The 72089-nt window shown below is 43.1% G+C and overlaps 3 protein-coding genes across 9 annotated transcripts in view; 1 reads left to right on the forward strand and 2 right to left on the reverse strand.

Moving 5' to 3' along the window:
- The first annotated feature begins 12849 nt into the window (after nt 1–12849).
- LOC125463990 (serine/arginine-rich splicing factor 1B-like) lies at nt 12850–38391 on the forward strand. Of its 2 annotated transcripts, none has more exons than XM_059655112.1 (5): nt 12850–12985; nt 13137–13348; nt 30244–30407; nt 32477–32649; nt 38116–38391. In XM_059655112.1, the coding sequence occupies exons 2-5, from the start codon at nt 13158–13160 to the stop codon at nt 38263–38265; spliced, it is 678 nt and encodes a 225-aa protein (XP_059511095.1). In that variant the 5' UTR covers nt 12850–12985; nt 13137–13157; the 3' UTR covers nt 38266–38391. The 2 variants fall into 2 exon arrangements, with proteins under 2 accessions (XP_059511095.1, XP_048411826.2); XM_048555869.2 differs by having other exon boundaries at nt 12856–13038.
- Nucleotides 38392–38809: 418 nt separating this feature from the next.
- gatc (glutamyl-tRNA amidotransferase subunit C) lies at nt 38810–53192 on the reverse strand. 2 transcript variants are annotated; one of them, XR_009447283.1, is made up of 6 exons: nt 52594–53192; nt 50018–50068; nt 49282–49442; nt 45711–45814; nt 43027–43199; nt 38810–39326 (listed from the first exon to the last, which is right to left on the reverse strand). XR_009447283.1 is itself a non-coding variant. In XM_048555867.2 (5 exons), the coding sequence occupies exons 1-5, from the start codon at nt 52735–52737 to the stop codon at nt 39265–39267; spliced, it is 522 nt and encodes a 173-aa protein (XP_048411824.1). In that variant the 5' UTR covers nt 52738–53093; the 3' UTR covers nt 38810–39264. The 2 variants fall into 2 exon arrangements, 1 of the variants encoding a protein (XP_048411824.1); XM_048555867.2 differs by lacking the exon at nt 43027–43199 and having other exon boundaries at nt 52594–53093.
- Nucleotides 53193–66103: 12911 nt separating this feature from the next.
- triap1 (TP53 regulated inhibitor of apoptosis 1) overlaps nt 66104–72089 on the reverse strand; it is a 7686-nt gene continuing 1700 nt past the window's right edge. The window contains exons 1-3 of one of the 5 annotated variants that reach the window (XM_059655109.1): nt 69342–71165; nt 68156–68576; nt 66106–67852 (exon numbers count right to left, since the gene is read on the reverse strand). In XM_059655109.1, the coding sequence (XP_059511092.1) occupies nt 69399–70403 (1005 nt within the window). In that variant the 5' untranslated portion in view covers nt 70404–71165 and the 3' untranslated portion in view covers nt 66106–67852; nt 68156–68576; nt 69342–69398. Of the gene's footprint in view, nt 68577–69341; nt 71258–72089 lie in introns of those variants that run through there. The other 4 variants (XM_059655110.1, XM_059655108.1, XM_059655107.1 and 1 more) reach the window with 4 other exon arrangements.

Genomic DNA, 72089 nt, shown 5'->3' on the forward strand with positions numbered 1-72089 from the left:
ACTGAAGTCCAGGTCTGAGGCTCTCAAGTCTGGCAACTCTGATTCATACAGGAAATCCAAGTGTGACCTGGAGTTTAATCTGTATATAGAATAGACAAATCAAGTGGGCAATGCTAGCTTGGAAGGTGACTTTGTACAATGTTATTAGGACATCTTCATGAAACAAGGCCTTGTGATATCAACTAGAAAGAAAACATTTTTAGATCCAGTATTGTGTAGCAAGACAAAAGCTACTTAGTCATCTCATCATAGGGGAGACAATGGTGTAGCAGTGGTATCAATAGAATGGCCATCTAGGAACCCAGGTTGATGCTCTGTGGAAATGGGTTGAAATCTCACCATGGTGGATGACGAAATTTGTGTTCATTTAATAAATCTGGAATTAAAAAGCCATGCCATCCTCTGGCCATGATTCTGGCAAGCCACTCAGTTGGATCTAACCAAAACATAATCTGATAGAATGAATGAAACCAGAAGGACCAAGGCTGCAGAAATGACAACAGAACACATGACCCAGTTGACCATGCTAAGTTCTCCATACTAAAGTCTGTGTTTGGCTTGTATCGGAATTGCCCATATGCTAGTCAAGAAACAACCTATCATAGTCATTCTCATGGAATCACCATCACCACTCCTGGATATCTCTTGTGCCAATGTGGTGTTCATTCAGAACGGAGTTGTCCTAGAGCCTTCAACATTAACCTTGAACCTTATGAAGTCTCATGTATCAGGTCTAACCATGGCAAAGAAACCTCCTAATTACCCAGTAACTATTAGCTGATGAATAATTTCTCCTTTATGGCAAACACAAACTGAAAGACATGTTAGGGGTTGTAAAGGACATAAGCTGCTAAACTGGGCCTACGAAGGTCATGAGGGAACCAACAAGAGAAAAAATAACTTCTGACCCTGTTCCCTCTGATCTACGTTCGCAGATGCTTCCATCCATGATGGCATTAGTGGGGTGACTGCCTTGTGGGGACAACTGCTGCCAAGAAATGGGTGACAGTGCTCCCAGTAGTGCCACTTACTCAACAGTAATCTGCTCACTGGCACTACTGAGGAAATCCAGCACTTCCGTGTAAAGGACAAGGCTGAATCATTTGCAGGCATCTTTAGCCAGAAGTGCAAGTGGACATTGCATCTCAGCTTCCTTCTGAGGTCATCACAATCACAGATGGCAGTCTTTAAGTAATTCAGTACACACCATGTGATATCAAACATCTGAAGACTCTGCAAAGGCTTTGGGCCAAACAACAGCCTGGAAATGGTACTGACGACAGTGCTCTAGAAAGAGCAGTAGCCGTAACCGTAGCCAAGCTCACCAAGTACAGTTAGAACACTATCATCTACCCAGCAATTTGGAAATTACTCAAATATGTCCTGTTCTGAAAAAGCAGGACAAATCCAACCCCGTCAAGTTCAGCCCCATCAATCGACTGGCAATCATCAAAAAATGATGGGAAATGTCATTGTCTATGCTATCAAGAAGCATTTACTCAACAATAACCTGCTCACTGGGTTTGGCTTGTATCGGAATTGCCCATACGCTAGTCAAGAAACAACCTATCATAGTCATTCTCATGGAATCACCATCACCACTCCTGGGTTCTGCCAGGATCACTCAGTTCATAACCTCAATCCAGCCTCCATGCAAACATTGACAAAAGATCAGAACTCAAGAGGAAAAGTGAGTGTGACTGCCTTTGATACCAAGGCAGCATTTAACACAGTATGACATCAAGGAGCAAACACTAAGGTAAACAGGAATAAATGGAAATCAGGAGGGAAATTCTCTGCCGGTTGGAGCTATACTGAGCACAAAGGACGACTTGATTGGATTCTCCACTTGACTGGATGACTACAGCTCCAGCATCCTCAAGAAGCTCATCAACACATGCAGGACTGGTAATTTGTGCATAGTCAGGAAGGGGAGGTCACATCAGGAGTCAGATACAGTACAAGTATGTGTATTGTGGAATTTCAAGGCAGCGTAGGAATTCAGTGCAGGACATATCGAAGCCAAGGATCATAGGCCGAGCACAAAAGAAAGAGAGACATCACAGAAAAACCACAAGTTCATTGGTTAGTAATAGCTACTAGTCTGACTATCTATTATAGGTTACTTTAAGATTGAAGGTAAACAGCAGAAATATTTACAGGTTACAAACTAAAAGACCAGTAAGCAAGTTCAAACATCAAATTAAGAACTAAGTAAATAAAACAGAGATGCCAGTCCACGCGATGTGTTGTAACTGCATGATGTGGGAGCTGGTGGATCCCATTTGTGGTTCATAGGGACCACATCTGTAGCAGGTGCTGGTTGCTTGAGGAACTCTGGCTCGGAGTTGATGAGCTGGAGCCTGAGCTTCAAACACTGCGACACATCAGGGAGGGAGGGAGTTATCTGGACTCTGTGTTTCAGGAGGCAGTCACATCCCTTAGATAAAGTACCTCGGATTCAATCAGTAGTCAGCGACAGGACGGTTTGACAAGCAGTAAGGCAGGTAGAGGGATTGAGAGGTAATACTGAAGGAGCCTTAGCCCTTGAGCTTGTCCAACAGGTTTGAGAGTCTTGCTATGGATGAGAGTGGGGGCTGCAGTAGCAAACTGACCATAGCAGCGTGGTATAGGGAGACATTCAAAAGTGGGGCAAAAAGAGAAATGTAATTGTAATCGATATAGTATAGTCAGGGGAACAGACACTGTTCTCTGTGGGCAGGATTGAGTGTCCAACAGCTGTGTATTGCCTGCCTGGTGCCTGGATTCAGGATACATTATCTGGGCTGCAGAGGAATGTGGAGTGAGATGGGAAAGATCCAGTTGTTAGGGTCCACCTAAGTACCAACAATACAGGTAGAAACAGGAAAAAGGCTGTGCTGAGGAAACATGAGCAGTTAGGAGCTAAATTAAAAAGCAGAACCAAAAAGGTAATAATTTCTGGATTACTACTTAAACCACAAGCTAATTGGCACAGTGTCAATAAGATTAAAGAGGTATATATGTGGCTTAAAGAATGGCTTGAGAGGAACAACTTCCAAGTCGTGGGACATTGGCACCAATGCTGGGGAAGGAGGGAGCTGTTTTGATGGTTATTGAATCATGTTGGGACTAGACTCCCGACAAATTGCATATCTAGGTCTGTGGATAGGGCTTTAAACTAGATAGTGGTGGGGGGTGGTTTCATTTGCATGGAACATTATGGAAAACATTGAAGATGAGGCAGGCTAAGCAGAGGTTATTAAAGTTTCCAGAACAAGTAATAGGACAGAGAGTGTGGAAAGGGTCAGGAATCTAACTTCAAGGACAGCAGATGAAGGACAACAATGAGAATTACAAACTAAAAGACCAGTAAGCAAGTTCAAACATCAAATTAAGAACTAAGTAAATAAAACAGAGATGCCAGTCCACGCGATGTGTTGTAACTGCATGATGTGGGAGCTGGTGGATCCCATTTGTGGTTCATAGGGACCACATCAATGTGGTCAATGCAGGACTGAGGCAGTTAGACTTAAATGCATGCAGCATATAAAACAAGGTTGTGTACAGGTTCCTAGCAGTAGTCAGGATGTGTGGAAGAAAATAAATCAGGAGCTCGAAAAAGTATATAAGAAAAGTAATTTTACTATAATCATGGGGAAATTCAATGTGTGGGTGGACTGAAAAAAAAGTTTGATAGCAGATCCCAAGAAAAGGATTTTGTGGAATATCTATAACATGGATGTTTGGAGCACCTTGTGGTAAAACCCAGAAAGAAACAGGCAATTCTGGATTTGGTGATGTATCACAAGGCAGATTTGATTAGGGTGCTTAAGGTGAAGAAACTCCTAGGGGGCAGTAATCATAATATGATAGAATCACGCTGCACTTTGAGAGGGAGAAACTGTGACAGTATTACAGTTGATCAAAGGTAACTACAAAGACATGAGGGTGGACTGGCCAGAGTTGATTGGAAAGGTGGCCTAGCAGGGAAGATGGTGGAGCACGATAGACTAATTAGTAAAGTTAGATCACATGGGATTCAGGGTGAGCTTACCAATTGGATACAAAATTGGCTTCACAGTAGGACACAGAGTGATGGTGAAGGGTTGTTTTTCACCTGGAGGTCTGTGACCTCAACAGGGATCAGTGCTGGGTTCATTTTTGTTTATCGTTTAAACAAAGATGAGAATACAGAAAGCATGATTAGTAAGTTTGCGGATGACACCAAAATTGGTGGTATGATAAGACAGTGAAGAAGGTTGTCTTAAGATTACAAGAAATCTTGATCAATTGGGTCAATGGGCTGAAAAGTGCCAGGTAGAGTTTGATTTGAATAAATGTGAGTTATTGCATTTTGGTAAAACAAACAGAGGCAAGACATATGCAATTAAAAGTATGTCCTTGGGTAGTGTTGTAGAACAGAGAAACCTAGGGGTTCAGGTACGTAATTCTTTGAGGTTTGCATCACATGTAGATAGGGTGGTTAAGAATGCATTTAGCATGCTTTCCTTCATTGCTCAGACCTTTGAATATAGGAGTTAGGATGTTATGTTGATGTTGTAGAAGACATTGGAAAGGCCTCTTCTGCAATACTGTGTGCAGTCTGGTCTCCCTGCTATAGGAAGGTTATTAGTAAACTAGAGAGGTTTCAGATGACATTTACCAGGATGTTTCTGGGGATGGAGACTTTGAGTTATAAGGAGAGTCTGGATAGGCTGGGACTTCTTTACTGGAGCATAGGATGTTGAGAGGTGACTTTGTAGAAGTTTATAAAATCATGAGGCATATATACACAAGTGAATGGTAGTTGTCTTTTCCTAGGGTGGGGACTTTAAGACTGGAAACATATCTTAAGGTGAGAGGAAAAAGATTTAACAACATCAGGAGGGGCAATTTTTTTATACAGTACGTAGTTCATGTGTGGAATGAATTTCTAGAGGAAGTGGTGGATGTGGGCACAGTTATAATGTTTAAAAGGCAATTTAGATAAGTACATGAATAAGGAATGTTTGGAGGATATGGGCCAAGCGCAGGCAGGTGTGACTAGTTTGATTTAGGATTATGGTCAGTATTGACTGGTTGGACCGAAGGGTCTGTTTCCATGCTGTATGAATCTATGATTTTCTGACTGTATGAGTTTTTTGGGGTAATTCAGGAGGCACAGCAGGAATTCATCCCAAAGAAGAAGAAGCCTCCTGGAGTATTCCAGTGAAGGTCAAAACAAAATTGAAAAGTTTGTATCTCATCTTTTGATTGGGCACTTTTAAGCTTCCGAGGTGGAAGATGAGGCAACCACACTGACAAGGGATGTCAGAGACAGCATAAAAGCAAAAGAAAAAACATATAATGAGATGATCTCAATATGCACAAAGAATGACATGAGTTTGACTGGGACAACACATTCATAATAGCACAAGCCAAACAAAGACATGCCAGGGAATTCCTGGAGGCCTGGCATTCCCACTGGAACTCCATCAACAAACACATTGAACTGGACCACTGAAAATCAGAACCGGAAGTGATGTCAACCACCCCAGCAAACCGAGACATAGAAATAACAAGTAGGATAGAACACCGGAGTCGCACTGATGATGTTACCTAGCAGGGTGATGAAACGTCTGCAGCCAAACCCACTGGCTCAGCGAGCAAGTCTACAACCTATTATGCCTGTTTGAGAAGAGGAGGAGGCAGAAGATGGGAAATTATAAGCTGGTTGGCCTGACCCCAGTTGCTGGTAAGATTTTAGAGTCCATTGTTACCAATTTGCAGAACACCTTATTTCAGTTGTAATCCTTATCCCTCACAATCAGCAATCATTTTAATTCTCTACTTTGCTCCCACCTTTTCGCCCTTAGCCTCCTGGACTATTATTTACAGCTTCCTGGGTTCAACAGTGACTTGAACAATTTTAAACTACAACCTCCACCCTAATTTTATTTCCTTTGACTTTGCTGTTTTGATTTATCTTTTCTCTATGTGGCTTACACTTGGCAGCTGCAGATGATTTTGCCATTCACATTTCATCCAGACATATCCCATTACCATTTCAACTGGTCTTGCACTATGAACATCATAACCTTTCGTAGCCTTCCATTGTATCACAGATCACTCCATTTATTCTTTATTCCACCTTCTTTTCATTTGCTTGAAACCTATTACATCTGTAACATTTCCCACTTCTGAGAAAAATCATCAGCATCTAATATTAACTCTTTCTGCCTCCACAGCTCTTGCCAGACTTGTTGAGTATTTCCAGCATTTTCTATTTTCATCCCAGTTTTGATGGCTGCTGTAATCTGATCTCAGCCAGAGTGCTGACTGTTGAGGAAGTGATGGTGATGTGACTGGCCGAGTGACCTTGTTTAGAAAGGTGAGCTAAGTTCCCACTCCTGATATCCATCTTGACTTGCTAGCCAATTATCCCAACTTGAAATAGGATACTTACATACTGCGTGAGAACGTGATTGGCTTCTCACTGTTGGTGGCTCTCACTGTTGAGTGATTCTTGCATCACAACACCAACTATACGTAAAATGTTCACCTTTGGCTGTGGAGCACTTCAGAACATAACAGTAAAGGTACTGCATAACTGCAAATTATTTATTGATTATTCACTGTACTGCTTACACTTAATGAACAGACACTTCAGCAAGGTAGCAGTGAGTTTAAGATTTCAGTCGAACTGGTTTCAAATATAGATCACTTTTGAGAAGAGAGAAAGTAGAAGGGGACATTTGGGATGGATTCACACTGTTGCTTTATGGTAAAACAGAGGTAAAATTAAAGCTGAGATATGGTTGCTTTTTGTCATGGCATAAATAATTAAGAAATGCAACTGAATGTTATACATCATTTCCAACACAACAGTTCTGAGGAAGGGTCACCGGACCCGAAACGTTAACTCTGTTTTTTCCTCCACAGACGCTGCCAGACCTGCTGAGCTTTTCCAGCTTTATTTTTGTTCCTGATTTACAGCATCTGCATTCTTTTGGTTGTTATACGTCATTTGTTGGGAAGTGTCATTGCAAAATAGACCAAGGATGTGAAAGGCAGGTTGAAATCTTTATTTTCTGTCTATATCTTGGAACATAAGTTTTGATGGTTTATTTGTGTTAAATATTTCCGGTTCTCACACAACAATTTCCGTTGATAGGGTCAGTCGGACAAGCTCAGGCTACATTGCTAATAGATGTTTCAGGTGACTTTTTGCAACAGCTTAATTAAAATTATCACTTGATTAACTGTGACATGTCATCATTGTATAAATTAACCTTTGAAATTTTGAAAAATCCTTCCAACAACGGGGGTCGACTTAAATGTTGAGCATGAAACCTGAATCACCAGTGTTGGTACAGAAGGAACCATTTCCGCTCATTGGTCCGTATTCAGTCTCTGTTCTGTGTGGGTGTGTCTTTAACTCTGTGCATCTTCTTGGGAACAAAGGCCATGTCTGCTTGATATCATGTGTCATATTTTAAGGCATATAAACTCAAACATATGTCTCTGAGCTGAAAATGTGAGGTCTAGTCCTATTGCAACTGTAGCCCTAAACATGCCTTTATTAACTTAAAAATGTGGAGTGGGATTGCCAACATATGCTAAGTATAGGCCTAAACATGCATTTTGGCGGAAAAAGATGGGGATGTCTTATTTGCACGTCTTCTAATGTGCTAGGGTCTTTGGTACTTCTTATTAGTTCTTATTACTTCTGTGGTGTTTTGGAATACTGCAGTTCAGGAGAAAATGAGGTAGAATAGGGTTAAAGATAATTTTGTCAACTCTCACTGTTGATGTGTGCACGCCAGGGTAATCACTATACAACCAAATCTGTGGCCTGTGCTCCATTCTAAAGGAACTCCACACTGGGATCCTCAACTTGAAAAATTACTCTATCAGTTCTGACACAGGATACAAGAAGGAAACAGGATGATTGTGCTTCTGTTTGAATTGTTTTTTTAATTTTTACTCTCTGTATTCCACTACACACCCTGAGAACCTGAGATTTAAATAATATTTAGGAATAAATAGGAATTTTCTATTTAGTCCAGAAAGTATCCATTTTATAGCTGTCATTCTCAAGTATCTAAATTATCCCTCAATTTCATCCCTCTCCAGAAACCACCTTACTTTTCACTGAAGCCATTTGCCAGAGAGGTTAGACATCAGACATTTTGTCTTCAGTGAAAAGATACATATAATCCACTTTATTCAGATTTTGTACAACTAAATCTTCCATACTCAATTCTGGATGTTTGAGTAGATTTACTGAACCCAGGTTAAAAATTGTTTGCTGCAAAACTAAATTAAAAACAGAAAATGCTGAAGAAACTCAGCAGATTTAGTAGCATCTGGGAAGAGAGAAACTGTTAAAAGTTTTGAGTCCAACATGATTCTTCTTCAGGACTGCAAGGGAATAGAAAATGGTATTTTTATGCAGTTGACAGAGGTGGGAGGAGAAGGAGCAAGTGGAACAATTTGTGAGGTAATAATGCCATTGATTTTCTTCATTTGCTCTCCATGTCATTTTTGCATTGGCAATCAAAGAATAACAAATCACTCAATGTGGAATTGTAGGTAACATACAGTCACTGAGCAGCCTGCATGTTATCAAGAAGGCTGATTCACACTTTGATCACTGAAGGAGTAAATTTCCCTGTTACAGAGGGTAATCTTAAAGAGTAAGCATGCCATTTCTGTGGCCTTGAGCCTCCTGTTTGTGAACAAAATCAATGACTGCAGCATCAGTTCATGAGATAAAGAAGTGCTATTCACATAACATGCACATTTGTCCAGTTTGGGATCTGACTAATACATAAAATTATCACAAACACCAGTCTACTGAGAAATTTTTAAAAAGTGTAATTTCTTTACCTGACATGAAGTGCATTCCATCTACAAATGGCCAAATCAGAGACATTGACCGTAAGTCCAGATAGTTCAGATACACGATGTTTGGGAGACAGTTAAAGGACCTTCCAAGTGCGCACAAGTAATTTTAAGCAACTAAAACTGTAGAGTAATGAGTATGCTATTATTAGTGAATTAATCATGTGTATGTTGTGTTAGTAAATTTGGAATGTGTTTACTTTATTAATGAGTACACAGTTTTTGTGCTGTGTTAATGTGTGTACTGTAGTAGTGTAACAGGTTTTCTGTTAGTGTAGTGTGTCTGCTGTATTAGTGAGTGTGTAGAATGTATGCTGCATGATGAGTGTAAAATGTGTGGGTGTGCTATATTACATAGTGTGCTGCCTAAATGAGTGTATATGTGTTGCATTATTGAGCTTTTACTGTGTGTGATGTTTTAGAATGCTCTGTCAGTGGGCGTGTAATGTGTTCTGTATGAGTGGGTTTGTCATGCTCGTGCTGCATTGATGAGTATATAGTGTATGCACTGTTATTTCATGTGCTGTTTTGGAGGGCGTGAATGTTTGTGGATATGGTGTCAGTCAAATGGCTGTTTTGTCCTGGTGGTGTCAAGCTTCTTGAGTGTTGTTGGATCTGCACCCAACCAGGCAAGTGGTGAGTATTCCATCACACTCTTGAGTGGTGCATTGTGGGTAGTGGACACACATTGGGAAGACAGTTGAATTGCTTGCTGCAGGATTCCTGGCGTCTGATCTGCTCTTGTGGCCACAGTATTTAAGTGGCTGGTCCAGTTCAGTTTCTAGTCAGTGGTAACCATAGGATATTGGTTGTGTGGGATTCAACGATGGTAATGCCACTGAATGTGAATTGGCTTTGTCTGGCGCTTGTGTGGTGCAAATGTCACTTGTCAGGCTAAGCCTGGATGTTGTCCGGGTCTTGCTGCATTTGGACACAGACTGCTTCAATATCTAAAGAGCCGCAAATGTTGCTGCATATTGTGGAAACATCAGTGAACGTCCCCATTTCTGATTTTATGATGGAGGAAAGGTCAGTGATGAAGCAGTTGAAGATGGTTGTGTCTGGGACACTACCCTGAGTCTGCAGTCATATCATGGATCTGAGATGATTGACCTCCAACAACCACAGCAATCTTCTTTTGTGCCAAGTATGACTTTAACCAGCAGTGAGGTTTCTCCCTGATTCCCCTTGTTTTGCTAAGGCTTCTTGATAAGACACTCACTCAAATGCTGCCTTCATATCACAGGCAGTCACTCTCACCACATCTCTAGGATTCAATTCTTTTGTCCATGTTTGAACCAAGACTGTGTGGTCCTGATGGAATCCTAACTAGGACAGTGAGCAAGTCATTGATAAACAGGTGCTGCTTGATAACACTGTTAGTCAGCCCTTCCATCATTTTTGCTGATGATCAAAAGCAGACTGGCAAAGCCGTAATTGGTTGGGTTGGATTTATCCTCCTGTTGTGAATAGGATATACATGGGCAATCTTCCACAATGTAAGGTAGATGCTAATTCCTGTACTGGTCTATGAGACCAGCTAGTTCTGGAACATAAGTCTTCAGTGCTAATACTAGAATATTGTCAGGACCCATAGCTGTTGCAATTTCCAGTCCCTTTAGCCCCATATATGTTGCTGTATCTGTGAGTGTGTCGTAGTGTGAGTGTGTTAATGAGTGTGTTGTATCTGAGAGGTGTGGTGGTGTGCAGTAGTATTAGCAAGTCTGTGCCGTATCTGTGAGAGTCTATTGCTGTGTGTTAACTAGTTTGCCGGTTCTGAGAACGTGCTGTAGCAGTTTGTGTCAGTGACAGTGTTATATCAGTGTATCAGTGTTTGTGCTGTACTTGAGTGCTAGAGAGCAGTGCTCTATTGGCATATTTATAGAGTTGCTGTATCTGTGTGTCAGCGAATGTGCAATATCTGAGCGTGTTTACGTTAGTGAGTGAGTATGTAAGTGAGTCAATGATTCTGTTCGTGAATGATTATTTTCATGAGTGAATGATTGTGTTAGTCAGTGACTGTGTGTTTAAGAGTGTGTGTTAATGTGTTATTGAGTGTGTTTTAGTGAGTGTGTTAAGGAGTGAGTGTGTGTTAGTGAGTGTGTGTTAATGTTTGAGTGATTTAGTCACTGAGTGTGAGCTAGTGTGTTCTTGAGTCTGTGAGTGGGATAATGTTAGTGAGTGTCAGTGAGTGAGTGTGTATTGGTTAATATGTGTTAGAGAGATGTTAGTGAGTGTGTGTGTTAATGTATGAGTTAGTGAGTGTTTTAGTGTGTGTTAGTGAGTGTGTACGTTTTAGAGAGTAGGTCATTAAGTGAATGTGTAAGTGTTTGTGTGTGTTAATGTATGTGTTTTAGTATGTTAGTGAGTTAGTGAGTGTATATTCGTGAGTGTGATAGCGAGTGAGTGTATTATTAGTGAGTGTGTTGATGAGTTAGTGAGAGCATTAGTGAGTGAGTGTATCATTAGTGAGTGTGCATTAGGGAGTGTGTTAGTGAGTGAGTATATTATTAGTGAGTGAGCGTATTATTAGTGAGTGTGTCAGCGGGTGAATTATTAGTAAATGAGTGTATATCAGTGAGCATGTCAGTGAGTGAGTGTATTATTAGTGAGTGTGCATTAGTGAGTGTGTTAGTGTGTATATTATTAGTGAGTGTTGGTGTTATTAGTGAGTGAGTGTGTATTAGTGAATGTGTCAGTGAGTGAGTATTATTAGTGAGTGTGTCAGTGAGTGAGTATATTATTAGTGAGTGAGTGTGTATTAGTGTATCAGTGAGTGTGTGTATTATTTTAGTGTGTCAGTGAGTGAGTATGTATTAGTGAGTGTCAGTGAGCGAGTGTATTATTAGTGGGTAAGTGTGTCAGTGAGTGTGTATTATTAATTAGTGAGCATGTAGTAGTGAGTGTCAGTGTGTTATTAGTGAGTGTGTATTATTTGTTAGTGTGTCAGTGAGTAAATGTGCATCAGTGAGCAAGTGTATTATTAGAGTGGGTATTAGAGAGTGTGTCAGTGAGTGTATTATTAATTAGTGAGCGTGCATTAGTGAGTGTCAGTGAGTGTATCATTCGTGAGTGAGTATTATTTGTTAGTGTGTCAGGAGTGAGTGTATAATTAATTAGTGAGCATGTATTAGTGAGTGTCAGTGAGTGTGTTATTAGTGAGTGTATTATTTGTTATTGTGTCAGTGAGTGAGTGTATTATTAGTGAGTGGGTATTATTAGTGAGTGTGTATTATTAATTAGTGTATTAGTGAGTGTGTTATTAGTGAGTGGGTATTATTAGTGAGAGTGTCGGTGAGTGTATTATTTATTAGTGAGTGTCAGTGAGTGTGTTATTAGTGAGTGTGTATTTGTTATTGTGTCAGTGGGTATTATTAGTGAGAGTGTCAGTGAGTGTGTATTATTAATTAGTGTATTAGTGAGTGTCAGTGAGTGTGTTATTAGTGAGTGTGTATTTGTTATTGTGTCAGTGAGTGTGTATTATTAATTAGTGTATTAGTGAGTGTCAGTGAGTGTGTATTAGTGAGTGTGTATTATTTGTTACTGTGCCAATGAGTGGGTATTATTAGTGAGTGTGTATTATTAATTAGTGTATTAGTGAGTGTGTTATTAGTGAGTGGGTATTATTAGTGAGAGTGTCGGTGAGCGTATTATTTATTAGTGAGCGTCAGTGAGTGTGTTATTAGTGAGTGTGTATTTGTTATTGTGTCAGTGAGTGTATTATTAATTAGTGTATTAGTGAGCATCAGTGAGTGTGTATTTGTTATTGTGTCAGTGAGTGTATTATTAATTAGTGTATTAGTGAGCATCAGTGAGTGTGTATTTGTTATTGTGTCAGTGAGTGTATTATTAATTAGTGTATTAGTGAGCATCAGTGAGTGTGTATTTGTTATTGTGTCAGTGAGTGTATTATTAATTAGTGTATTAGTGAGCATCAGTGAGTGCGCTGTGGTGTCCGGCCGCTAGTGGCCGCGCTTGCTCTCGCTCCCTCCTCCGAAGCCCCCTCCCCCTCCCCCCACCCCCGTTCTCAGGCGGCGGGAAGCGGCTCTCGGCGGCGGTGGCGGAGTGACTCGCTCCCCGGACTGAAGCTTCACTACAAACACTGTCCGAAATCCCAGTGAGTGTTGAGGGTTGGTAGGCGGGCCGGGAGTAGAGGTAACCGGCGTGCAGGTGAGCTGTGGTTTCTGGGCCTGGTGACGAGAAATCCCGGTGACTAGGCCCCGGGCTGGAGTGATCAGCGATCCTGATTTGTGCTGTCTTGTTTGCAGGCACGGTTTCCCGAAGAGACGATGTCGGCCAACTACCGTTGGGGAGGCCCCAGTAGCGGCGAGAGCCGTATCTACGTTGGCAACCTGCCGACCGACGTGCGGATCCGAGATATCGAGGATATCTTCTACAAGTACGGGAAAATTCGAGACATCGATCTGAAGAATAAACGCGGATCCCCGCCTTTCGCCTTCGTTGAGTTCGAGGATCCGAGGTGAGCAGGCCAGGCCTGATCCAGCCGCGAGGCAACGGGATGGAGAGAAAGTCTGCTCGATAATGAGAATTTCTGATTCGATGCTGGCCCCCGGACTCCGATCCCGGAATGGCCTGGCCCCCACACTCCGAACCCAGGCACGGCCTGACCCCCCCACACCCCGATCCAGGACCCGGCCAGACCCCCACACCCCGATCGCGGACCTGTCAGACCCCCCACACCCCGCTCCCGGACCCGGCCAGACCCCCACACCCCGATCCTGGACCCGGCCAGACCCCCACACCCCGATCGCGGACCTGTCAGACCCCCCACACCCCGCTCCCGGACCCGGCCAGACCCCCACACCCCGATCCTGGACCCGGCCAGACCCCCACACCCCGATCGCAGACCTGTCAGACCCCCCACAGCCCGCTCCCGGAATCCGGCCTGGCCTGACCCCCACACCCTGCTCCCGGACCCGGCCTGGCGCCCACACCCCGATCCCGGAATCCGACCTGGCCCGACCCCCACGCCCCGATCCCGGAATCCGGCCTGGCCCGACCCGCACGCCCCGATCCCGGAATCCGGCCTGGCCCGACCCGCACGCCCCGATCCCGGAATCCGGCCTGGCCCGACCCGCACGCCCCGATCCCGGAATCCGGCCTGGCCCGACCCCCGCGCCCCGACCCCGGAATCCGGCCTGGCCCGACCCCGGAATCCGGCCTGGCCCGACCCGCACGCCCCGATCCCGGAATCCGGCCTGGCCCGACCCCCACGCCCCGATCCCGGAATCCGGCCTGGCCCGACCCCCACGCCCCGACCCCGGAATCCGGCCTGGCCCGACCCGCACGCCCCGATCCCGGAATCCGGCCTGGCCCGACCCGCACGCCCCGACCCCGGAATCCGGCCTGGCCCGACCCGCACGCCCCGACCCCGGAATCCGGCCTGGCCCGACCCGCACGCCCCGACCCCGGAATCCGGCCTGGCCCGACCCGCACGCCCCGATCCCGGAATCCGGCCTGGCCCGAACCGCACGCCCCGATCCCGGAATCCGGCCTGGCCCGACCCGCACGCCCCGATCCCGGAATCCGGCCTGGCCCGACCCGCACGCCCCGATCCCGGAATCCGGCCTGGCCCGACCCGCACGCCCCGATCCCGGAATCCGGCCTGGCCCGACCCGCACGCCCCGATCCCGGAATCCGGCCTGGCCCGACCCGCACGCCCCGATCCCGGAATCCGGCCTGGCACGACCCGCACGCCCCGATCCCGGAATCCGGCCTGGCCCGACCCCCACGCCCCGATCCCGGAATCCGGCCTGGCCCGACCCCCACGCCCCGATCCCGGAATCCGGCCTGGCCCGACCCCCACGCCCCGATCCCGGAATCCGGCCTGGCCCGACCCCCACGCCCCGCTCCCGGACCCGGCCTGGCGCCCACACCCCGATCCCGGAATCCGGCCTGGCCCGACCCCCACGCCCCGATCCCGGAATCCGGCCTGGCCCGACCCGCACGCCCCGACCCCAGAATCCGGCCTGGCCCGACCCCCACACCCCGATCCCGGAATCCGGCCTGGTCCCCAGACCCCGATACCTGAACCGGCCGGGCTCGGCCCCCACACCCCGATCTCGGACCCAGCCTGCCCCCACACCCCGATCCCGGACACGCCAGACCCCCACACCCCAATCCTGTACCTGGCCTGGCCCCCAAACCCCGATCCCTGAACCGGCCTGGCTCGGACCCCACACCCCGGACCTGAACCCGGCCTGGCCCCCACACCCCAGACCCGGCCTGGCCCCCGATCCCTGAACCGGCCTGGCTCGTCCCCCACACTCCGGACCCGGCCTGGACCCAAAACCCTGATCCCTGAACTGGCGTGGCCCCCACACCCGGGACCTGGACCCAGCCTGGCCCTCACACCCCGGCCCCGGCCTGGCCCCCTCACCCCGGCCCGCCCCCCACTCACCCCGGCCTGGCCCCCGCCCTGGCCTGGCCCCCACCCCAGCCCCGGGCTCCCCCCCCACCCTGGCCCCGGCCTGCACCCCCCCCCTGGCCCCGGCCTGCCCCTCACCCTGGCCCCGGCCTGCCCCCCCCCCTCACCCTGGCCCTAGCCCTAGCCTGCCCCCCCCTCACCCCGGCCCCGGCCTGGCCCCCCCTTGCCCCAGCCTGCCCCCCCCTCACCCCAGCCCCCGCCTGACTCCCCACCCCCACCCCGGCTCCGGCCTGACCCCCCTCACCCCGGCCTGACCCCCGATCCCAGAATCCGGCCTGACTCCAACCCCCGATCCCGGAATTCAGCCTGACCCCCCCAAATCGTTAGCCCAAACCCGGCTTACTTTCCAAAGTTTGGGACCCATCCTGCTCCAATCCCCAAATTCCATTCCCAAAACCAGGTCTTCATGAAAAGTCAATCTTAAACTCTCCTAAGGCTCGAAATCCCGTATAACCTTACTCAGTTTTTAAACCCTGGAACCCCACCTGCTTCCTTCAGGTTTTCTTTTAAAGATCAATGTCACAGTTATTTATCTTTATTATTGTACCTGTAATATCAATTTTCAAGCTGCTGTGTCACACACATTTCATTCATGTTTAGCAAGACTTTTAAAAATGCTTTAATATGCATTTAAAAGTTGTAAGTTTCTTTTTACAAAATAAAGGTTTGTGCAGATTATTTCCTTGTAAATCTGGAACATTTTCCAAATGTTGCTGAGACAAAATATATCCTATTTATTTTGGATTGGAGTTTCAAAACTTTCTGGCTATACAACCTGCCAGTGATTCTCTTCAAGGAGTACTAAATGAAGAATAGCATTTACATGGATAGGAAAATTATCACCTAACAGTTTCTCCCATCCTCTTCTTCATTCTGATTTTCTGACTGGTTTGCTGACTCATTCCTTAAGTCTAAAGTATACTTAGGACACTACTGTATTGTCCACTCAGAAATTCCACCTTTTCCATTATTCTTGTTACTGACATTAAGCAGTCGTATATCAGTTGAATCGTTGCTGATACCCATGATTTCAACACATCAGTGTTGAATTTGAGGCAGTACTACATGAGGCATTGGAACTTTCTGTTGATCCATCAGGTACCGTACGATTTAGCTTTGTACAAGATTCCTATCTCTTCTCCTGGCTGCCAACAGTTGAGGATCTGATTTTAGAATGAAGGAAAATTACAGCTGTAACAACTGTTGATGTTTGATGAAATGTTTATTTCTGCCAAAATTTCTACCAGTAGGATGCAGAACTGGGTAAACAGTTGTTAAATCGTGCAACAAAGTTCAAATGGCAAATCTGTGCTTTCTAATTTCAGCAAGAGCTTGGTGTTTAGTGCCGACGATAAATACGTGCTGATATATATTATTGTGACCATTGAGTTTACTTTTGAAGTTGGTAGTGCATTTCATTTAGAAGGGGTTTTGATTTGTATGTTTTTAATGCTCCCTCCTTCATTTATGAAAAAGGGCCTAAATAAAAATATTTTCTTATACAGGTAAAGATATATGAACAGGGTATGGTTGTTAACTACAAACTTGCTTTTGTATCAGTTCTTTAATCCCAAATGTTTAAATGTATCACATATATAATTAATTATTTTAGATAGGGATTTATGTAAGCAAACATACAGCTGTTTTGCAGACAGTATCAAAAAAATTAATATGACGATGAGCTAATCTTTTCCAGGATATTCTCTTTGAGGAAGGACTGATCGTGATGGTATTGAGGGAATTTCTCCTTTGAATATTGCCATCAGAACATTGCCCACCTAAACCATTGGAATATACAGACAGTGTATTTATTTGCCTGAGAATGCAACACTTCCTTATGCTGTACTAGGTTATCAAAGTAAATTATTTAAAATATTGAAGTGAGGCACCAAGCCACCGCCATTTGGCTCAAACAAGAGTTAGTGTCAAGTTATTCTAAGCTATCACATAATTATGATGCTTAATGTACTTCTCTGTCCTCCTGACCAGTTTTATTCTCAATCTTCACTGATTTAGCTGATTTGAAACAGAGCAGCACAAATACATCTTGCAGCACTTTGAAGACCATTCAGCCTCTTGTGTCTGATATTTGTTTGAATGAGCTATCCAGGTTAGTTCCACATCCCTGCTGTTTTAGATGTAATAGCATATACATGGGGACACCTGCAAATTCCCGTCAAGCTATTCACCATCCTGACTTGGAAATATGTTGCAGTTCCTTCACTGTCGCTGGTTTGGAATCCTAGAATTCCTTCCCTAATGATATTATGGGTCTGCTCACAGAACAAGGACTACAATGCTTCAAGATGGCAATTCACCAATCCTTCTTGAGGGCAATTAGGATGGGCAGTAAAAGCTAACCCAGCCAATGATTCCCACATCCTGTGAATTAATCAGAAAAGAAAAATTCTGCCCTCTGCCCACTTGTCTTTTGAAGCTGCCTATGAATTGTCATTTCATTTTCTTCTTAGACTCCAGAATTTTTAATGAAATGATTTATCTTCATTTTCATTCTACTCTGTTGCCAGTTATTTGAAATCCATGACCGTGGTTAAACAGAGTTTTTAGGCTTAGGGAAAAATAATGAGTTGATAGCACTCTTCCTTCCTAGTCATAGAAACAGAGTCATAGTCACAGAGCATGGAAGCAGACCCTTCAGTTCAACTTGTCTACACCAACCAGAAATCTCAATCTGACCAAGTTCTATTTGCTAACATTTTACCCATATCCTTCTAAAGCCTTGCTATTTATATACCCATCCAGGTGCCTTTTAAATGTTATAATTGTACCTGCCTCCACGACTTCCTCTGGCAGCTCGTTCCATACACACACCACCCTCTGTATTTAAAAGCTACCCCTCAGGTCCTGATGTTATAAATGCCTATAATGTCACCCTCAGCCTCCAGTATTCCAAGGAACATAGCCCTAGCCTATTTCACTGAGGGGATAGATTTGTCTTGTTTCTATCTTAGTTTTCGACTGACACGCCTGAGATAAATAATTAGGCTGGGTCATCAAACTGATCGCAATTGCATGTTAAACTGCAGTGGTTTACTCCGAATGAAAATATCCATAGGATAGTTGTAAAGAAACTTTAAAGCTTGGAACAGCATCTGTTGGAAGGAGTTTTCTGAATACGTGATATTTGAATGCAGTCATCATCATTAAATGGCAAAGTTGTTTTGAAATACTGCACTTCCAGCTATTGTTCAGTGAGGATAGGAGCTATATTTGTGTAATATGAGGAGGAATATTTTAGATTGGGGGGGGTTGTCAAGTAGCAGCGACAGTAATCTGTTCATGTCTGTTATCTAATGACCGACCACTAATTGTCCTCTTTAGTTGGCTCATGCTGCAGTGGGATGCAACAGTTTGTGTGTGTACCTTCAACGTAAAATACCCCAGAGTACTTCACAGAAGTTTAATAAAGTTACATGTGCTATCAGGCCACATATGGCGATTTTAGGACAGATGACCAGAATCTTAGTTAGGAATAGTTTTAAAGGATATCCTTCGAGGAGGATATAAATGCACAGAGGTTTAAGAGAGTGCCAGGGCTTGGGGCTTTGGCACTTGAAGACAACCATTTAATATTGTGAATACCAAAGGCTAGAATTAAGGAGTACAGATGCTTTGGAGCCCTATGGGGCTCAAGGTTATAGAGAAAGAGAAGTGTGAAGTGAGATTTGAAGACAAGTACAATGAGAACCTGAGTGGCAAGTCTGATTTAGCCCTTATTCCTGTGTCAGACATATGATTCATCTTTAAGAGGGTCAGCAAATTGATCTGTGCTGATCCAGCAGGTTAACTTCACAGTCCCAAACAAAGTTACTTATTACCGAATTGTGATTTTGATTTGCTATTGCAGTATCCTTTTATTATTGAACAGTTTTCCACTTGTGACCATGGCAATGATAATATTTTCATTGAGAAGCTGTTTGCAAGAAGTAGTCATGAGCTAAATAGAAGTAACTTCTAAATTCCTGTTATTGTAATAGAATTATGACTGCCAACTTGAAATTACTGCCATCAGAATTTATATTCCAGGTGCACCACATTTTGCAAGCAAAATTATTTAAACTAAGGAAAAGGGAGTAATGTTAGAGAGTGAGGGAAGGAGGAAGAGCAGCTGAGAGAGTGGGGTGGGGCGGGGGAGGAAGCAATTGCAGTTGGGAGAAGGAAAAAGTGCAAGTGGGAGATGGTGAGAGAGAGGGAAGGAGATTGAGGGCAAGGAGACCGAGAGGAGGATGAGAGAAGCAAGGAGAGCAAAATGAAATAGGATTAGTGACAGGGAATGTTGAGTAATGTTCATTTGATATTTTTCGGACTGGAATGAGGTTTGTAGTGGAGCTCCCAGGCGCAGGATTGGGAGCCTTGCTTTTCCTGATATATTTTAGTTATCTAGATATTAGAGGGCCAATTTCAAACTTTGCAGATGACACTAAACTTGGAAAAATTGTAAATTGTGAGGAGGGTAGTGTAGAACTCCAGAAGTACTTGGACACGTTGGTGGAGTGAGCAAGTTACCAGATGAATTTCAATGTAAGAGAAGTGTGAGATAATGTATTTTGGTAGAAAGGACATTGAAAGACAATATAAAACAGTGGCACAATTCTAAACAAGATGCAGGGACCTGGATGCACAGATCATTGGAGAGCAGTAAGTAAAGCATACATTGGCTTTGGACGTGAGTTTGCTCGCTGAGCTGGAAGGTTCGTTTTCAGACGTTTCGTCACCATACTAGGTAACATCATCGGTGAGCCTCCGACGAGGCGCTGGTGTTATGCCCCGCTTTCTATTTATCTGGTTAGATTTCCTTGGGTTGGTGATGTCATTTCCTGTGTTGCTTCACCAACCCAAGGAAATCTAACCAGATAAATAGAAAGCGGGACATAACACCAGCGCCTCGTCGGAGGCTCACCGATGATGCTACCTAGTATGGTGACGAAACGTCTGAAAACGAACCTTCCAGCCAGCGAGCAAACTCACATCCAGAACCTCAACCTGAGCTACAAATCTTCTCAAAACTCGCTATCTTTGGCTTTATTTATGTAAGTATAGAATGCAAGTGCAAGGAGGTGATGTTTAACCTGTATAAGATGTTTGATAGATCTCACACTTGGAGTAATGTATATAGTTCTGGGTGACACATTATGGGAACCATTTGAACACATTGGAAAGAGTTCCAAGGATGAGGAACTCGGTTTAAAGAAATTTGAAAGGGGGTGTAGTGGAAAAAAGAGAGTGAGCAATTAAAGCAAGGAGGGGAGGAAAGCGTGATGGGGGGATAGTGGGTGAGGGCATGCAAAGGAGTGGGGGTGATGGCCAGACTGACATGTGGACCAGGCAGGGAAGGGACACAAATGGACAGATGATGTTATGATGTGTAATAGTGAGGGAAATGGAGGAGTCACAAGGCAGGATTTGATAGATGAATGCAGACAGGCCACATGAGTGAAGATGTACAAGCAGACAGATGAGCAAAGGATGTGTAAGAGAAGAAGGGTGAATAGAGAGGGAGGATGGGGTGGGGGGGAGGGGGAGGAGATACATGATGCTCCAGGGAAGAAGGGGCATGAAGGGAAATGTAGGGTGGCATGTTGGCTGATTGGTTAGCACTGCTGCCTCACAGTGCTGGAAACCTGGGTTCGATTCCACCCTTGGGTGACTGTCCATGTGGAGTTTGCACATTCTTCCTGTGTCTGATCAGTTTCCTTTGGGTGCTCTGATTTCCTCCCACAGTCCAAAGATGTGCAGGTTAGGTGGTTTGACCATGCTAAATTGTCCATAGTGTCCATTGATGTGCAGGTTAGGTGGATTTTCTATGGAAATGCAGGGTTACATAGACAGGGTAGGAGGCTAGGTCTGGGTGGGATACTCTTTGGAAGGTTGGTGTGGGCTTGATGGGCCAAATAGCAGCCTGCTTCCACACTGTAGGGATTCTATAAAATCCTGTAAAATTTTAAAATTGAGGGTTATTTTTGATTGGGCATTTAGTGCAGGTCAGTGAGTGCACGGCTGGTGGTGAATGTCATTTGGCAGATAAGGGCTATGGATGGCAGGGTTTTGGATGACCTGACATTTAATGTACAGTAGACTGAGAGACTTTGATTGGAGTATTTGGAATAGCAAGTCTTTAGGTAACAAAAGCACAAATGGGCAGAGCTGGGCAGTGTTACAGGATGCAAAGGTCTTGGTGATGGTGTAAATATGTGGCTAGAAGTTTATCTTGAGATTAAATATGAAACCGTTGCAAACTATCTGGTTCAACCTTAGACATTTGGCAACAATAGCGATGGAATTGGTGGTTACGGGAATGGAGAGGGACCATAACCGATCATTCAGCTTTCCTGACATTTAGTTGGAGGATATTTCTGCTCATTTAGTATTGTACAACAGACGAGCAGTCAGATAATTTTAGAGACAATGGAAAAGTTGACAGGTGTTGATGAGGTTGAACTGTGTGGCATCCATGTCCAGTGAAAACTGACATTGTTTTCTGATGATGTCAAGGGATAGCATATAGGTGAGAATTAGAGGGGCAAAAATATATCTTTGACGGATACCAGAGGTGATGGTGTTGGAGCAAGAAGATAAACCATTGCCTGTGTTTCATTAACTACAACTGATTGCTAAGAATAGCACCAGGCAAGTACAGTCCTATCCACATTTTGGAGTGGGATTCTGGAGGTGCTAGTGTTTAAAAGATTACAGCTGCGCTGAGAAAGATAAGGAAGCATAGTTTATCTTCGTCCAAGTCTCTCAAAATGTAATTTATGACTTCCGTGAGAACCGTTCAGGACTGTGGTAGGAATGGAAATCTGATTGGAGGGATTCAAGTACAGAGTTCTGATAAAGATGGACACAGATTTAAGAGGTGAACTGACTAAGCCCACTACCCAACTCTGATTAATGGGATATCTGAACCATTTGAGCCTGCAGTACTGAAAAGAGCTGATGAAGATTTAAAAGCTGTCTTTTCGTCAAGAGTGCATGTGAGGTAATAATCTTTCCAATCAGCTTCAGATAGCCCTGTAAACCAGTGTCCTTAGGATAAGTTGGTCTTAGCTGAACAGAAACTGGGAGCATCTGAGTACAGGCCCATAGTCACTGAGGTCAAAAGTTTAGGAAGTGACCTCATTAAAATACAAAGATTCTGAAGGGCCTTAACAGGGTAAACACTGAGGGAGTTGGAAAATCTAGAACATGAAGGTACAGTTTCAGGTTAAAAAAATATTCATTTAGGACTGAGATGCGCAAACATGCTTTTCATCCAGTGGTTCATGGCTCTGATTCTCTACCCCTAGAGGTTATGGATGCTCTGTTGTTGAAAATGCTAAGGTTGTGATGGACAGATTTTTGTTCTGTTCATTTGACAAGTTGAGGGTTATGGATTGGAATTGAGACAGAATATCACCCATGATTGTATTGAAGAGTGGGCCTGGCTAAGTGGTCTTTATGGTCCACTCCTATTGTCACTTTAACGTCATTTGACTCTGTCCTCGCCTCAACTCAGACTTAACAAATTCCATGCTTTCCTAGGCAGTATCTCATCCATCATTAATAACTTTGAGCTCATCTGAAAAATTGAGATCCATATCTCATGCCACACCCAATTTGATAGAGTGGAATTTTTCACCCATTGCCATCATGTTTGATGCATTGGCTCCCAGTCTTGCAATGCTTCAATTTTTAAAATTTGCATCATTGTTTACTCAACCACAGCCTCATCCCATCCTTTCTCTATAACCTCCTCCAAAACCAGATGCCTCCAAGGTCTGTAAACCCATCCAACTCAGATCTGTTGCACTGCTCCAATTTTAATAACTCTACCACTTGTGGCCAGACGTGCAGTTGAGTCCGAAGCTCCTTCTGCAACTTGGGTGTCATGTTGTGTTTGGTAAGCACTACTCTGAGATGCTGTGGAATATTATCATAAACGTACTGTATGATTCTGTGTAGTTATTGTTAGTAAATTGCATGGAACAACCTACCCTCCTGGCCGCATGCACTCTTAAGGGTTCTTAGTCATGCCACTCTAAGCTTATGTTCTTTGGACTTGGGTAAGTACAGTGTGTTCCTTTGAGAAAGGTATATACTCTTTAGAAATCAGAGTTTCAGTTGCATAAATATGCACATTAATGAGCATAAGGCATTGACCTGACAAGCAGTGTTCTTAATTGCACTTGCAGGGCTGATTGCTAAATATTATGGTATTTTCTAACTGAACTATTTTAATTACATTTTTGTGTGTATGTAATTGAGAAATAACTTTCATGGCTATACTAAGTACCTGTTTTCACAGAAGCCTGCCTCATGCTTGTGGAGTTGAGCCCTGCAGGCTACATAATGACCATTGTCTCTCACTGTGCTGATGCTTGTTTGTGAATTATGTCTAATTACCTTCTGTTAATTACTTGCTTTAAGAAAGGAGCTACAAGGCTGGTGAGATATATTGTCTGATGCTTATGAATGAAAGCCAAGGGTATTCATTTGTAGCAATAATATAGTCTTAAATAATTAGGTTTAAAAATACGCAAATATCTTAACAATCATGTAGTGTCAAAGCAGGCATAAGCAAGTTCAGGTAACAGGGAAGTGGTAGACTGGATTATAAAGAAAGGATGATAGTGAATTAAAATTACAAACCAATACCGAATGTTTGTATTACAGGCTCAAAATGGATATATAGTTGATCATTTAAGTAACTGCTAAATTTGGTACATTGCGCAATGGATTTTCTAAAATGTAGTAAAAATATTAACTCAAGTTTGAAGGGATTTGAGATTTAACATACAGAGCTCACTGAGTGCTTCTGTGTCCTTCTGAATACTTTTTAACTATTTTCATTAATTAACTTTGAATGTAAGATGCAGGAAGAAAATCTTCTATGCACTTAGATGTGTTTCTGAAAAGTTAAAGGGCAACACATAGTGATTTAAAACTTCAAAACGCTTAGTTGATCAACAGAATCTACATTTGCTTTAGAGTTCTTGAAGTTGATCTAACTTTCAAATGGCTTTGAGGGCCTTTTGTGAGTTGTCAAGTTAAAATCAGATTTAGTGATAGATTTTAATTGGAAAAGCTAGAACATGAATGATATTAGAGATAATGGGAACTGCAGATGCTGGAGAATCCAAGATAACAAAGTGTGAAGCTGGATGAACACAGCAGGCCAAGCAGCATCTCAGGAGCACAAAAGCTGACGTTTTGGGCCTAGACCCTTCTTCAGAGAGGGGGATGGGGTGAGGGCTCTGGAATAAATAGGGAGAGGGGGGGAGGCAGACCGAAGATGGAGAGAAAAGAAGATAGGTGGGGAGGTAGGGAGGGGATAGATCAGTCCAGGGAAGACGGACAGGTCAAGGAGGTGGGATGAGGTTAGTAGATGGGAAATGGAGGTGCGGCTCCCCCCACTGCATCACACAACCAGCCCAGGTCATCCCCTCCCCCCACTGCATCCCCAAACCAGCCCAGCCTGTCTCTGCCTCCCTAACCTGTTCTTCCTCTCACCCAGACCTTCCTCCCACCTTAAGCCGCACCTCCATTTCCTACCTACTAACCTCATCCCACCTCCTTGACCTGTCCGTCTTCCCTGGACTGACCTATCCCCTCACTACCTCCCCACCTATACTCTCTCCACCTATCTTCTTTTCTCTCCATCTTCGGTCCGCCTCCCCCTCGCTCCCTATTTATTTCAGAACCCTCACCCCATGCCCCTCTCTGATGAAGGGTCTAGGCCCGAAACGTCAGCTTTTGTGCTCCTGAGATGCTGCTTGGCCTGCTGTGTTCATCCAGCTTCACACTTTGTTACCTGAATGATATTGTCCGCAAGACCAGAATAGTAGGTGAGTTGGACAAATTGGACCAAATTGACTTCAGTTCCAGGAGCTGCGTGGAGTTACCGATTTAAATTCCACATCATATGCTCTTTGTACCAAATTGATCTGGAGACTTGCAGACTTTGTCAAGCAGTGTAGTTATTGCAGATTTGCGCAAACCCGCCTGGTACAGATTTTACATTATGTTTCAACCTGGAGCATGGATCAGTCCAAGGTTTTTGTTTTATTCATCCATGGGATATGGGTGTCACTGGCTTGGCTAGAATTTATTGCCCATCCTAATTGCCATTGGGAACGTGATGATGAGCCACTTTTTGTACTCCTGCAGTTTATGGAGTGCACTTCCACCCATAGTGCTGTTAGAAAGGGAGTTCCAACATTTTGATCCAGCAACAGTGAAGGAATAGAAATACAATTTGGATGCTGTGAAATGTGGAGAGAAGCATGCAGGTGACGGTGTTCCTGTGCATTTGTTGCAAAATCACGGATTTGGAAGATGCTGTCAAAGGAACCGTACTGAGTTGTTGCATTGCATCTTGCTGATGAGATGCAACTGTTGCCACCTCGTGTCATTCCTGTAAAATGTTTCGGGTGGTGGATAGGATGCCAGACAAGTGTCCGAGACTCTATAGACATCTTGAATGTTGTTAGAGCTATACTCATCCAGGCAAGTGGGGAGCACTCCACCACACTTGTGACTTGGGCCTTCCAGATGATGGATAGGCTTAGGGAACCACAGAAATTAAGTTGCTAATGCAGGATTGCTAGTCTTTGTCCTACTCTTGTTACCAGCGTATAGCCATCCACATCAGTTTTTGGTCAGTGGACAACACCATGTTATTGTGTCTGCTGGAATTCAACAATTATAATGGTGTTAGGTGTTAACGGATGATAATTGGATTGTTGTTGTGGATGATCATTGTGTGACACTGCGTGTCATACGAATGTTACTTGTTAGTTGCCAATTATCAGCCCAAATCTAGATGATGTCCACCCGCCGCGCGCGCAGTGACTTGAAAGAAATTCTGAGATTTCCATATTAATCAATCAAAACCTGCATCTCCTTTCTAACTGATTAAAGATTTAACAGCCATTTTAGGTCGTTCAGTATATTCACTTCAGTTCTATGACCCTTTGATCTTTTACTTATAAATTCCAAGTCTAATGCCACCTCTCTCACTCACACCTGAAGAAAGAGTGAGGCTCTGAAAGCTTGTGTTTTCAAACAAACTTACTAGACTGTAACCTGGTGTTGTGTGAGTTGTGCTGAATATTGTGCAATTATCGATAAACATTTCAATTTCCAACTTTATTGTGGAAAAAAGGTGGAAATAGTTAAAAGCTGGTTGAACCGAAGACACCAACCAGAAGACCTCCTGCTGGTGTCCTGGGGTTGTGAGGATTGACCTTCACCTCCTGCAACCATCCTCCTTTGTGCTAAGTTCAACACAGTTTTCCTCCAATTACCATTGACCTCAATTTTGCTTAGGCTCCTGTCTTTGTTCAAAGGGGCTTTGATGTAAAGGGCTGTCTTAGCTCACTTCTGAAGTTCAACTCTTTTGTCCATGTTTGACTTAAGACTGTATTGAGGTAAGGAGTTCAGTGGCTCTGGCAAGACCCAAACTGAGCCACAGTGAGCAGGTTATTGTTGAGCAAGCCTGCCTTATGGAATTGTTGATAACCCCTTCCAACACTTTATGACCAAGCATATTCTAACTGAGTAGTGAATAGATTTGTCCTTGCTTTTTGTTCATAGGACGTAATTAGGCAATTTTCTGTGTTGTCAGGTAGATGCTAATGTTGTGGCTGTATTGGAACAGCTTCACGTGGGGTCTCATTTAATTCTGCAACATAAATATTCACGTCTTTTGCAGTATCCCTTCACAAGCCTTCACTTGTTTCTTGATATCAAATGAGTGAATTGAATGGACTGATGACTGGCATCTCTGATGCTCGGGACCTCAAGGACGTCAAGATGTATCATTTACTTGACCTTCTAAAGTAAAGATAGTTGCTTTTTTTTTCAACCTTTCCCAAACACTGATGTGCAGGGCTTCTCCATCATTTGAGATTGGGGGTATTTGTGGAGCTTTGTCCTTCAAATTGTTTAATTGAACGCTACCACTCATTACTGGATGTGGCAGGACTGCTGAGCTTAGGTGTGATCTGTTGGCTGTAAGATGACTTAACTCTGTCAGTTCAGTGCTGCTTTCACTATTTTGATATGCAAAGTAGCCCTTTGCTGTAGTTATACCAGGTTGACATCTCATTTTCGGTTTGTCTGGTGCAGCTCCTGGCATGCCCTCTTGCACTTTTCATTGAACTGGGGTTCATCCCTTAGATTTGCAGTAATGGAAGTGTTGGGTATATGCCAAGCCATGAACTTGAATTGAAATGGTGATTGATTGGAATCCTGAATGGGATGCTGATAGCCCACTGAGCCGCATGGATGACCAGTTACAATGTGCTACATCCATTCAAAACCTATGCCATTTAGTAATATTTGGTAGCGCCACACAACACAATGAAGGCTATCCTCAATGTGAAAGCAGAGATTCTCCACAAGAACTGTGTGATGGTTACTCCCAACTTGTATGGTCAAGGATAGATGCAGTTAGGTCAGGTAGGTTAATGAGATGAGCTCAAGTAAGTTTTTTTCTGTCTTGTTGGTTTGCTGACCATCTGCCCGAAATCCAGTACAACAGCTATTTCCTTTAGGATTCGGCTGGATTAAACAGTAGTGATGCTACTGAGTCAGTATTGATGTTGGACTTTAAAGTCTTGTCCAAGAGGATATTTTGTGCCATTGCCACACTCAGAATATCTTCCGCATAGTGCTCAACATGGGGGAGAAGTGATTGTTCAGCAGGAGGGTTTTCCTTGCCCATGTTTGATTTGATGTCATGAGATCTCCCAGGTCTGAAATGTTGACAACTTCCAACCAACTGTCTGCCATTGTGGTGACACATTTGATGGGCTTGTATGACTGTGGGATGGTGATGGTGGTAATTGAACATTGTCAGGTATGATTATAAATATAAAGACCATGTCAGTCTGTTATAGAGTCATACAGCATGAAAACGGATCCTTTGTTGTTGATTAGTTTATGGGACCTTTCCCAATTTTGGCACAAGTTCCCAGCTATTTTCTTGAGGAGGTCTTTCCAAGATTGTCATAATAATAGTGAACCAAATGGTTTTTACAAAAATCTGGTTTTGATTACTTTTAATCAACCTCTTCGGACATGTTGTGATACCTCTAAGGCAGATGTCTCTTGAAAACAGATCTTTTTGGCAAGAAGGGGCACTATCTCCAGACTCATGAAGATCCCTTATGCTTGATACTCTGAGCAGCATTACAGTTATACTCGTAAAAGTTGTCCCATTTCTCAATCATTTCTAGTCACTCCAGCTGGAAATGTACTTGTAGTTGTTGAGTGATGTAGCTTTGGACTCAGTTGTGAAATCTCTGTGTAGATTATGTCTGCTGATAACTTATGATCAGCTTGGATGAAAACTGAACAGTATTGGATCAGTTGTCAAAGATAATTAATTTGCTCAGGAGAGCAGAAAATAGGACATTGTGTAGAATCGGTGGAAATGGAGTTAAGTGGAGACTGAATTAAAAGTTACGAACCCTTTGTATTTTCCTAGTATGACTGGCATTGTAAATACTAAGAAATTATTGCTGTAATTTCGCTTGACTTCAGTACCCCTTTGATAGGCTGTGAAACATGAAATGGTTTCCTTGTTGCTGCCTTCCTTATTTCAGCTGCTGCATTAATATTGAATGTTTTATGACTGAGCCTATGAATCACAATGGTGGAAATGTCAATAGACTGTGGCTATGCACTATTTAAAACTTATGGATCTTGGAGCTGTTGCTTAGATATTGTTGAGATATGGAGTAACATAGCTTTAATTATAATAGTACAAATTGTGTCTATAATTCCAGACAAATGTGGTAATGCATAATGGAACCTGAAAAGAAAAAGATTCAGATCTCACATAAGCGCTCTACAGGAGATATTACCCATGTTTTCTTTCTGTAAATGTTGAGCAAGTGCACATGGCACTTGTTTTTATTTCAGATTTCCAGCATTGAATGCATATTTGTAAAAAGTGGCCAAATTAATACAACAAATTAATGCAAATACAATACATTCAATCATGCATATGATTACTTGGGTTTTGCTGTAGAGACAGTGCAGGTTGCAGTCATGATTTTGAAATACTTTGCTAAATGGCTGGACTTTCTTTTCAGCTGCTTTCGGGCCCATGTGCAAGGATACTTTGCATCAGGGTAATGTAAAAAAAATTACCTGAGACACTAACTCAAGTAGGATGAGGATGAGTTTTGATTTAAAGTCACAGTATTATGCCAGATTTATTTTCTATATTTATCCCGACAGCAAAATAAATCAAAATAGTACCAATCTGCTTTAATGGTGAGCAGTTTTCTCAATTGACTGTGCAGCATGCTACCAGTCCCAGTGACATACCTATAATTAGTAGTATTTTATCATTGCGTTTATACATCTTAAAATTATTTCTCTATATACAGTAAATGTTTTGTCACAATTTTAATTGGATGTAGTATTAAAATTTAGCACTATGACGTCTGTGAATTGTGCATTTACAGCCTCTATACTGTAGTCAGTTAGAAGCTTTGGAGACAGAAGACAAGTTGTGCAATTCTAATATTGTAGTAAACTCAGCTGTGTGTTGGACTGCGTACTAAATGATCAGCCTAGTTCAATAAAGTTCAGAAGGACCCTCCACCCTCGAAACATAACCTTTTTTAATTGAAAAAAATTGTATTCTTTTTCTAGGTTCAGCTCCAAAGTTCTTTTTGTGCTGATATACCTGTGTACCTTTGCAGCTTGTGATGACGCTGTTCAGCCAACAGGACCATCCGTTTACTTCTCCGCTGGGAATCCTCTGGAGCATCTGAAATAAATAGATCAATTATAGACATCCTGTTGGTGGCAACTTTGACTGGATCTTTCCTTGAGTTACACATAGGAGGAAATTTCCAAATAGATGGAAAATTGTGGCTTAACTTCTTCCTCCCCCCTTGCATTGGCAGAGATGCACAAGACGCAGTCTATGGAAGAAATGGTTATGATTATGGAGTCTATCGTTTACGGGTGGAATTCCAGAGAGGCAGAGGAGTTGGCGGAGTCGGCGGTGGATCTAGAGGAAGACCAGGACCAGCTGCCCGCAGATCAGATTTCAGGGTCATTGTCTCTGGTGCGTTTTTGTTTCCGTTTCATGTTTGACAGCCAATGTTTTTGCTATAAACCTGAATACTTGGAAGGTCGTTCAGTGTAGAATGTCCATGTAAAGCTAGGGTGTCCATATGATGGCCCACAACTTCTGGCGATTGAACCCACAAAGTCCAATCAACTTGGTTTCAGTTTAGTATTGCATATTCCATACTATTTAAATTTTATGATCTTGGAGATTTAGAAAAGGTGCATTTGGCAATAAACGCTAAATGAAAATGTCAACATCAATTAACCGGAATATTCATTTAACCTTTATATTGGACAACGAGGAACCGTGTGTGCGCCATGACCTAAGTTTGGACCTAAAGCTTTGGACACTCCTGGTATCAAGCAACTTCATATGTTTAAGGATGAAGATCATTAACGAATGCAGCTTCATACATGGGTTTATGTACTGATACTTATTCTGCTACAGAACTAAAGTGCACAGTATAACAAGTGCATTATGTCACTTTACCTGGACATCTTCAGAACAGGATTTTAAAAACTGTGCCGGCCATTTACATATTTTTGTTTTAAATCTTGCATCTTAAATGTGATCAAAAATATATGGTTTAAAAATTGTACTAAAGAAGTTTTTTTTTCATTGTTGCCCTTTTCCTTTTTTTCCCCTGCCAATTTTTACCTTTCTACGACTTCTCTACCCTCCCCCCCACCTCATGGCATTGGCTACTTATAATGCTGTGATTCCACGGTTTCCTGTAGAGGCTGCAGTTCAATCTTAGGCATAGACAGCAAACAGTTTTACTCTGGATACTAACGAACATAGGCAAGTCTGATCCAATGTCCATATAAGAGTACTTTACTGTGGGCATCAGTGGATGTCGTACAGGATTGGGAACTCAGGCTAAATGGGAGAAAACTCATATCAAAGGGACAGTGAAATAATTTGTAACAGCACTTCAGTGTTTCTTTTTTAAATATCATCACTCTTCAGGAATTGCCACTGATTGTTTAGAGTAAAAACAGAAAACACTCGAAAAATACTTTAGATCAGTCAACATCCTAAAGAGATAAAGACAAGTTAATGTCTGAGCTGAGACTGTTCTACAAATTCTTTTTCTACTTTGTTTGCTGACTGATCTGTGATTTGCTGTTTTACTCCCAATTTCTAACATTTCTTCTAACTTTGTGAATTGACTCCCCTGGACCAATGCTTCAGACCTTTTGGAGAGAACATGCATCTGAGGTCCATGTGTTCCTGTCACACTGATCGAAGAGAATGCTGGGACGGGACAGTTTCTTTCTGGATTCCATCTTCAAAGATTCTGCTTAATTTTGCCTGTCACAGATCACTAATTGATGTGATGATATTCAGCCTGCATCCTGCCCTCTCTGATCTAAACCCAGTGGGTATTTGGATGTCTCTCACTTGTAGAATTAGCTGCTTATTTTGCTTCCTGTTGTTACGTTCTTGTATATTTTGTTTTTGCCACATCTAACATGTCAGTCCTGTTAAAGAAATTAGAACCAAGAGATTAAAAACAAAATTGTGGAATTGAAACACATAGTCTTTATGGCATACTCTGAGGGCAGCTGATCTGTTTTTCCTCAGATCTGTTCATGAATTATATTTTTTAACTAACCAAAGATTCTAAATACAAAATCCAGCAGCCCACATAGCAGATCACTCCAGGGATGTGTCATGGACCAAGCTGTGCTAAATAACTTGCTGTATGTATTTTAAATATATTTTGTGTGGGTGAAGAAGAAGATCCCTATAAAGCACTTTGCCAAACTAGTACTTAACATGGTGAATCTGTTGTTTAAGGACCAGTCAGGTCTAATGCTACAGGAGGAAATATTTGTCAACAGCAAAACACGAGTGCACAAAAGCTGGAGACACCTAAGAGACAGTTTGACACACTCAGAATTACTAATGTGTGATTTTATTGGGGAGAAATTGGTCTTTGAAGTATTATTTCCTCACTTTTGAAATCTTCTGAATCAAACTTTTCAAATGGTTTGAATGCACAGCACATCTGATCTTATTCCTTGGGGGATAACACTTGCAAACTCTCTCCTTGTCAGGACTTCCTCCCTCTGGCAGTTGGCAGGATTTGAAGGATCACATGCGAGAGGCCGGTGATGTTTGCTATGCAGATGTTCTAGGAGAAGGTGCTGGAGTGGTGGAATTTCTCCGCAAGGAGGACATGGATTATGCGGTGCGGAAGCTTGATGATACAAAATTTCGCTCTCATGAGGTTAGTTTGTTCTGGCTGGATATACTTGTTAGGAAATTCCAAACAGGTATTAACATATTAATGATGCTGCTAGTCTGAATGGCCAGTGTTTAATATGAAACCAATTAATCAGAAGGGTTTATATTTTCTTTTGGTCTCTGAATTAGCTGATGTCACCTAAATTAGCAATGGAGTGACAACGTTAGGCTCCCTTCCCCTTGAGTAAGCCACGGAGGAATAACTCAATCAGGGCTGTTCATGTGGTTGCTAATTCAGTTCCCAACCATGGATGTTCAAAAAAAGTGCAGGATGGTTTGACTAATTTCTCCCGATAACAGACCTTTGTCGACACAAACGGTCTTGGCCGATTTGTTCATGGTTAGTGCTCCACCTTGGTGAGGCACTAATGCCCAACCCAATCTGTTACAGATCTTAAGTGCTGTTTGATTATCCATCAGAAACTAAATTTCGCTTAATGTTTTAAAACATATTGTACATTTGAGACTGGACATAAAGCTTAGCTGCACATTTATCTTAGCCAAAAAAGTGTTCTCCCTCTCTTCAAATGAGTGATGTCATACATGAATCTGAGTGCTGATGAGATCCCAGGCAAGTAAACCAAATTTCCCAAAGACTGAAAAATCAAGTCCGATAAAATGTCCCTTCAACTGTTTGCATCAAACAGGGTGCTGACTGTTACCCAATCAGTCCATGTTCGCAAAACTTGAACCACAGTGTCTTAATATTAAATGTGATTGTGCAATTGGACAATATTTGCTGGATAGTCCTGAATCTGCAAAGAATTAAACTAACATCTAATTTATGACTGTCAGTTGGGCTTGCAATATGACACACTTGTGTATGCAGGGTTCTGTTCTTTGCAGATACAAAATACATGTAAGCATGTTTCAAATCTCAGCTATTTGCTGGTTCATTTCTCAGTAATTATAAGTCAGACTGAACCTGCAGCAAGTGGTGAGGGAACCAACTCGAGGGAAAAACATACTCTACCTCATCATCAACAATCTGCCAGCTGCAGGTGCATCTGTGTATGACAGTATTGGTAAGAGTGACTACCACACACACATTATGGAGATGTAGTCCTGCCTTCACATTGATAATATATTGCATCATGTTGTGTGTGGCACTATCACAGACTCCAAACAGATTCAGCAACTGAAGAGTGGGCATTTATAGCCGATCAACAGCAGTGGAATCATACTCCAGCGCAGTCTGCAACATTATGGTCCGTCAAACCCACCACTCTGCCATTACAGTCAAGCCGGGGATCAACCTTGGTTCAATGAAGAGTGCAGGAGGGCGTACTAGGAGTAACACCAGGTGTGTCTGAAAATGAGGTGTCAACCTAGTGAAACTATAAAATAGGACTGCATGCATGTCAAACAGCATTAGCAACAAGTGATGGAGCTAAGCAGTTCCACAACCACCAGATCCTCGTGAATGGTGGTGGATATTTAAACAACTCAGTGGAGGAAGAGGCTGTACAAATATCTCCATCCTTAATGGAACAGGCCAGCACATAAGTGCAAAAGAATAAGGATGAAATATTCGCAACAATCTCCAGCCAGAAGTTCTACTTCTGTATCACAGATACCAAACTTAAGGGAATTCGATTCACTCCATGCGATATAAAGAAACAGTTGGATGCACTGGACACTGTAAAGGTTATGGGCTGTGACAGCATTCCAGCAATAGTACTGAAAACTTGTGCCCTCGAATTTGTCACACCTCCTAGCCAAGCTGTTCCAATACAGCTACAACACTGACAGCTACCCAGTAATGTAAAAGAAATTGCCTGGGTAATGTCCTATACACACAAAGCAGAACAAATTCACCTGGCCAATTACAGCCCTATCAGTCTATTCTTAATATCAGTAACATGATGGAAGGTGTCATCAACAGTGCTACCAAGCAGCACCCGCTTTGCAATGACACGCTCACTGATGCCCAGTTTGGGTTCTTCCTTGGCAATTCTTCCCTGGCCTGGGTTCAGACATGGACATCAGACCTAAATTTCATTGATAAGGTGAGTGCATTCGACTGATTGTGATACTGGTTGGAGTCGTATCTGACAAGTAGGAAAACGATTGTGGTTATTGGAAATCTATCATTTCAACTCCAGGACGACCACCTAGTGATATTCGCTTATGAATTCACAATGTTCAGCATTATTCCTTATACTGAAGCAGTCCATGTTCCAAAGCAGCAATACCTGGACAATATCCAAGCTTGGGTTGAAAAGGGTCAAATAACATTTGGAATGTTCAAATGCCATAACCATCTCCAGTAAGAGACAATCTAACCACTGACTCATGACATTGAGGGTGTTTCCACCACTGAACATCTGTCAACATACTGGGAGTTAACTGAACTGGACTACCATATAAATACAGTGACTACAAGAGCAAGTCGGAGGCTGGAAATGCTGCAGCAAGTATCGCATCTTTTAACTCCCTAAAGCCCACCATCTACAAAGCACAGGCCAGGAGTGTGATGGAATTCTCCACACTCGCCTGGGTGGGTGCAACACAGCACTTTGGAAGCTCGACACCTTCCAGGACAAAGCAAGCCTGCTTTATTGGCACCACATCCACAAATATTTCACTCCTTCCCCCTCAAATCCCAGTACCAGTAGTGTGTACTATTTATAAGATGCACTGTAAAAACTTACCAAGGCTTCATAGATACTGCCTTCCACTGCCATCTCAGAGGCTACGGGCAGATACATGAGAACACAACCATCCGCAGGTTGCGTTTACGTCCACACACCATTCTGACTTGGAATTATATCAGTTGTTATAACAGCACTATACTAAATTATCTGTACTGTACTGAAAGTTAGCTGACCACCACCACCTCATACATTTAGAAATCAGTAGCAAATATTGGTATTACAAGTGATACTCACAACCTTGAATTTTTTTTAGATAGGGCTGTGGAAGAAAGTGAGTGGGTTTGTTTGGTGGTTAGCAAGATTAGAAGGGTGCAGGTTTTGTATATGAGGAGATCTGTTGCCAGTATTAATGAGCTTGTAGGGCAGAAATGTTGAATGGAAATGGCAACCTATGAAGGGAGCAGGAGATATGTTTCTTAGATAACAAGGTTTTGGTGGGTTGGGTGATGAGTTCAATAGTTCAGACATACCAGTTCCATGAAGGACATTGGAGTCTTTGGGTAAACGGACAACTGATTTTGAAGACAAAGATATTTTATGAAAATTTCACCTGGAGTTTGCAGTGAGGCTGAAAAGAAAGGTGTTTAAAAAAATTAAGAAGGTAGTTATTGATGGATTTCCTAGTCTCCTGAATGATGTTTGAGGAATTAGAACTCTTTGATGAAGGAAAGAGAGCACATTGAAGCCTGGTCTGACAGACAGAAACTAGGCACCAGTTATTTTCAAATTCATGTTTCTCTGGACTTAAGGGTAAAAGCAGGCCTTCAAGAAGAGGAGCAGGAGGATTTTCCCAGGGTTTAAGCTATAGGGAGAGGCTTAATAGGCCAGGGCTATTTTCCCAGAGCGTTGGAAGCTGCGGGGTGACCTTACAGAAATTCATGAAATCATGAAGGCACAGATAGGATGAATAGCCAGGGTCATTTTCCCCAGGGTAGGGGAGTCCAAAACGAGAGGGCACAGGTTTAAGGTGAGAGGAGAAAGATTTAAAAGGGACCTAAGGGGCAACTTTTTCACACACAGGCTGCTGCGTGTATGAGCCCGAGCTGCCAGAGGAAGTGGTGGAGGCTACTTCACTTACAACATTTAAAAGACATATAGATACATGAATAGCAAGGGTTTAGACGGATATTGGCCAAATGCTAGCAAATGAGACTAGATTAATTTAGGATGTCTGGTCAGCATGAAGGATTTGGACCAAAGGGTCTGATTCCATGCTGTACAGCTGTATCACTATTCCTTACAGCAGTAGTTTTGATTTGGGGGTGGGGGGTCTGGACCGTTTGTATATCCAAGCTGTCATTCATTACAAATGAAAACTCATTGCAGTTAAGAATGATGTTGTGAATAGCTTGATGCATATTTTTATAGTTATTGGGAAGATGAATAGTCTAAATGATGAGCAAAATATGAAGAAGGTGGGCTTCATGACAAGAGCTTGGAGTTGGTGGCAGTGATAAGAAAAATCAAAGAAGAGATGCCAGTTCAGGAAACTGGTAAAAGCAGCTGACTGGATCTTTTTGGTGACAGAAATCCAAGAATTGGCATTGTTGGAGGTAAAAGGATGAAGGAAGTAGCGGAAAAGAGGTTTAAGAGGATGACTTGCAGTAAGAGAAAAAGCCAGAGGTTATCTGCGCATTCCAGGGTGATCCTGGAGTAGTAAACAGTTTTAGCAGATGATGGCATTACCTAAAGGTACTTTGTGATCCACCCAACTCCTAGTAGTGACTGGTTAAAATGGTTGACCATTATATATGTTTTATGTCCAAGGAACAGAATTGAAGAGCCCCAGTTTCACTCTTATCAAAAGGAATGGTCAGGTATAAGTCTCATGGTTTTAATGGGGTGATGGGGGAAAACTATGGTGTCATAAGTAAATGTAAGATGAGAGACAGTTGTATTCTACAGTCAACACTTACTAAAACTTGCTGGAGACTCTTCGAATTTATCTTATATAAATTTTATAGTCAGTGTTTAGAAGGTTGTTTCCTCATACATCTGGATTAGGTGTCAAATCAGGTCCCAGGAATAAAATGTCTAAATCACTCAGGCACCTAGGGTACTTTCTAATGAATAAAAGAGGATTGTTAACTTTGTGGGCAGTGTTTACTGTGTCGTGGTAGTAGATAACCCAGTGCCAACCATTAAATACTTAAGGTAACTGCATGTTTTCTACCTTTGTGTTGATTTTATAATTGTTCTATCAGGTCAAATCTGTTGATTTTTAACCTTGGCAGCAAGTGTCGTGGTCTCTCGCCCTTTCAATTATAATTGCTTCAATCTAGGTGGCCGAGCCACCACTTCCATCTTTGTATCTCTCCGCCTTTCTACTTTGCTTTCCTCCTTTTTCAGAAACCACCTACCTTTTTAGCCAAGTAAATATCTCCTCAGGTGGCTCAGTGACAATTTTCTTTTTAGTAGTGATCCTGAGAAGTGTTTTGGGGCATTTGAGTAGTGGGCTTCTGCTTCTGGCTTAGGGAGGAAAAGATCAGCTCAAGTTGCTAGCCCAGTTGAGTGGTGTAATTTGTGAACTTCAGCTGAAGATGACTTAAAGCTGGGATGTGGCACCTCATTCCTCGGTGTTCACAGTGCGATCATGTGAATGTTTCTCAGTGTATCTGAATTCTCTGGTACCCTGCAGAAGTCAGTATCTTCTGGATGAGAAAGAGTAACAAAACTGTGCTGTGTTGAAGTATCTGCTATCGATGAGAAACTAGCTGTTTTAATTTCATCCTTGAACTTTTTCCCCCCACAGGATCTGATAACAGCTCTGATACCAATCATTTCTTTTTCAGGGAGAAACTGCTTATATTAGAGTTCGTGCAGACAAGCCCAGAAGTTCTAGTTACGGCAGGTCAAGATCAAGGTCCCTTTCTAGAGGTCGTTATTCTCCCTATCAAAGTAGAAGCTCCCCTCGGTATTCACCGAGACCCCAATATAGATGAGGACTTCATAGTCAAAAATTTACTTTTTAATCCACATTCCATCATCGGCCGTTAGTTCCTTTTCCTTCAATTCTATATTTCGTGATATGCTTTGAATTAAATAAACTTGATTTTTTTCTTTTTTAATTATTGACTTTGTTGTCTTGTTCCATGGACCTTTACTGGCTTCTTAAATAATTTAGCATACCTCTTTTATTAAATAAAATTGTAGCCAGGGAAATGCTGTGTGTTTATTTGTGTAGAAAGGTATTTTGTACTTTTCACTGTTCCCTGCTTCATTAATGCACACCAACTGAGTACATCTCTGGTGTTCTAATATTTGTCATTGATAATTTGAAATATTAAGAGTTTATGAAAGAAATGAACTATGAAGAAAATGTTAAATTGGACACTAACTTAGGATTTTTCACTGAGTGCTTGCTTGTTAAGAGATAGTGGCAGTGTCAGCCTTGGTTCAGTGATAGCTGTAGCAGAAGGCCTTCCTTAGAACAGTGTGATCACGTTAGTGGAGCAAGGAGCACCAACAGAAATGCAGTAATTTGCATGAGACTAAATAATGTTTATTCAACTGGCTTAATTTCTTATCTTGAAAGGTGGCATTTCCAAGAATGCAATATTCCCTTAATACTCCACATGAAATATCACCCTAGATTATGCACAGATTCCTGAAGTAGGAGGCAAAACCATGAATTTCTGCTTCAAAGACGAGAATGCATATCTCAATATTCAAATAAAATCAACATTTTTTCTATTCAATTAAATTTAAACAAAAACAACAAACCACAAGTTGATAGAGAAATAATCTACACCACTGAATTTCACTTCTTTGGCACTACCATTTGATGTGAAAAACTGCTTCACTTGACCAATCTGGTGCATTTGAATCTTCACTGCAGCAGATGCAAGTTCCGTGATGTCAAGTTGTCTGCAAGAAAGTGGAATTCCTCACCACAAGTGTCCATTTTGAAATTGTTAATTCCAAAATTTCCTCTGTCATCATCACCAGTTAGAATGCTGAATGAAGCTGTCTCTCTCTTCCTTCTTTGGCAGTGGAATATTCCCTAAAAAATGAAAAGACATTTATTTATATTAGGCAAAATATATCTTAAGACAATGTAAAAAACATGATAACTTTCTCAAAGTATCTTTGGTTGCAAGTTGCCACTTGCATCACCTTCAAGGCCCTGCCTCTCAGACCAGTACTTGGAAAGTAAAATGACATTGCAGGTGCTTAGCCCATTATTCCTAGACCATTTTGGTTCTGCCCTACATAGGGAGAAATCACAGGCAGAGCACTTAAGCAAAGGCAATCTCTTGCCAACAAATATGGAAATTCTTACCATGAGATATTCCTGCTTTACCTTGTGTTTAGAGTGACACCTGCTGAACTTTTAACTCAGAACCTTTTCTAAACAACCTCAAACAGAATGCCATAATTATTAAATGGCAGCCAGAATCTTCCTTCACAGAATAAGTGGTGGGAGAGACTGCCTTAAAAAGGTGATATCAATCAGGTTATGGTAATGCCTTTAAAACATTATTAGAACCAGCTTCCTAATTTTCTTCTGAAAACTTAACTTGCATTGGCTACAGATCTATAGGATCAGCAAACGTGATAAATCAACTCAGTGGACACTCTTCATACAAACCAGTAAGAGGCAGCAGGTGGTGACATGTTCTACCATGAGGACCATCACAGCTAAGTCTGAATACATCTTCAAATGACAAACACATTGGTCACAGTTAAGTAATCCAAACACAGAAATACTGGCTGTTATCTTACACATCCCTGAGGAACAAACTCCGCACCTCGGCTGAGATCATCATAATCTACAGCAGACCCATAACAGGGTTGCTCTTTGCACTTGTTTTTTGTGAACTGTTGAAATGATTTAGACAATACGAGTTCTGCTGTCAAGCGATCACAATTTTCATTATATTGAACTGAACATTACAGCAAGAATTCAACACATTTTTCCAAATGAATACTTTAATGCTAAACTGCAAATAAAGTTGAGCATTTAAAATTAAATGCTGCCAATGAGAATACTTGGCTAGTTCTAAATCAAACTCACCCATCAACCTGGCTGTCATTTTCAGTTCAGAAAAAGTGTGACACCACACTGCATCAAACAATTTTACAAAGAAATATATTGTTCAGACTGACTCCCAAGATTTTTTTTGGACAACTAGCTTAAACTATATAGACAGGAAAGTCTAGGTTTTGTCTAATTCTGTGCCATGTTAATTGAACTCAAGTCACAGCAAGAGACTTACAATCAGCCTCGGTCATCCCAGGATAGGGAAAGGGGGGATCAAAAAAAACCCAGCCAGGATTTCGCCTTCATCACTATGCAAGCCTACTTTGATTTCCTGTCAAATCTAATAGTGATCAATACAGTTGTAGACAAGTGTAATGAAAAGCTCCTGCATTTCTGTGAAGTCTGAAGTTGGATTAAAAAAAGTTCAATTTTAGAAGTCACACTGAAAACTTAACATGATTTCCCAACCCAACTTCTAAATGCTATACATTGATTTTCTATTGAGAAAATCATAAAATGTGATACTTCCAGGCAAGAACAATTTGAATCTCATCATTTATCTCAAAGCATAGCTAGAAGTGGGAAAACAATATTAAAAATCACTGCAAAGAAGTTAAAAGAACCATGGTTAAAGAAATACCACAGGTAATGTTGATAAATGTTTGGACTCACATCATTCTGTGATGGAAACTGATTAACAACAGGTTGACATCAGCTTTCATTATTCACTGCAATGACAGCATTGAGGAAAGCAGTACGACTTAACCCTTCAGTTGTTAGCAGTTTTCCATACAGAAAATCATCCCATCAATAGATTGCATGGTAAGTTGTCTGTCTTCATCAGGGATAGTTCAAACCATACTGAAAGGATATTTAAGGAGGAGAATCCATGAGCTCTCCTTATAACCAACTTAGAGAAGAGTGTACTGTAGGTACTCTTGGAGACAGCCCATGAACTAAATTAGAGATCAAGACCTCAAGGATCACTACGGCTATGAGCAAACTGGAATGGCGAGAAATAGATGATGGAAGTGAACGTGTGACCAAGTGATTGGGAAAGAAGGGTTTCATTTAAGTACTGGGACAGCAAGAAACTACTAGGCTAGGCTAAGAATTCCTAACAGAAAGGAAAAATAAAGTGGTCACTATGATGCAGTTCTAAGAAATAAATTGCAGTCACAAATTTGGACGCTTTGACCTGGCGGCACTTACGGACATAGCTGCAAGATGGTTTGGATTGGGAACTTGTAAGTTACTGAGGCAAATGGTGGCAGAGGAGAAATAATTTTGATGATTAAGGATGAAATCATCTCAATGATAAGAGAGCTAATAACAAAAGGTAGACAGTGGAGACTTTATGGCTAGAACAAAGAATTGAAAATGATTAAAGATTATATGAGAACTGTTGCGGTTTCTGTAGCAGATATGAAGCTGGTATGTTGTGTAAATATAAAGATTAGACAAACGTAGTAGTGGTAGTGTTCTTAATGAGATTTTGACTTTTATAAAGATTGCCATAACAATATGATGTCGGAACTTGTCAGATAGGTGAATTTCATGAGTGTATCTGAACTTATTTAACAATATTTCCAGGAGCCAACAAGAGGAGATATCAGGTATGGTAACGTGTAATGATTTAGTTAGTGGTTTAATGGTACAAGAACACATTTATCTAACAGTAATTATAATATGGTTGAATAAATGTGTAGTTTAAAAAGGAGAAATGCAAAACAACTACCAGCAATTCTAGATTAAGAGAAGGCTGATTTCAAAAGGATAAGCAAGACAGTGTCCACAGTAAACTGGACAAACGTATCAATGGGTATCTATCAGCAATGACAGATCTGTGGGAGGACTCCATGTTGAGGGATACACACTAAAGCTTAAAGCAGAGGTCCAATGCGGAAAGGTCACTGTGCAAGGCCTTCCAGTCATAATACACCAAGGAGTTGGAAACTCTATCAAACCGCTCGAGATGCGTGACCGATGAGTATTGTAAAATTGTATTGCAGCACCTCAGAGTGGAGTGCACTGTATGCAGCAAAGTTGAAGCCTATTGCACTTTCTGTAATTTTCAATTTGACTGTATGCCTGACGTGAAATGTATATTGCAAATTTTAAGCAGTATTGCAATTATATGGAGGCACCCAAGAGTGGAACATGTTGAATGAAGACAAGCTGAATTTTACTGCACTCTAATTTTCAAAATATTTTGTTATGTACTTTTTCAAATTTTATGAATAAAGTATATTTTTGTGGTACAGGACTAGTTTTATACACCTAAGGAGTAAGACACTGACTCATCAGGAAATACAACTGAACAATTAAAGATGTAGGGGACAACATAAAACAAAGCAAATGCATATAAAAATGCAGAGTTAAAAAAACACATCCTGGTGAATAGGAAATATATAAAGTACATCCCAATATAGTGTCAAAGCAGAAAAATAGGGAGTAGGACAAGGAGCTCGGAGGGGTATTAAAATTAACACTTCAGAATAAAGAGTAATCAGGAGGAACGTACCGATAACAGTGACACTGTCAATAGAAGTGAGGACATGGCAGACATGCTAAGTAATTATTTTGCATCTGTAGTTGAATTAGAAGAAGATATCTCAACCAAACTAATCAATGAGTCAGGGTCGGAGACCCACATAAGTGATGAGGCAAAGTAATAACAATGTGGATAATGTGAAGAGGGATCAATCCCACCTCTGACCTTAAGATGTAGGAAAGGTCATTGATGGAATAGCTGAAGATGTCACAGCCCAGGAGAGAAGCCTGAGGAGCGGGGGGCTCTTGGGAGCAGTGGTGACGTCGCTATGCTGTTGCAGGCCCAGGTTCAAATCCCATGTACTGCAGATGTGTGTCACAACATCCTCCACAGGTTGGCTAGAAAATATCGATCACACAGATAATGGAAACGGCCTGATTTCAATCCATTTATTAAAGTTAGTACACTGACAGTTGCTAATTCAGGGATAGACGCTTTCCAACAATCCAATATTATTAAGAGGGCCCTCATGGCGCAGTGGTAATGTCCCCATCTCTGAGCCAGGAGGCCTGGGTTAAAGTCCCAGCTATTCCAGAGTTATGTAATAATGTCTCTGAACAGGTTGGATAGAAAATATCTACCCTGACGAACTCCTGCAGAGACATACTGGGGCTAAAATGACTGACCTGAAACAACCTCCAACCAACTGCCTATGTGCCAGGTATGACTCCAGCCAGTGGACAGACTTCCATGAAGGTGTTCCGCAAGCTTGCTTTTGCCAGTCAATGCATTGACTATAGGAGCTGGGAGGTTCTGTTGTGGCTGTACAGGACATTAGTTAGGCCATTTTCACAATACCATGTGCAACCCTGGTCTCCCTCCAATAGGAAGGATGTTGTGAAAACTGAAAGGGTTAAGAAAATATTTACAAGGATGTTGCCAGGGTTGAGGGTTTGAGCTGTAAGGAGAGGCTGAATAGGTTGGGACAATTTTCCCTGGAGCAGCAGGGGCTGAGCGGTGACCTTATAGAGGTTTATAAAATCTTCAGGGGCATGGTTAGGGTGAATAGGCACGGTCTCCTCCCCCCCCCCAGCCAGTATTGGGCTGGCATGGGAAGAGAATCCAAAAATAGAGGCCATAGGTTTAAGGTGAGAGGGAATGACTTAAAAGGGACCTACAGGGGAAACTTTTTCACACAGAGGGTGGTGCGTGCATGGATTAAGCTGCCAGAGGAAGTGGTGGAGGCTGGTACAAATACAACATTTAAAAGGCATCTGGATGGATATATGAACAGGAAGGGTTTAGAGGGATATGGGCCAAATGCTGGCAAATGGCACTAGAAAGATATCTGGTCAGCATGGATGAGTTAAGACTGAAGGGTCTGTTTCCATGCTCTGACTATGTCAAAAGCAACTCTCCCTCACTTCTTCTGGAGTTCAGCCTAATTTACCATGTTTGAACCAAGGCTGCAATAAGATCAGGAGCTGAGTGGCCCTGGCAGAACCCAAACTGAGCTGGTTATTATTGAACACATGCTGTCTAATGGCATCGTGAAGCCATCCCTTTACTGATAACGAACAGTGAGAAGTAGGGGTGGGAATTGAGCCAATATTTAGAGGGATATGGGCCAAATGCTGGCAAATGGCACTAGAAAGATATCTGGTCAGCATGGATGAGTTAAGACTGAAGGGTCTGTTTCCATGCTCTGACTATGTCAAAAGCAACTCTCCCTCACTTCTTCTGGAGTTCAGCCTAATTTACCATGTTTGAACCAAGGCTGCAATAAGATCAGGAGCTGAGTGGCCCTGGCAGAACCCAAACTGAGCTGGTTATTATTGAACACATGCTGTCTAATGGCATCGTGAAGCCATCCCTTTACTGATAACGAACAGTGAGAAGTAGGGGTGGGAATTGAGCCAATTGGATTTGTCCAACTTTTTGTGGATTTGAGATACCTGGGTAATTTTCCACATTGTTGGGTAAATGCCAGGATTTTATCTGGAACAACTTAGCAAGGGACATGGCTAACTGGGGAGCACAGGTCATCAGCACTATTGTCAGGAGGTTATTGGAGCCTCTGCAATATTCAGATCCTTCAATGGTTTCTTGGTACCTGTAAAGCGAGTCAATTTTGCTGAAGACTGGCATTGGTGATCCTGAGGAGCACAGGAAGAGGTTAAGATGAATCATCTACTCAGCACTTCTAGATGAAGGTTTAAGATTATAAAGCAAAGCGGCAGGATTAGGCCACTGAGTCTGCTTTGCCATTCAATGAGGTCACAGTTGATCTGACAATTGTTAACTTCATTTTACCGTCTTTTCACCATAACTTGCAACTCTCTCACTGATTAAAAGTCTGTATCTCAGCCTTCAATAGACTCAACAGCCCTCTGTGGTAAAGAATTCCACAGATTCACCATTGTCTGACAGAATAAATTCCTCCTCATCTCTGTCTTAAATGGGTGCTGCTTACTCTGGTCTTAAATGCTCCCACAGGCAGGAACAAGAAAGATTCCCAGATTCAAGGGTCAAACTATGAGGAGGAGGTTCCACAAACCAAGGGTCTGATGAGTCTTCATGAGAACTGGTAACAGCGTGGAACAAGTGGTATTTATACTGCAGTCAAAAGTTGAGAGAGGTGAGTGGACAGGTGACAATGGAGCCGAGAGAGAGAGAGAGTGTCCTGAAAGAGGTGGGTAAGCAAGGAGATTATGGATTGTAGGTCAGGAAAGAGAGAAAAAAAAGTTGACTGTGATAATTAGAGCTTTGTATTAGAGCAAGTTTGCAATGTTAATTATAGCTCTGGCATTGAGATGAAAATTGACACTGACACCTTCCAGCAATAACCGAAGAGGATGCCACCTGATGAATTTGAAAGCACCAAAGATGGTGAAGCTGGCTGAACGTACCTGGAGGTGCGACAAGGTATCCCTCTACAACCTGTTTCACATTGCTCAGGATTGCATCTGCACAGTAACCTTCCGTGACCGTGTCTGCACGCAGATACAATGGCCTGTGTGATAAAATAGAAATGTTTTGAGAACGGATTTGAAAGGTACTATAGCTGTAGTCCATTGATCCCTCAGATCAGTGATAAGACAACTCTACAAGAACAGAGGAACTTGGAGCAGGAGTAGATTACAGTAAATCTCCATTTGACATTAACTTAGCAACATTGGTTTTGTGTTAATGAAGCCTATAATTTCACTGAGCATCCTTATGTTTGTTTTTGCATCACGTCCTGTGTGGTCCAACTGGCACCATTCTGAAGGTGCCTCTCCCACTGATTTGCAGCATCTGCCTGTGCTTAACGCTCCGACATGTAACGTCTCCCCTTTCTGGCCCCACCCTGAAACTGAACCTCCTGCGTCCTGACTGACCCACTCGCCACTTCATTCTCCTGACTGTGCATTCTTGTTCAAGATCCAGGTCCAATTCCAGAGCCCCAGGAGTTATGAAAGTGTGGATCCCAATAGTGCAGAAGTCCCAAGCTGGGACCTCTTTAATCCATGTGTTTTTATAAATTCTAGTTGAGCTCTGCTTCTCACCAGCACCCATGTCCACTGCCCTTATTGACAGTGGAAGTTCTAGAGTGCACATGACAAGCTGAAGCTAGGGCACATTGATAAGAACGTCTGCCTGTCTGTTTCCAGCGCTCTCTTCTGTGCCACGTTTGCAGCCTCCATTGGTCCCCTGTTCAAAGGCCTTAGGGTGAGATGTCCCCCATTCCCTGCATCGATACTCCCTTTTCCATCTCAACCAATCTTGACTCTGGAAAATAAAAGCCAAATCCTGGAGGATGCTGGAAATCTGAAATAAAAACAGAAAAGGCTGGAAATTCCCAGCAGGTCTGATTACCATCTGCAAAGAGAGAAACATTTCAAGCCAATGACCTGCTTAACATTCACAGGGTTTTTTGTTATATTTTAACTATGTTTTTGTCACTGGTTGATTGTATGCATTACCCGCTGGTTTACGGACATAAAATTCAAATCAATCTGCCTAAATTAAATGCAAAGTCTTCGGGATTAAAATATTTGTATCGACAGTCCTGGGTGCACATTCATGGTCAGCACATTGGAGCTTTTTCACGGGAAATCTTTCCAATTTAATCTTAATTGTGCAGTTTTCTGAGATAGTGAGCCTGGAATCAATGACAGACCACCTCTGGTGCTGAATTCGTTCATAAATAGTAATGAGATACCTTGTGCTGTCCTGTACTCTCTGACGGACACAGAAGACTCTGATAGGATATATTTCTTGATTCCCAATAAGCCATTCGTCAAGTTATTGACCACTGAGCATGGTGGTTCAGTGGCTAGCACTGCTGCCTCACAGAGCCAGGGACCCAGGCTCAATTCTACTTTCGCTTGACCGTGTATGGTGTTTTGCACATTCTCCCCTTGTCTGCATGGGTTTTCTCCAGAAGTTCCAGTTTAAAGATGTGCAGGTTAGGTGGATCGGCCATGCTAAATTGCCCATAGTGTCCAGGAATGTACAGGCTAGGTGGATTAGCCATGGGCAATGCAGGGTTACAGGGATAGGGTGAGAGGACCAATGTGGACTCGATGTGCCAAATGACCTGCTTCCACATTGTAGGGATTCTATGATTCTAAGTTCTCTCAGTAAAGTGAAACAAAAGTGAACACTTCTCGATGACAATACTTCACAACATCCCTGCATCTCCTTCAAAACAATTCAGAGCCAAGGCCCCTCTCTCTTTCAAAAATAACAGTTCTTCAGCACTTTGAACGACAGTATGATGAAGAGCCAAGTGAGAAAGTCAGCATTTGGAATGCTCACATGGAGCACAGTCTCTCTCCCTCAAGCATCTCAATCCTGATTATCCCAGGCCCAAGAGATGTCAGGTTGGAACCCAAATACGCTGGAGATAAACCAGCAAGAAAAAATTAGGCAGCTTTCCACTGCAGCCAGGAACACTCGCCCTAATGAGGCTTGGACTTTGGAAAATGAATCGGTCTCAAGCCAAAGCTAGGAGAGGTGAAGAGCTGGGTCTTAACACGCATTTAAAAAAAAACACCTCTGGGTGTTAAAGGGGTTTAGGTTGGGAAGTCTAGAACATGTGGCCCAACTGTTTAAAGGCCTAGCTATAGTGGCATCTGAGCACCAGGATCATCAGCACACAAACTGGCAATAGGGTGGGGGTGAGTGTGTGGGAGGGGTGGTTAGAGACAGCACATTAAAGGGTGCAATTTCCAAAGCAGCACTGTTCCCAAGACCTCAGAGAGTGCCATACCCACGTTTCTGACAAAGCCTGGTGTTACATCAGTGGGAGCTCAAGTTCAGTTCTGTACCCAGTCTGACTTCCCACTGCAAACAGAAGGATTGTCAATGGTATACACAGTCTTTCACATTTGCACAACTGATAATCCCATTTTAGTTAACCTATTTCATTCTGTTACCTGACCAAAAAGGCAAATGCATCCACAATTTGTGAATTCTGTAATACAACCGTGGGGATAACTATTGCCTGCGTGTCCCCAAATTTATTAGAAGATAGAACAAGACACAACTGCACAGGATCAGTGAAACATTGCACATCAAGCTATCTACATTAGTGACATCTTTCACAAAAACACATAGGGTTATGAATTAGTAATTTCAAAAGAGTGAAACAGGAGGAAAGTAAGAGATAATAAGAGATCATTGATATCCATGTTGCTATAAGCATGACCTCTTGAGCATTGTTGTTCTAACAGCTCCATTATTTGCGGTCGATGCCTCCAGCAGCCGAGGTCCTAATCTCTGGAATTCTGTCCATAGATCTCCCCATTACTCTCTCTAATCTCCTTAAGATCTACCACTTTGGCCAAGATTTTGATAGTATCGCTGCAATAGATTTTCTGGTCAATAAGTTCTATACCAACAACAGTTTTCGTTTGTATAGCACTTTTAACATAGTAAAACGTAGCAATTGCTTCACAGGACCAAAACGGACACTGAACCAAAGGTTAGGTGACCAACACGAAGGAGTGTTTTAAAGGTAAAGAGATTTAAGGAGGAAATTTCATAACTTATAGCTGCTACATTTTATAGATTTATCAGCATAAAATATTTCACTTGCTTGTACAACTTTTTATAATCTGGTTCTGGGAGTTGGGTGTCACTAGCCAGGCCTGCATTTATTGTCCATCTCTAATTGCTCAGCGGGCAGTGAGGAGTCAACCACATTGCTGTGTATCACATGTAGGCCAGACTGGGTAAGAAGGACAGATTTCCTTCCCTAAAAAGGACATTAATGAACCAGGTGGGTTTTTAACAACAATTGACATGGTCGCCATTATTTTGATCTAATTCACCATCTGCCTTGGTGGGATTCGAACCCAGATCCCTCAACACATTGGCCTGGGATTCTGAGCGACTCACGCAGTGACCCCACCACCTCCCCTCACAGTCTAACTCTGTTGGTCTCTTGCGTTCTCGTTAATTTACCATCAGTTAAGACAGAGATACCATTACCTGTCCTCCAGCACTGAATCCATGGGCTCCACTCCCTCAGTGTCAACAGCATGCAGCTGGTTGGCAAACTGTATGGCATTTGCTAGCCTTTCTATACCCTCCTGGTTCCGAAAATCAACAAGTGCCAATCGTTCCAGGTGGTCAATCATCTCCATGGTAACCTAGAGTTTGTTGACATGAAAACACGTGGAGCACATTAAATCATTATAAATCTCTGCCTGGCATAGCAGGTAAATACTGTACCACAGAACCAGAGTTTATCACTGGTCTGTGCCAGGTTGAAGCAGTGGAGGTACTGTGTCCCTGGACTATGGAAGGGGAAAACTTTTGAATGTTTTCTGTATCTTTAATAAGTGACCAGTTGTATGCACCAACTTTTATATTTCCTCCCTTTCTCACCTGAAAGCACCAGTTTCCTAACTATTTCTACTGTCAACGGGTCCCTGTGTCCATTCACATCCAAGCTGCCTTCAGTGTGAAGTCTTGACTGTTTATTTAGGGTGCCTGGATTTAAAAGTTCATTTCAAGTCTGCCCACACTTTCACCGCAATTGGGGGATTGCTGGAGAGTTAAGGAATCAATGAATCTGCTTTCTCACCCAGGGATGGTGAGCAATCCTATCGTTGCACAGACCAGGGTCAAACTCACAGCCTCCCGGATCAACGTGGCTCTCAGTTAGAGGATTAGCGACCCACAGGTATGGTTTTCCACTGTTTTCCAACAAACGCTTCCTTACCTCTGGAAGCTCGCTGACCTCTGCAGGCTGCCAGGATGGAGTCTGAGGCACCTAAGAACAAAATCAAGAATAGAAATCTAAACCAGAGCAGATTGGTGCCAAACGTAGCTGAGTGGTCATCAATTGCCTGGCCACGGGCATGAAGACCGACCAGTTAGAGAAGATGGCGCCTGGTATGGAGGGAAGGTCTTACCAGGAAAGGCTGAGGGACTTGAGGCTGTTTTCGTTAGAGAGAAGAAGGTTGAGAGGTGACTTAATTGAAACATATAAAATAATCAGAGGGTTAGATAGGGTGGATAGGGAGAGCCTTTTTCCTCGGATGGTGATGGCGAGCACGAGGGGGCATAGCTTTAAATTGAGGGGTGAGGGAATGGAACGCTTTGCCTGCAACAGTAGTAGATTCGCCAACTTTAGGTACATTTAAGTCGTCATTGGATAGGCATATGGATGTACATGGAATAGCGTAGGTTAGATGGGCTTGAGATCGGTATGACAGGTCGGCACAACATCGAGGGCCGAAGGGCCTGTACTGTGCTGTAATGTTCTACGTTCTATGTTCTATGGCAGCAGCGCCTTTTATCTTCAAAACAGACAAGGAAATTAGGCCATGAACAAAGTTTCAATGCAGACATTACACAGTATCTACAGATCAGGCAGAGTGCGACCCAATAATGTATCAGGGACACAGGATCAAGGGGGCTAGTGGAAAAAAAAAGTGACGGGGAAGCTTTAGCAGATGTTGAAGCAGTGATCATCGATTGATCATTCATCCAGATTCAGGGGTGGGGGGAATCCGAGTGTGATCCGGATTCAGAGGGTGATCCAGATTCATGGGGTGATCTGGATTCAGGGGAAGATCTGGAATGTGATCCAGGTTCAGTTGGGGAGGGAGAGAATCTGGAATGTGATCCAGGATCAGTTGGGGGGGGAATCTGGAATGTCATCCAGGATCAGTTGGGGGGGGTATCTGGAATGTGATCCAGATTCAGTTGGGGGGGAATCTGGAATGTCATCCAGGATCAGTTGGGGGGGGGTATCTGGAATGTGATCCAGGCTCAGTTGGGGGGGGAGAGAATCTGGAATGTGATTCAGGTTCAGTTGGGGGGGGGAGAATCTGGAATGTGATCCAGGTTCAGTTGGGGGGGGAGAGAATCTGGAATGTGATCCAGAATCAGTTGGGGGGGGGAGAGAATCTGGAATGTGATCCAGGATCAGTTGGGGGGGAATCTGGAATGTGATCCAGGATCAGTTGGGGGGGGGGTATCTGGAATGTGATCCAGAATCAGTTAGGGGGGAGAATCTGGAATGTGATCCAGGATCAGTTGGGGGGGGTATCTGGAATGTGATCCAGGTTCAGTTGGGGGAGAGAATCTGGAATGTGATCCAGGATCAGTTGGGGGGGGAATCTGGAATGTGATCCAGGATCAGTTGGGGGGGGGGGGAATCTGGAATGTGATCCAGGATCAGTTGGGGGGAGAATCTGGAATGTGATCCAGGATCAGTTGGGGGGGGGTATCTGGAATGTGATCCAGGATCAGATGGGGGGGGGAGAATCTGGAATGTGATCCAGGATCAGTTGGGGCGGGGAGAGAATCTGGAATGTGATCCAGGATCAGTTGGGGGGGTATCTGGAATGTGATCCAGGTTCAGTTGGGGGGGGAGAGAATCTGGAATGTGATTCAGGTTCAGTTGGGGGGGAGAGAATCTGGAATGTGATCCAGGATCAGTTGGGGGGGAGAATCTGGAATGTGATCCAGGATCAGTTGTGGGGGGGGACAGAATCTGGAATGTGGTCCAGGATCAGTTGGGGGGGGGGTATCTGGAATGTGATCCAGGTTCAGTTGGGGGGGAGAATCTGGAATGTGATCCAGGATCAGTTGGGGGGGAATCTGGAATGTGATCCAGGATCAGTTGGGGGGGGGTATCTGGAATGTGATCCAGGATCAGTTGGGGGGGGGGAGAATCTGGAATGTGATCCAGGATCAGTTGGGGCGGGGAGAGAATCTGGAATGTGATCCAGGATCAGTTGGGGGGGTATCTGGAATGTGATCCAGGTTCAGTTGGGGGGGGAGAGAATCTGGAATGTGATTCAGGTTCAGTTGGGGGGAGAGAATCTGGAATGTGATCCAGGATCAGTTGGGGGGGAGAATCTGGAATGTGATCCAGGATCAGTTGGGGGGGGGACAGAATCTGGAATGTGGTCCAGGATCAGTTGGGGGGGGGGGTATCTGGAATGTGATCCAGGTTCAGTTGGGGGGGAGAATCTGGAATGTGATCCAGGATCAGTTGGGGGGGAATCTGGAATGTGATCCAGGATCAGTTGGGGGGGGGAAATCTGGAATGTGATCCAGGATCAGTTGGGGGGGGGGATCTGGAATGTGATCCAGGATCAGTTGGGGGGGGGGATCTGGAATGTGATCCAGGATGTGATCTACATTACTGGGATTATCCCGATTCCGGGAGGTTTGGGGAACCGGGAATGTGATCCCGGTCTGGGCCTCTCCAGCCCCGGGGGTGGGGAGAATGTGACTGGCGGCTGGAGGCCGTCGCCCGCAGCTCCATCCCCGGGCCCTTACCTTACTGCGGCCCGGATCCTCAGGCCTCCCGCCGCCGGGCCCGGGCGGTCTCTCACCAGCGGCAGTCCGCGGATTCTGCGGCCTCGGGCCCAGGCGCCGGGACAGCGGCACCGAGCGAGCGGCTCTCCTGGCGAAGCTCCACATCCCCCGGGGCCGAGACAGCGCTTCAGGAGCCGCCCCCCCCCTAGCGGCTGTGAGCCCGGGGACAGTGAGCGGGGCCTGGGCCTGGTCCCTCACACACACAGAGTGAGTAATAACCCGCTCCAATCACACACAACCCGAATTAATCATCCATTAACCTCAGTTAGTCACCACTCATCCCCTTTTTTAAAGAAATCCATTCACAGGATGAGCTGGTCACTGGCCAGGGCAGCATTTACTGCCCCATCCCTAATTGCCCAGGGGGCAGTTCAGAGTCAACCACATTGCTGTGGGTCTGGAGTCACATGTAGGTCAGACCAGGTGAGGATGGCAGTCTCCTGCCCTCGGGGACATTAGTGAACCAGATGGGTTTTTCCTGACAATCGGCAACGGATTCACCGTCTCGAACTCAACTTCCACCACCTGCCGTGGCGGGGTTCGAACCCACTTCCCCGGGACATTATCTGAGTCTCTGGGTTGACAGTCCAGTGATAATACCGTTAGTCCATTGCCTCCCCCCTAAATCCAGATCACCCCAGAATTTGGATCACCACCGCCCCGAATCCAGATCACCCCTTAATCCAGATGAGCGATCAATCAATGATCACTCCTTCAACATCCCCTAAAGCCTCTTGGTCACTATGCAATGCTCCACCTTTTTTTCCACCAGCCCCTTGACCCTGTATCCTTGATATTATTGAATGACAGCCTATAATCCGAATCAATCATCTACATTCCGAATTGATTATATATAACCTGAATTAATAATCAATCCTCCAAATTAATAATCATCTGAACCAATAATCTATATTCCAAATTAATAATCCAAATTAATAACCCACTTATCAGAATCAATAATCAATTACCTTAACTAATAATTCATCATCTGAATTAATAATCAGTATTCTGAATCAATGATCTGTAATCCAAATCAATTAAATATGTTTTGAATCAATAATCCATATTCTGAAATAGTTATCAATAATCCATAATCTGAATCAATCATCCTAAACTAGATATGAGTATGCAGCACTTCAAGATGGCAAAACACCAATACCAGCAGGAGATGTTTAATGGAATGAATCAGGTACAACATATGAAACAAATTGCAGACAAGCCAAACTCTTGACTATTCTGTGTAAACTACCTTGAATTAAACATGCACTTACCGAACTATGAGAACATGACATGTGCTGTTATTGTTATTCCTCAAGCAATTCCAGAAGTGTCAACAAAAATTGATAAATTCATGAGAAACAATCCTGGATTTGGAAAGAAAAAGAAAAAGAAAAATAGGAAACTTACCTGTTCAAATATTGCAAGGAATCACTCAACCCTGAAGATGCTGTGAGTGAAGTATCTGGAGGTTCAGTAGCTGCAAAAAGGATTATGTCTTCAAGCTTTGAAGCTTGTCAAATGAAGACCTATTTCCAGCTTCCCTTCCTGTGAATCCAGACTTTCCTAATCTTCTTGATCTTGCATGGCTTTTGACATCTAAACTCTTCACCAATAGATTCATGTTGCATGTGGAGGAGGTGTTATCATAAACTACAATGGCTTGTTTACATTCTATTCTTACAGAGATCCAAATTTTCTTGACACAGAGTATGAATTGGACAAAAGCAGGAAAATTTACACAAGAAGATAATCTGAATCAATTATCTGTAATCTGAATCAATAATTTATAATCTGAATTGATAATCAATCATCCAAATCAATGCTCAATAATCCTAATCAAAGTTTTAAAATCCAAAGTAATTATCTATTATTTGAATCAATAAAGTAAATCAGTGAGCTACAAACAAATCAATAATTTATAATCCAAATAATGTCTGGTGATACCCAAGGATAAACCCTTAGAAACATCCTATTTATTGTCTCCACACTGCTCTCCACGACAACAATTGATGTCACAGCATTTGTTTTCACATGGTCCCTGATACCATCCAGCTGTACCTCACAAACATCTCTTATAACTCTTTCACTGTCGCTAAATTATCAGACAACTCATCTAAAATCAGAACTGAATGTGATTAAATATTGGAAGATTGAACTTTGTTTTCAGTCCCTACTCTAAACTCCATTCTCTAGCTCCCAGTTCCATCAAATACCCATGCAACAATCTGAGATTAAACCAACCCGCCCACAACTTTGGTGTCACATTTGACCCAGATGACCTTCCAACCACATAGCCTCACCAGAACCAAGTCCACCTATTTCCATCTTCATAGCATTGCCAAACATTTCCTGCGTCCCAGCTTATGAGCTGCTGGAACTCTCAATCATGTCTTTGTTACCACTGCATTTAACTATTCCAATGTGGCGGGTCTCCTACATTCTATCCTCCATAAACATGAGGTCATCCAAACTCTACTGCCTGTGTCCTAACTCAAAACATGTCTCATTTCAATATCACTTCTGTGCTTGCTGAGCTACATGGGGTGCCAAAGTTCAAATCTTCATTTTGAAATCTTTTCATAATGTACTGCTTCCTTAACTCTGGAATGTCATCCAGGCCCCTTCTGTCTGTGACTCTACACTCATCTAATTCGGTTGTCTTCAGGATCTTAATTTTAATCTCATGACCATTGTTAGGAGTGCCTTCAGTTACGTGGTAAGTCTAAAAAAAACTCCAGAACACCCTACCTAAACCTTTCAAATGAACTTTCCTCCTTTAAGATACACATTGGAACCTATTTTTTTTAAGTTAACTGACCTTGTATTTCTTCATGAAGCTCAGTATTATATTTTGTTTCATAATATTCCTGTGAAATGGGGACATTTTATTATGTTTGTTATGGTTAGCTATATGATTAAAAGTTGTTTGTTCCATGGAAGATTATCAAAGACAATTAGAATAAGAACCCAAAAGATACAGAATGATAATTTAAGCAAGGCAATAATATAAACAATGGTTAACCAACTTTTCACATTATTAGTTAACACTCACTTTGATAAATATTACTTTTCTATTTATTCATTCCCATCAATATCCCTTGTGTAGCTCTCATACAACCAAGTGACTTGTCAGCAAGATGGGGCACTCCTGAGCCAAGAGGGTTGGTGAGACTGGAGTCATCTGCAGGCCAGGCTGAGCCAGTTTCATTCTGCAAAGGACATTAGCCGAATACTTAGAATAGAATCCCTACAGTGTGGATACAGGCCATTCAGCCCATCAAGTTCACACCAAGCTTTCAAAGAGGATCCTTCTTAATCCCTGCATTTCCCATGGCTAACCCCTTAGCCTGTGCAATTTAGCATGGCCAATCCACCTAACCTGCACACCTTTAGACTGTGGGAGGAAACCGGAGCACCCAAAGGAAACCCGCACAGACACAGGGAGAATGTGCAAACTCCACACAGACAGTTGCCCAGGGGTGGAATTGAACTCAGGTCTCTAGTGCTGTGAAGCTGCAAGTGCTAACCACTGAGCCACCGTGCCACCCAATGTGCTTTAGTGCAGAATTGACTTTATAACCAAGCCATTGTGCAAAATGTTGGCCACTGGCATGACTGCATCACTTGGATTTCAAAGTTTCCGGAAACATGACTCAGATTTTCAAACTGCCATGAACTTGTGTTCTTTGCTCCTGTTACTGGATTCAGAACCCAATGTGTCATGGTGCACACAGCACTGTTTTTGTTGTATTTGTCGTGCAGTTCAATGAGAATGCATATTATTAATGATGCAAAAACTAAAAGAACCGCAGATTCAGGAAATCAGAAACAGAAACAGAAAGTGCTGGAAAACCACTTCTGAGGAAGGCTCGCTGGACCTGAAGAGTTAACTCTGACTTGTCTCCACAGATGTTGCCAGACTTGCTGAGCTTTTCCAGCAACTTCTGTTTTTGTATATGGCTGGTATGTTGTATAAAATGGACTAACACTAATATCAGTTTTCACGGAACAAAAACAGAAGCTCTGAGGAAGGGTCACCGGACCCAAAATGTTAACGCTGATCTTTTTCTTCATAGATGCTGCCAGGCCTGCTGAACTTTTCCAGCAACTTCTGTTTTTGTTCCTGATTTACAGCATCCGCAGCCCTTTCAGTTTTTATCTAATATCAGTTGTCACATGCTGTAAAGACTCAGAAAGGATGGAATAACTTGTCCTTGACAGCAGTATCGCTGGCACCCACTATAACATATAGCAGTGCGTTTGTAATTTCTGAGTCAGACAATAGTCAGTTTTAGGTAAGGCTTAGATTGAGATGCAGCAGACTGAGCAGAAACAGTAATCTAAGGGAGCTGTCTCTCAGCAGAGCAGTTTCAGAATTTGAATAACATTTCTATAAACCTTAAAATCCAAGTGCTTCACTAATGTCGTTCACAACTAGTCCAGCCTGGCGAGCAGATGACTCCAGTCCCACCAGTCTTCTTGAATCAGGAATGGCCCAACCTAATCACAGCCTAATCCATAAGGAATGATCAACTAATGAGTGTAGCAGTGAAGGGAAATCAAATCGGTTCACATTCACCAAAGGAGTAGAGGCTGATGACAAGGTGTGGAGCTGGAGGAAAACGGCAGGCCAAGCAGCATCAGAGGAGCGGGAAAGCTGATGCTTCAGTTTGGGTCCCTTCTTCAGATTTCTGCTCAACTTTCCTGCTCCTTTGATGCTGCCTAGCCTGCTGTGCTCGTCCAGCTCCACACTGTGTTATCTCTGGCTCCAGCATCAGCAGTTTTTACTATCTCGAGGTAGAGGTGGATGTTTCAGTTCAAAGCAGCATTTAAAATATGACAGCTCAACCACAGAAACAGTCCTCAGTGTTACTATTTTTCTCGTGTCTCCACAGATGCTGCCAGACCGGCTGAGTATTTACAGCACTTTTTTACTTTCGTGATAAACAATTCTTAGTCCTGCACTAAAAATTCAGTGCCATGTATTATACATTACTGGTCCAGACAGTGAAGACTGATTTACATTAATATATATGTTATAATACCCTGAAGTCATATTTATGCACATTTTCTTTCAACTACTGTACTTAATACTTACACTATTCAATTGTATAAACAGCATAATGTTCCCTAAGTCACATCAAACACTGCCCCATAATTATATCATACAAGAAGATGGAACCTTAGCACAGGCTGCCTGTCTATCCTACAATCTTTAATTATCCTGACAGATTCTTTAACAAATAAATTAAGCGTATTTATTGGTGAATGTGTAGTAACAGTGAGGAAGTGAAGAGGTGGTAAAAGAGGTTCACTGGAGAGTGAATTAAAAACAAGAACACTGTCAAACCCCCTTCCTGTCCAAAGCAGGAAAAACGCCACCCAGTCCCTGTCTATAAGTATGTTTTCCCTGGGCTGAGGGTAGGGGGGGGCACAGTGAGGTTCACCGGAGGGAGGGGGGGAAGGGTAGAGGGGGCGCACAGTGAGGTTCACCGGAGGGAGGGGGGGGAAGGGTAGAGGGGGGGCACAGTGAGGTTCACCGGAGGGGGGGAAGGGTAGGGGGGGCACAGTGAGGTTCACCGGAGGGAGGGGGGAAGGGTAGGGGGGGTGCACAGTGAGGTGCACCAGAGGGGGGGGGGGAAGGGTAGAGGGGGGGGCACAGTGAGGTTCACTGGAGGGGGGGGGAAGGGTAGAGGGGGGGCACAGTGAGGTGCACCGGAGGGGGGTGGGGAGGGTAGGGGGGGGTGCACAGTGAGGTGCACCAGAGGGAGGGGGGGGAAGGGTAGAGGGGGGGCACAGTGAGGTGCACCTGGGCAGTTGGATGTGTGCACTGAGAGATTTACCCAGTGGGTGGGAGAGTGGGCCAAGTGAGATTTACCCGGGGAGGGGGCACAGTGAGATTTATCTATGTGGGGAGCTCAGTGTGATTTAAGAGGGGGTAGAGAGGGAGCACAGTGTGATTTAAGAGGGGGTAGAGAGGGAGCACAGTGTGATTTAAGAGGGGGTAGAGAGGGAGCACAGTGTGATTTAAGAGGGGGTAGAGAGGGAGCACAGTGAGATTTAAGAGGGGGTAGAGAGGGAGCACAGTGAGATTTAAGAGGGGGTTGAGAGGGAGCACAGTGTGATTTAAGAGGGGGTAGAGAGGGAGCACAGTGAGATTTAAGAGGGGGTAGAGAGGGAGCACAGTGAGATTTAAGAGGGGGTAGAGAGGGAGCACAGCGTGATTTAAGAGGGGATAGAGAGGGAGCTCAGTGTGATTTAAGAGGGGGTAGAGAGGGAGAACAGTGAGATTTAAGAGGGGGTAGAGAGGGAGCACAGTGTGATTTAAGAGGGGATAGAGAGGGAGCTCAGTGTGATTTAAGAGGGGGTAGAGAGGGAGCACAGTGAGATTTAAGAGGGGGTAGAGAGGGAGCACAGTGAGATTTAAGAGGGGGTAGAGAGGGAGCACAGTGAGATTTAAGAGGGGGTAGAGAGGGACCACAGTGAGATTTAAGAGGGGGTAGAGAGGGAGCACAGCGTGATTTAAGAGTGGATAGAGAGAGAGCACAGTGTGATTTAAGATGGAGTAGAGAGGGAGCACAGCATGATTTAAGAAGGGATAGAGAGGGAGCTCAGTGTGATTTAAGAGGGGGTAGAGAGGGAGCACAGTGTGATTTAAGAGGGGGTAGAGAGGGAGCACAGCGTGATTTAAGAGGGGGTAGAGAGGGAGCACAGTGAGATTTAACCCAGGCTGCACCTCCACCCTTTGAGACGACCCTGGTTAAAATCAACAATGCTGCTCCCCACTTTTCTGTGACCAGTTCAGTCAAGCCAGTTGCCTGCCTGCCTGCCTTTTATTGAGGCTTCCCATATGGAGCAACATCAGCTCAGTTTCCCAATTGACATTCTTTAGATCAAGAAAGTCACTAAGAAATATCTTGTGACAAACCCCAGCTATTCACTTGACGAATAAGCAGCACTCCGAAAGCTATGATTTCAAATAAGCCTGTTGGATTGGTGTTGTGTGACTTCTGATTTTATTGAACAGAAGACTTTGAACTAACACTGTAAGAGTGGTCCTTGCTAATTGGGTTTAGGATAAACCAAAGTCCCTACAAGCCAATCTGCACTGCTGTGAGCTCAGTACTTGTGGAGATGTACAGATAAGTCTGCACACTGCACAACAGTGGCTCCCCTAACTAATTTCTTCAAACTCAGCAAATAAGAAGACAGTTTCCTTATGTTGAGAATTTACAGTTCCAAAATAAGACCATAAGATGTTGGAGTAGAGCTAGGCCATTCAGCCCATCAGGTCTGCTCTGCCATTCATTGATATCACGGCTGATCTGATTACCCTCAACTCCACTTTCCTGCCATTTCCCCATAACCCTTGGTTCCATTCCTGATCAAAATCTATCTCAGTCTTGAAGTTACAAAATGACCCAGCCTTCACAACCCTCCCACAGTAAAGAATTCCACAGATTCACTACTCTCTCATAAAAGAAATTCCTCTCACTTTGCCTTAAATGAGGGACTACTTATTCTAAAAATATGCCCTCTGATCCTAGAACCTCCCACAAGGGGTGGATCAACTTCTCAGCATCTACTTTATCAATTCCCTCTAAGAACCTTGTATCTTGAAATAAGGTCACCTGTCATTCTTCTAAATTCCAATAAATAGTAAAGATTTAGTGATTTAGTTAAAATAGTAACTAGACCAATTCCCAGAATGAGGGGATTGTCCCACAAGGAGAAATTGAGTAGACTAAGCCTCTAAGTCCTAGAATTTAAAAGGAAGAGAGGTGATTTCATTGAAACATTTAAAATTCTTAAGACGTTTGCGAAGGTAAATGGGACAAAATGTTCCCTGACTCAGGAAATCCAGAACTAGGGAATCACAGACTCACAATAATGATTTAGACATTTACAAGTGAGTTGGAGAGAGTTTTATCACTGAAATGTTTGGTCATTGAATATATTCAAGAGATGTTTTTTATTTAAAGGAATCAGGAGATTTGATATTATACAGGAAGGTAGGAGTGAATTAGAAGGTCAAAATGGCCTTGAATAGCAGAGCAGAATCGAGGGGTCTTTTTAAGCTACCTTCTTTCATAATTTATTAGGATGTGCACATAATTGGTAAGGCAAGCATTTGTTGGCCATCCCCCTAAGTAGGGGATGGTGAGCCACCTTCTCAAACAGTCCGTTTGGGGTAGATGCACCCACAATGCTGTCTGGGGAGAAATTCTACTTTTTAAAATCTGACGAGGTACGGGGATACATTTCCAGGTCTGGATAGTAAGTGGCTTCAACAGTAGCTTTGTTATAGTGGTGTTCCTATATGTCTACTTCCTTGCTTTTCTATATAGAAGTTGCATGTTTGGAAAGTATTATTATCAAAGGAGCCTTGTCAAGTTGCTGCAGTGCATCCTGTAGATAGTACACAATGCTGTCACTGCACATCAGTAATAGGATGAATGAATATTAAACTAGATATGGTGCTAATCAAGCAACCTGTTTTGTCCTGGATGGTGTGAAATTTCCTGAGTCGTGTTGGAATTGTCCTCATTCAGGCAGGTGAACAGTAATCTATCACTACTACTAATTTGTGTCGTGTAGATGTTTGACAGGCATTAGGGAATCTGGGATCAGGCTGATATATTTTTCCTTAGTATCTGTATAATTTGTTAAAATGTCTTACAATCTTTTGTCTGTGAAGTGAGTTTTAATATTCAGTTGTTTGATGGAAATTAAATACTGCAAACATTTAGCTGGTAAGAATCAGCTACAAGCTTCCTTTGTCCTCTGCCCAGTAGATCATTCAGCTGTCATCCCAGGAGATATTCACCAAAGCTGCATCTGTGTAAGGAACATGGTCAAAGGGAGTCTTTGTTCATTAATTCCCTTCTAACTGTCAATAGTTGAATGATTCATAGAGACTCAAGTCATAGAAACAGAGCCTTTGGTCCAACTTCTCTATGCTAACCTGATATCCTAAATAAATTTATTCCCGTTTGGCTCCTATCCCCCTAAACTCTTCCTGTTCATGTACCCATCCAGATGGCTTTTCAATGTTGTAATTGTACCAGCCTTCACCACTTCCTGTCAGTATACACATACCACACTCTGCGTGAAGAATTTTCCCCTTAGGTCCCTTTCATATCTTTCCCCCCCACTCACCTTTTAAACCTATGCCCTCTAGTATTGGACCCCTCTATCCTGGGAAAGTTGTCTGTTTACTCTATCCATGCCCCTCATGATTTTATAAAGCGCTACAAGGTCACCCTTCAGCCTTCGATGTTCCAGGGAACATAGCTCCAGCTTATTCAGCCTCTCTCTATCCTACTGAAACTGCAGTTAACAGTGAGGTGGAATAACTAGTTGAAAGATACGAAGCTACCAAAGATGTGGATTTTCACATAGCTATGCTTGGATAAAGTTAAAGCACAAGCAGCATGTTAGAATGTCTCAAAACTCAGAAGTTGAGAAATATGTGAATTTTCCAGTGAACGTATTGTCATATGTGTGCTTTTACATTTATTTGTAATTATTGTGAAGATGTCATCAATAATTTTTGAATAACTATAAATGTGAAGCATATCTTTGCATGAATTCAACCCCCATGAGATTAAAAGCCAACATTCCTTTAACATTTTTGATTCTGTGCAGAAACTGTTTGGTTTGTGAATGAAGAACAAGTTACTTCACAGTTATGTCAAAAAAAAATTGTCATGGATTAATTGATCAATAAGTATTTGTTGATAAGTTATTTGTCATTGTGCTGTAAAGGTAGATCCGTGCTTGATAATGCAGTAAGCATAAGTAAACAATATCCTCCCTTTCATCACCCTCCACCCATTCCCACAGCACTAGCCCTTCATAGACTCTGCACTGCCTACTCACTTGCCCAGGACACCTCACCACCTGCACCAACACTATCAGCTGGGCCATCTACTTTCATTCCAGGAGAAAACAGCCCATAACAGGGGAGAAAGAGGTGGAATGGGTCCCTGATAACACGTTCGTCACCCACTACAGAGACAGAACCCTGTACCTCATAGAAGAGTGTTAGGACCCAGGAGGGGAGGACTGCCGAAAAACCCGTATCCCAACCAAGTCTCACTCTTTATTCCACTCCACAGTAACCTCGATGTAACTTCTATTCATTGTACATCGCTGCTGTCCCTTAGCTCTATCGTCTCTCTACCTTGGATCTCGTAGGTACCAGTGGGATGTTGATGGCCCCTACAAAGAAATGGCTTGCTCAGCCAGCAGCAAACCCCCACCAGTCCAGATACTGACAGTTTCATGGGAATGTCAGATTTAGGAAATTTGGGAGGACAATCTGATGAGCACTGCCTTGTGACAACTCTGCAGCCGGCTGAAGAAGAAACTCCCCAGGTTGCTGACGTTCAGAGGGCTGCTGTACAGCTCCAGCAGAAGAAAGCTGAATCGTGTTGATGTGCACAGGTAGGTGCAGGAGCGTCAAGACAGTTACGTGGCACCCAATAACCCTCACAGCCCGGAGCTTACAGGAGTGCAGCTATGCCGTAGGGATCCAGCTGCCTCAAGCATGTTGCTGTGGGTCTGGAGTAATACGTAGGCCAGACCACAATAAGGATAGAAGTCATCCACAGTTACACCATTACCATCCCCTTCCTCCACTACATCGATGACTGTATTGGCCCTGCCTTGTGCTCCCATGAGGAGTTTGAACAGTTCACTCACCTCACCAACACCTTTCACACCAACCTCAAATTCATCTGGACCATCTCCAAAACCTCCTTCCCCTTCCTGGTCTTCTCTGCCTCTATCTCCGGCAACTAATTCAGCACCAACATCTATTTCAAACTCACTGACTCCCACAGCTTCCTGATGACACCTCCTCACACCCACCCTCCAGCAAGAATGCAATCCCATACTCCCAATTCTTTCTGCTTCAGCCAAATCTGCTCCTCGGATGAAGCATTCCGCTCCCCAACACTCCAGGTATCTTCCTACTTCAAGGACTGTAATTTCGCCTCTCCCATGATTCAGAATGCCTGCAACTGAATCTCCCACACTTCTGCCCTCAAACCCCTCAGCCCCCCAAAAAGAATGGATAGAGGCCTGGTCCCCAGCCAACCAACCTCTGAATCCAATGCATCATCCTCCACTTTTACCACCTATGATCGGACCCTGCCACCGGAGATATTTCCCTCCCCACCTCTACCTGCCTTCCATGGGGACCATTCTCTCCACGACCAACTCGTCCACTCCACACTCCCCACTAGCCCAGCACCTTTTCCTGCAACTGCAGGAAGTGCTACACCCGCCCCTACACCCCCATCCAAGGGGCCAAACAATCATTCCAAATTCAACAGGAATGCACCTGTACAACTTCTAACCTGGTCTACTGCATCCGTTGCTCTCAATGTGGCCTCCCCTGCATTGGAGAGACCAAATGCAGTCTGGGTGACAGATTCGCAGAGCATCTATGCTCTGTGCGCTCCAACTGACACCACCTTCCAGTTCCCAGCCATTTCTACTCCCCTTCCCATTCCCTTGGCGACATACCCATCCTGGGCCTCCTCCAATGTCACACAAAAATTGGAGGAACAACATCACTTCAGAAGCTTACAGCCCGATGGCCTCAACACAGAATTCACCAGCGTCAAAATCTCCCCACCTGTGGCCTTATCCCATGTCCAACCCTCCCTCTCATCCTGCCTCCTTGATCTGATACAAACTATTCATCTCCTTTCTCACCTTATCTGCCCCAGCCTTCCCATTGACCAATCTCCACATCTCCCTGCCTGCACCCACCTATCACCAACCCAAATCCCCTATTTCTGAGCTCCCTTCCCCCCCATCTCAGTCCTGGTGAAGGGTCCTGACCTGAAATGGCAACTTTCCTACTCCTCTGAAGCTGCCTGACCTGTCATGTTCCTGCAGCTCCACACTGTATTGTGTGTGAGCAGTGCAGATGGGAACTACAGTTGATCATGTAGTTCCTTAAACCTGGTATGCCAATCAATAAGCTAGAAGTTGATTGTGACCTAGCTCAATGTAGCAGCAGAGATAATGGGAACTGCAGATGCTGGAGAATCCGAGTTAACAGTGTGGAGCTGGATGAACACAGCAGGCCAAGCAGCATCTCAGGAGCACAAAAGCTGACATTTTGGGCCAAAAACATCAGCTTTCATGTTCCTAAGATGCTGTTTGGCCTGTTGTGTTCATCCAGCTCCACACTTTGTTATCAATGTAGCAGCATCCTAGCTGCTAAAACACAGATTGCCAACTTGGCCAAACAGCAAGGGATACCACGTACATCAGCCAAGTGAAACTCTGAACTCACAAAACCCACACACCATACACACAGCAATCACAGCAGCCAGGTGCTATGACATTAGCATGACGTAAAAGGCTGCAGACACACCCCCAACAACTTATCCACTAAACAAAGGGCAGCCCAGACAGAAACACAAAGAAGCGTGACAGTAGCATGCCAACTAAATGAGTGGCTTGTTTCAAATTATTAAAACCTGAAGAGTAATACCTGAAACGTTGACTGCTCGGTTCCTTCAGATGCTGCCCGGCCTGCTGTGTTCTTCCAGCATCTGCAGTTTCTTTCCTGTCTCTATTAAGTGTATCTCCCTTAGAACTGATCAGAACTACAGAAAATTCCAGAAAACCATCTACAAGGTATAAAAACAGAGTTCACCTGCAGACTGCTCTCGGAATCCTTTTCAGGACACCAGCACAGCAAGAGGCAGAGACCAGCTGACCGTTCACAGAGAAAGGGAGCGGGAGAGAGCAAGCGAAAGAAAGCAGCTTTGCAGACCCCGAGACAGAGCCACAGAAACAGTAACTATGTAAATTTACAAGCGACTGGGAAAATACAGTAACCCTAAATGGCCAAATAGAATTAGGAATAATACATTTACTATTAAAAATTACAGTAAATTTGTTCCTAATAAAGTGGGAATGTTTTGCTTTGGTTCCAGCTTGTGTTTGTGTTGATTTGACTGCTTCGGTATTGTGGGATACCTAGGCAAATTCATTCATCACACACTGGTTAAAGTTGTGAGGAACCAGATGACACCTTCCCCCATATCCATTAACAGGCCTTCACAGAAGCAGAAAGAGGCACAGACAGATTAAATGCACAGTCAAAACGCGGGTAAAGGTGGTCGTCCAATTTAACAAAGGGTACCATATTTTCTAGAGGATGAACAGCTAGAAACGCTGGCAATCCAAACAGAGTTCTGAAGGATCATCGTTGATCTGAAACTTCAACTATGGTTCTCTCCAGAGAAAACTGATCTGACTGCCTGAGTATTTCTAGCTAGTTTAGTTTTTATTTCAGATGTCCAGTGTATATATTATTTGTGTGGAGGTCTGAAGAGAATTGTGGCTACAGGTACATAAATCATTAAAACACCATGAACAGATTCAAAACTTCCCATGGAACCCTGGTCTTTAATATCAAACAAACTGACAGACAAGGGGATAGGGATGCTTCAACGATACAAAGTCCTGGTTGTACAACACCTGGAGTACCACAAGCCATTCCAGAAGGGTCTAGGCCCGAAACGTCAGCTTTTGTGATCCTGAGATGCTGCTTGGCCTGCTGTGTTCATCCAGCTTCACACTTCGTTATCTTGGATTCTCCAACATCTGCAGTTCCCATTATCCCTCTCCCAGACACATCTTAGGAAGGAGCACCACAGAGGCATTACCGGAATAACCTTGGACTCCAAGGCTTAAATTCTGAGGAGATATTACACAAACTATGCTTGTGTTCCCTGAGGTTCAAAAGACTGGAGGATAATTTGATAAAGGAAATAAATAGGGTAGTGTCAACAACGGCTAAGTTGTTAGCACTTCTGTTTGTGTTCCCAGGTCCAAAGCAACCAGGGATGGTACTTCACAGCAGTAGAAGAGAAACTAAATGACAAAAGACCAAAGAACAAACCTAGGAACTTCTTCCCGGAACAATAATAAAGTTCCCTTTGCCCTCACTTTCATCATATCTACAAATGCTCATTCCCAAGATTGTTCTCTGCCATTTCTGGTGTGATGTTACACCAAATATCTTTCCCGGTCAGCATTCCAAAGGGATAGTTTTCTCCACAGCACCCTGGTCCACTCCTCCACTTCTCACAGCAGCTTGCCATGTGAGTGCAGGTACATAAAACACCTGCCGTTCACCTCCTCCCTTCTCTGCCCAAACATCCCTTCCAGGTGAAAGAGCAATTTACTCGTACTCCTTTCAATATAGTATACTGTAACCACTGCTCACATTGTGGTCTGTTTTACATCAGAAAGGGCGATTATGATTCAAAACAGCTTGATTTGACTGGTGACCTACCAGTGCAACATTTTGCTCTCTCACGGTGCTTTGTCTGCAGCTGCGTTCCAATAAAGCTCAATGCAAACTTATTATCTTTTGAGTAGGCACTTTATAGCATATGCATGTATATAAAATCAAAATAGGTAGCTGAACCATAAGTTGATTTTACCAATGACACAAACCTGAAGGAAATTTTTTTTAAATTGCAAGAACAGGAAAGTTTAAGATAATACATTACAGTCGGTTCTGCTATAAATGCACTACAGATCATGTTTCACTAACACAATTTGGTTTTTAATCTCTTGGTTCTAATTTCTTTAACAGGGCTGACATGTTAGATGGAGTAAAAACAAAATACACAAGAATGTAACGACAAGAAGAAAAATAAACTGCTAGTTCTACAAGTGAGAGACACCCACTGGGTTTAAATCAGAGAGGGCAGGATGCAGGCTGCTGAATATCATCACATCAGGACAATTAGTGATCTGTGACAGGCAAAATTAAGTAGAATCTTTGAAGATGGAATCCAGAAAGAAACTGTCCCATTCCAGCATTCACTTCGATCAGTGTGACAGGAACACATGGACCTCAGATGCATGTTCTCATATTAAATTTAAACCATATATTTTTGATCACATTTAAGATGCAAGATTTAAAACAAAAATATGTAAACGGCCGGCACAATTTTTAAAATCCTGTTCTGAAGATGTCCAGGTAAAGTGACATAATGCACTTGTTATACTGTGCACTTTAGTTCTGTAGCAGAATAAGTATCAGTACATAAACCCATGTATGAAGCTGCATTCGTTAATGATCTTCATCCTTAAACATATGAAGTTGCTTGATACCAGGAGTGTCCAAAGCTTTAGGTCCAAACTTAGGTCATGGCGCACACACGGTTCCTCGCTGTCCAATATAAAGGTTAAATGAATATTCCGGTTAATTGATGTTGACATTTTCATTTAGCGTTTATTGCCAAATGCACCTTTTCTAAATCTCCAAGATCATAAAATTTAAATAGTATGGAATATGCAATACTAAACTGAAACCAAGTTGATTGGACTTTGTGGGTTCAATCGCCAGAAGTTGTGGGCCATCATATGGACACTCTAGCTTTACATGGACATTCTACACTGAACGACCTTCCAAGTATTCAGGTTTATAGCAAAAACATTGGCTGTCAAACATGAAACGGAAACAAAAACGCACCAGAGACAATGACCCTGAAATCTGATCTGCGGGCAGCTGGTCCTGGTCTTCCTCTAGATCCACCGCCGACTCCGCCAACTCCTCTGCCTCTCTGGAATTCCACCCGTAAACGATAGACTCCATAATCATAACCATTTCTTCCATAGACTGCGTCTTGTGCATCTCTGCCAATGCAAGGGGGGAGGAAGAAGTTAAGCCACAATTTTCCATCTATTTGGAAATTTCCTCCTATGTGTAACTCAAGGAAAGATCCAGTCAAAGTTGCCACCAACAGGATGTCTGTAATTGATCTATTTATTTCAGATGCTCCAGAGGATTCCCAGCGGAGAAGTAAACGGATGGTCCTGTTGGCTGAACAACGTCATCACAAGCTGCAAAGGTACACAGGTATATCAGCACAAAAAGAACTTTGGAGCTGAACCTAGAAAAAGAATACAATTTTTTTCAATTAAAAAAGGTTATGTTTCGAGGGTGGAGGGTCCTTCTGAACTTTATTGAACTAGGCTGATCATTTAGTACGAGTCCAACACACAGCTGAGTTTACTACAATATTAGAATTGCACAATTTGTCTTCTGTCTCCAAAGCTTCTAACTGACTACAGTATAGAGGCTGTAAATGCACAATTCACAGACGTCATAGTGCTAAATTTTAATACTACATCCAATTAAAATTGTGACAAACATTTATTGTATATAGAGAAATTTTAAGATGTACAAATGCTGATAAAGTACTACTAATAATAGGGATAACAGCGTGAAGCTGGATGAACGTAGCAGGCCAAGCAGCATCAGAGCAGCAGGAAAGCTGACGTTTCAGGTCTGAACCCTTTTTTTGAAGAAGGGTCCAGACCCAAAGCATCAGCCTTCCTGCTCCTCTGATGCTGCCTGGCCTGCTACGTTCATCCAGCTCTACACCTTCTTATCTCAGATTCTCCAGCATCTGCAGTTCCTTCTAATTATAGGCACAATCGGTTCTGCTACAACGTGATTGCTGCATTCCTGCGCAACATTGCATTACAGAAAATCGTGCTATAGCAATAATGGAGCCTATGGGAAAAGTGGGGTTTGGCAGACCACCAAAAATAAACCAAAATCACTCAAAAGACTAACACAAAGGATAGTACAGCTTGAATAAGTGTTTTAATCATACTTAATAAATGAAATAAAAGTAAATTTAACACATTACCTTGACAACACATTAAGTTGACTTGACAGGGGAGGAGGTTTTGAGGTTGCTCTGTTGTTAATGCAGGGACTGAGGGTCATCATCGTCACCACTTTCAGGTGCAGTTGTGGTTGCAGGTTTAGGGTGAAAAATAGTTAATCCAGAAGTGGACGACTGTGGTTCATTGCTTTCCAACTGTTTCTTGGGGGTTGGCTTAGAAAAGACATTCAGTTTTTGTTGGTTTGCCCTTTCTCTCTGTTCATGAAGAAGCTTTTCATAGGGTGCCAAATAAGACCTTATTCCACGAACTGCAACCCTGCTGCGTTCTGCATTATAATCGGTATCCTCTAAGAGTCGCAACTGTTTCTGAATTTCCCTCAGGATTGAAGACAAAACAGAAGTGGAAAGCTCTTGTGGTGCTGCATCCTGAACTACTTCAACTTCATCTCCAGCTTCCACTTCCCGCTCAGCGACAAGTTGTTGTAGATCAGCTGTAGAGAGATCTTCACAGTGGCCTTCTTCGTCAATTAATTTTACTATGGCAGGAAATGCCATTGCATGCTCCGCGTCTGCATTGGCAGCTTTGCCACATAACTTTATGTTATGAAAAGCATAGCGGTTCTTAAAACCAGCAAACCAGCCACTGCTAGCACTAAATGCAGGCACATCTGCAGGATTTTCAGCTTTTTTTGTTAAATCTTCATAAATTGATAAGGCTTTCTCTTTTATGCTGAGAAAAGTGGTCCCAGATTGCTTTTTCATTTGATCTTCTATCCATACACTTAGAAGGCGCTCCATCTCCTCAAGCTCCTTTGTCCGTGACCTCATAGATTTGCTAGCGCTCAGACTTGTTCCAGCAATATAACTTGCTTTGATTTTTTCGGCATTGTCTCTAATGGTGCGTAAGGTGGACTCCTTTATTCCTGTTACACGAACTATATCGCATGTTCTCTCATTACGCTCAAAACGCTTTATAACATCTAGCTTCTCTTCCAGTGTTATAGCCTTTCTCTTACGTTCACCACCTGCAATTTTATCACCAGGACGCTTCCTGCTAACATTCTTGTCACTTTGTCCTCGCATTTTTGTGGGTAACACAGCAGAATTTGCAAAAATAAAACAAATATCACGGAGTACCGTACCCCTCACAGTAAGTGCTTCGCGCCAAAATCTGCGAAATGATCATGTGATGCTGGCGGGGAGACTCTTTTCAGCACTAACACTGCACATGCTCAGGACAAAGCTCGCAAAACAATCATGTCATGTTAACGTGACGGGAGATGTCGACGTGTATTCTGTGCACCCGATCGAATCGCTTCGTAACCAACACACATGTGCATTTTAGAAATAGCGCTCCCGTATTCTTTAGTCACATTATAGCCAATTCGCATTGCTAGAACACGCATTGTAACAGAACCGACTGTATAACTTTGGTATAAAATGTTACTTTGTACAGTATATATATGTAATGCACTCAGTTGCATGAGGCAAGCATCGATTTTTTGTTTACACTCAAAGCAGCATATTCACACTCAGGTTGCATCTCTACATTTATGTCAACAATGCAATCCACAAACCTTAGAAAACTTTAAAAAGGGAAATACAAAATTAATTCAACTTCTTTGTATTGCACAAGATCACTACTGTAAATTATGACTGCTGTCATTTTTTGATATTGTCTCAACAATGGCTACAGAAATCAATATTATTCTATCAAATCCTGATCTCTGCAGCTGATATCTACATATCACTGACACTTTGTTGCAGGGAGGACATTACTACAGTCACATGGATATGACGAGAAAAAGAAATTTAGGACGGAAGGATCCACTGCCATTGTCACATCATGATGAGCCACTGCTTCCATAAGGTTTTTCCCGCTTGGGTCCCATGAATTCAAGTCCTTCAATTGGGATTTCTTTTTCTTTGATAGCTTTCTGTAATTCAAATAAATTCATTGTCATTAATAAGCACCAGTTACGTTGGAAACCCTGAAGTCATTTGCATAGTTATTTAAAAATAAACAAAAACAGAACAAAGAAAATTTGATACTTCAGTCAGTAAATGGTTAATAATAAAACCTTGACTCTCTCTCCCACAATCTCACACCCAGTGCAATGCAGTCAGGGGTGCTAATTTTTCAAATTAAAATGTTGAAAACTTCAAATGGTTGCAAATACCCCACGAGCGTTATTTGAAGAGTATGGGAGTTCCTCTGCCTGCCTTCAGCAGTATACAACCACAAAAATAATGAACAGATTATTTATCACATTGTTTGCAAGAACATTTACATAAAATGACCAACACCTTCCACCCCAACCTTAAGTTCACCTGGACCATCTCTAACACCTCCCTCACCTTACTGGACCCCTCTGTCTCCATCTCAGGCAATCACCTGGAAACTGATATCCATTTCAAGCCCACCGACTCGCACAGCTGCCTAGAATACACCTCCTCCCACCCACCCTCCTGCAAAAATGACATTCCCTATTCCCAATTCCTTCGCCTCCGCCGAATCTGCTCCCAGGATGAGGCACTTCACTCCCGTAAATCTCAGATGTCCTCGTTTTTTCAAGGACCGCAACAGCCCCCCTGCAGTGGTCGATAGCGCCCTCGACCGTGTCCCTCGCATTTCCCACAACTCATCCCTCACACCCCGTCCCCGCAACAACAACCAAAACAGAATCCCCCTCGTCCTCGGGTACCACCCCACCAACCTCCGGATCTAACGCGTCATCCTCCGACACTGCCGCCATCTGCAATCCGACC

Source organism: Stegostoma tigrinum, chromosome 26 (genome assembly GCF_030684315.1).
Source record: "Stegostoma tigrinum isolate sSteTig4 chromosome 26, sSteTig4.hap1, whole genome shotgun sequence".
In the NCBI taxonomy this organism is placed as follows: Eukaryota; Metazoa; Chordata; class Chondrichthyes; order Orectolobiformes; family Stegostomatidae; genus Stegostoma; species Stegostoma tigrinum.

Coding starts and splice junctions, on each gene's coding strand:
- gatc (XM_048555867.2), bottom strand. CDS start 52,737: ATGTGGAGCTTCGCCAGGAGAGCCGCTCGCTCGGTGCCGCTGTCCCGG. Junction 49,443..50,017: donor AGGTCAGCGAGCTTCCAGAG/GTAAGGAAGCGT, acceptor AACAAACTCTAG/GTTACCATGGAGATGATTGA. Junction 45,815..49,281: donor GATTCAGTGCTGGAGGACAG/GTAATGGTATCT, acceptor TTTATCACACAG/GCCATTGTATCTGCGTGCAG.
- LOC125463990 (XM_059655112.1), top strand. CDS start 13,158: ATGTCGGCCAACTACCGTTGGGGAGGCCCCAGTAGCGGCGAGAGCCGT. Junction 13,349..30,243: donor GTTGAGTTCGAGGATCCGAG/GTGAGCAGGCCA, acceptor TTGCATTGGCAG/AGATGCACAAGACGCAGTCT. Junction 32,650..38,115: donor CAAAATTTCGCTCTCATGAG/GTTAGTTTGTTC, acceptor TTTCTTTTTCAG/GGAGAAACTGCTTATATTAG.